The 72,089-nt window shown below is 42.6% G+C and overlaps 4 long non-coding RNA genes across 4 annotated transcripts; all 4 read right to left on the bottom strand.

The window, feature by feature from the left end:
* Positions 1 to 13,140: 13,140 nt before the first annotated feature.
* Positions 13,141 to 16,582, bottom strand: LOC131901996 (uncharacterized). The gene is made up of 4 exons (XR_009376967.1): positions 16,501 to 16,582; positions 15,913 to 16,183; positions 14,796 to 14,850; positions 13,141 to 13,156 (listed from the first exon to the last, which is right to left on the bottom strand). It is a non-coding gene; the product is annotated as an uncharacterized LOC131901996 (long non-coding RNA).
* Positions 16,583 to 19,604: 3,022 nt separating this feature from the next.
* Positions 19,605 to 23,427, bottom strand: LOC131901999 (uncharacterized). Its single transcript, XR_009376970.1, has 3 exons — positions 23,355 to 23,427; positions 20,186 to 20,264; positions 19,605 to 19,865 (listed from the first exon to the last, which is right to left on the bottom strand). It is a non-coding gene; the product is annotated as an uncharacterized LOC131901999 (long non-coding RNA).
* Positions 23,428 to 23,941: 514 nt separating this feature from the next.
* On the bottom strand, positions 23,942 to 30,859 carry LOC131901998 (uncharacterized). Its single transcript, XR_009376969.1, has 4 exons — positions 30,787 to 30,859; positions 27,617 to 27,695; positions 27,030 to 27,296; positions 23,942 to 24,018 (listed from the first exon to the last, which is right to left on the bottom strand). It is a non-coding gene; the product is annotated as an uncharacterized LOC131901998 (long non-coding RNA).
* A 4,971-nt stretch (positions 30,860 to 35,830) lies between these two features.
* LOC131901997 (uncharacterized) lies at positions 35,831 to 36,864 on the bottom strand. The gene is made up of 2 exons (XR_009376968.1): positions 36,653 to 36,864; positions 35,831 to 35,993 (listed from the first exon to the last, which is right to left on the bottom strand). It is a non-coding gene; the product is annotated as an uncharacterized LOC131901997 (long non-coding RNA).
* Between the last annotated feature and the right edge of the window lie 35,225 nt (positions 36,865 to 72,089).

Here is a 72,089-nt window from a genome sequence, read left to right as displayed (position 1 = left end):
ATACTACATTATAGGCAGTGGAGATCTCCCCACACCCATTCACATCATACCAGATACCAGAGAAAGATGGCAGCAGCCAACATGTAAAGGCACAGCAGAAGCAAAAGACATTCTGGATTCTGTGGTGTCTGGGACTTGCCTGTCCAATATTCACCCATCAGGGATTTGCCTCCTGGTGGCCTGACATCCTGAACTTCAATTGCCATCTGCTGCTCCTTGGACATGGCTAATGGCAGGACAGGAAGGAAACAAGGCTTCTAAACTCAAAAGGACTGAGTCACATATGAACTCACAGATACTGAGGCAGCATGCACCTGGCCTGTACCAGTTTGTGCCTGATAGGGTCCCAATGCAGAGAGGGGACATGGAGACAAGCTCTCATCCTGTCCCTAACTCAGCAGTTATCTTCAATTGGTAAAGCTTGGAAATGAAAAATTACTATTCTTTAACAGAGTCTCACTGGGGATACAAACCAATCTTAAGGTCAGGCCCATGCCCAACCATGGATGGCCAACACAAAACAAACTGAATAGCATTTTAGAAGGTTCTTTGTCCCATTATCAAGGAAATTTTTTAAGGGTTACAGGTCATATGTGCATATATTATGGTTTCTGGTTTGGGGTTTTTCTGGGATTCCTGTGTGTGAGAACATGTATGTCTCTGCATCTTTATGAGTTTCTTGTGGTTTTACTTTGGTTCTTTTTTCTTTTGTTGTTCATTTTCTTCTATTCTGGACTGATTTTTTTTAACTTATTTTATTTTGTTATTAATTTTCAGATGTCTGTTTTCTAAGGAGAGGCAGAATGTGTAAGGGGAAACCACCATCAAAATATGTAGAATGAAAAAAATTTCAAAAACTAAAAATAAAAATCAATGAACAAGACCTTCACATGATGAAGGCAATCAAAATTCCAACATAATCCGGGGATGTGCTTTCCAGACCCCCCACCCCTTACTGAGGAGCAACTGGTAGTTGATGGCTGTATGATAAGGAGGACTCATTCTTGTTTGAGCATGTTCAACTTGTAGGTTTCCTGTGTTCCAATGGATGGTCCCACACTTATATACATATATCAGCATTAACTGGACTTAGTGGATTAGCAACAAAAAGAAGGCATGAGGTTGGGAAGAGGAATACTAGAGGTATATAGGGGTATACATATATATGTATGTATTTCTTAGAGATTAAGAAAAGTAGTAACGTTTTAAAAAGAACCTGCATTGTATCCTTAACATGGCAGTAGATACATTCAGACACTGGCAAAAAAAAAAAAAAAAAAAAACATTCTTAGGAAATCAGAACTCATATCAGGTATTTCAACAGAGTCAAATGCAAAAAATTGCTTTGGCCATCAATGGAAAAGCAAAATGAGAACAACAAACTACCACAGAGCTGGGCCTCAGACCTCCGAGGGGGACACGCTACCCAGAATGTTTCTGGTGCAAGTAAGGAGCACAGCAAGGTGGGCACTGTAGGACTAAAGGCAGGTGAAGGCCAAGAAACTCTACCAGGCTTTTTCTTTTGGACCAACAACCAGCTCCCACCTCAAGACACTTGATTAGTTTTGAATGCTCGGCATAGCGTAAGCAGGTTTCTGGCTAGCCATTTTAACATAAATTTACCTGTTTCTCTTTATCTACCTTTTGCCTCGGGGCTTAGAACCTTTCTTCTGTATCTCTTACTTTCACTGCTTCTCTGTGTCTGGCTGGTATCTGCCTGACTTCCTGCCCCAGGCATGTCCCTCATTCTCTCCTCCTTTTTTTCTCATTCTTCCTTCACGTGAGCTTAGAGTTCTCCTCCTCCTATTTATTCTCTCTGCCTGCCAGCCCCGCCTATCCTTTCCCCTGCTTAGCTACTGGCCATTCAGCTCTTTATTAGACCAATCTGGTGCTTGGGCAGGCAAGGTGAAACAGATGCAAGACAATTTTACATAATTAAATACACATCCTTACATCATTATAGAAATGCAGCATAAACAAAAGTAACACACCGTTACACAGTTAAAGTAAAATTCTACAGCATGTTTGCCTAGTGAAACTATTATTCCACAACACTCAACTGCCATTGCTTCTATAATGTTGACAGGAGCAGCAGACAAAAGGGGAAGGAATAAGCACCTTGCCACCTGTCACTAGTTCCATTTTGGGGGCACTACCTACTAGAGAGCAAAAATGATAAGTGGTTCATATCTCTTAGGCCCATCATCACAAGAAGTTTGGACATGTAGCTCACACAGCTTAACAACTGACCTACATTTCATCCAAGGAGAATGGCGAGAGCTAGGTAAAAGTTAGATTTATTCTTTATCTAGACTTGTAGCTGGAACCCAGGGAGGAAGCAGGAAAGGTAAAGGGAAGGAGCTGGAAAGATAGTTCAGCAGTTAAGTACACTGGCTGGTCTTCCAGAGGACCTGGGTTTGATTTCCTATACCCATATAGCAGCTCACAAGCGACCATCTGTAACTCCAGTCCAAGGAGATCCAATGCCCTTTTCTGGCCTCCAGGGGTACGAGGTATGTATGTCTTACACAGACATGCATGCAGAGCAAAGACCCATATCCAGACAATAAATAAAAAATTTAAAGGTGGCTGTAGAGTGATGGCATGCATAATCTTAAAATCGATTATTTTATGTTTTGATTTCTTGTTGTTATTCAATCCCAAAAGTCATCTGGCTCTAGGAAATTTTCCACAAGAAATGAACCTTAACTGAGCATGATGATTTCCAAAACAACACTTCAAAAATTTTTACCATGGAGACCAGTGTAGATTCACTTAGATTCTCTGGAATGTAAAGAAGCCAAACAGGAAGGAAACTCAGTATCCTTGTATTTGTCTAGAAAATTCTAAAAGTGGGGTAAGACTGAGAGGAGCGCTCAGGAGGGACATGGGGATGCCTGAATTCAGAAATCCCAGCCAAATGTAGGGATAGGTGGACTCAGAGAGCAACATACAAAATATGGGCATTGACAATGGCACTTAATGTGTCATCACTACACTCATGGGAATAAAATTGCAAAAGGCCAACGATCAACAGCTTTAAGGTTATTAATCTTACCTCTCACAGCCAACCATTTGCTGATGGTTTTTGTTTGTCATAAGATCTTGTCATACGTATTAAATTGTCAGAAGTAAAATGTAAAAATGCATTTGCTTTTCTCATTGCCTCCTTTGAACCCCATTTTTTACAAGCAGATAAAATGAGAGTTAAGGGACAGGGCCCTATCCTGTCAAAAGTTTTAATTTGTTAGTAAAAGCTAGATCTGTCACCTCTTTTCTCTCCACATCCATCCACATGACAAGAAGTCATAGGATCTTGGTCCCTGAATTACTTCTGGTCAATGACTTTCAATTCTCCTCTTATCTTTTAGATAAGCATTTGGAACAAGGCCTCAGATGGTTGTGTTTATGCCATCACTCAGGCCGTGGATGTACATCCTTTTCACACCACCCTGAGCAGCAGTACAAGGAGTGGGTTTGAACTATTAAAGGGAGTGATTAGACTTTGGAAAGGATGGATTAAAGAGTCTGTGGGACATCTGAGTGGAGACATACGTCTGAGATTGAAGTCAGAGCTCTATGTTGATGTCATAGCGATGGGAATTATCACAAACCTGGAGAGAATTAGTGAAATTATACAAGAGGAAGATAAATGGAAGGGACGTGAGGAGAGGGAGAGGAGGATGTGTTCGGCACATAGCAGTGGGATCTAACTACGTGCTAACAGCTGAGGCCAGGGGAAAAGGACTTGTTAAGGAAATGAGCAGAGGACAAATTATCTATTTGTTTACCCCCGATACTCTAAATAGTTGTCAGGGTAGGCCTTGAGGAAGCAGGAAGATCAATTCCACTACAAATGATGATTTGTGTTGGCTCTGCTTGCGATGCAAGCTAGGTTTTTGTACATATTAGGCAAGTGCTCTACCACTGGGGTTCTCATTTACTGGCTGTCATCTTCTTTCTCAGTATTTTTTTGTCCTTGAGGACTCTGAATAGATAAGGTATTCCTCACTGACAATCAGTTGGTATCACAGATGTTTGGTTAAGCTGATAGTAAGCAAAGCTAAGCCCCCATGTACCAAAGACATGGTGACATTGTTTCAGAATTAGTGTTAATTTGTTTTTTGGATGAAAGCCCTTTGCTGTCTCTAAAATATTGTATTGTGAGATAAATATAACTATGGTCTAAAAAACTGGTTCTTAAGTCAATTAAAACTGAAAAATGCTGGATGCCATGTGAGAGTCAAAACACAGTATAACAAAGGCTGTGCCAACTCCTCTGTCAAAAAGTTTTGAATTCATTGAACATAGAATTACTGAATTTTTAATTTTTTTTTTTTGGTTTTTCGAGACAGGGTTTCTCTGTGTAGCTTTGCGCCTTTCCTGGGACTCACTTGGTAGCCCAGGCTGGCCTCGAACTCACAGAGATCCATTTGGCTCTGCCTCCCGAGTGCTGGGATTAAAGGTGTGCGCCACCACCGCCCAGCGAATTTTTAAATTTTAAGTTAAACTATTTGATATCAGATTCCTCTTCCCTGGAACAGTACAATCTAGAGGAACAGAGTTGCACAGAACCCATGTATATCTATTAACCCAGACTCTTTCCTAATACTGTCAGTAAAATTCAGGATGATTTAGAATCACCTGAGAGATTCGAGAAACACACCTCTCAGTATATCTGTGAAGGCACTTGCACATAGGACTGTCTAAGGTGGGGAGGAGCCTGAGAGAAAATATTTAGAAACATAGTAATTGAAAAAAGTCATCCTGTGTAAAATTATAAGCAGTAACCCCCAACAGTAAGAAAACCATCTCCCAACTAGCTGGGCGGTAGTGGTGCACGCCTTTACTCCCAGTACTTGGGAGGCAGAGGCAGGGGCATCTCTGTGAGTGAGTTGTTTACAGAGTGAGTTCCAGGACAGGGTCCAAAGCTACACAGAGAAACCCTGTCTCAAAAAACCAAAAAAAACGAATAAATAAATAAATACATAAACACATAAATAAATAAATATAGGAAAGATAAAAAAGAAAACTAACAATTTGAGAAAGACACCCAACATATATCTCTGGCCTGAACACACATACAGGTACATGTTCAACACTCTGCCACACACATAAACATGAATATGAACGAACACACACACACACACACACACACAAATAAATGTGCATATGACATGCTGACAACTGCAATGAGGTAATGGTATCATCCATCCTGTGTCAGGAGATGCAAAAAGGCAGCTCTCCTTTGCATAAAACATTGTCACTGCTCACTTATGGAGCTGCCATAGCATTGTGTGAAGCTAATAGTTGGAGACATAGGATCCTGGACACAGCCTTACAGTTTTGATGACTTCGTGATTAACATGAGTAATCTTATACATTTTCTAGGTGTGTTATGAGAAACAATTATAGATATATTTATACACATTCTGTGAAATGCATAGAACAACCTAGCAACAGCATCATCACTATTACACAGGATTCTCTTGACCAGAATCAACACAACCCAAGGTTCTTTATGGGATTTTAAATCTCAATGCAGAAAATAATCATCTTCTTGTCCGGCAAGATTATTAAGCAGGTAACGGCACTTGCTGCCAAGCCTCATGACCTCAGTTCAATCCCTGGGACCCACATGGCGAAAAACCAATTCCCACAGACTGCCTCAGATGCAAAGTAGTATAAACAACGGAATAGGAATCCAGAGTTCAGAGTTGAGTTCAGATACTTTCATTGATTAGAATTCAGACTGTTTTTTCCAACATTGACCTTACTTTTTGTTTTGTTTTGTGTTTGGGTTTTTTATAGGGGGGTTTTGTTTTGTTTTGTTTTGTTTTACCTAGAAAAGACAGGAATTAATTTGGAACACAGTAACCAGATGTTGGGCCCTGACCCTCGGTCTTTGGGGAGCTGTTGCCTTGCTTGCTGACCTTGATCAGATGTCCTCCCTATGCTAATTCCCTGCCGGTTTCATTCCTCCTAAACAGCTTACCGAAGGTGCCTTGTTTGTGTATCCTGCATATTGGTGGAATGCTAGAATGTAAAACACCTGTAGCCTACTTTTGCCCTCCCAAGTTCTTCCACTGTACTGTAAGTCTGTATTTAAGGCTTCCTCCCTCCTTCAATAGGGGGCATTCTACTGAGAGGAATGACCCTCTGTCTTGTCTCTCTTTTCAATCCTCAGCCTCTCGCTCGGACATGGTGAATGGGTAGTAACGCGGGCGTCGCTACAACCAGAAAGCTTCTGAAATCTGATATTTGTCTTCTTTTGAGTCTATAAAAAACTTTGCTAATATGAGTTTATGATACTCCTGTTTGCTAAACAACAATGTCAGGTAATTTGATATTTAGCCAATAAATCAAAACTTATTAATGTACTTGTGTCTATTGAATTACTCTTGTCAGAGAACAAGATTAGTTAAATCAATCTCCCTTTAATGAGATCTTTCTTGATGAAAATATTAAGGGTGGATATTTCAGACTGAGACTTCAAACAAGGTGAATCTTATGGTGATGCAGTCTAAAACCAACAGTGTCCTGATGGATTAAAAAAGAACAATGGTTTTGATAGAGAATTAGATGACCTGGATAAACCTTCAAATGCAAAACATAAAAATACTAAAAAGTAACCTAAAGTCTCCACCGATACCTGCTTACTGACAAAACAAAAGAATATTTAGGCTAAGCAATGAATGATGGTAAAATCTCTGAGAACTTCAACTGACTTGCTTCCAAGAGAATTGGGTGAGATTGAGTTAACTCTCAGAATCATGAGGAAATTCAAGGGCTTCAAAGCCCAACAGAAGATCCCCCATAAGACTAGGACAGAAAAATTTTCTCCAGCATAAGGCAAACTAAGAATTAAACCCTTGGCCGGGTGGTGGTGGCACACGCCTTTAATCCCAGCACTCGGGAGGCAGAGCCAGGCGGATCTCTGTGAGTTCGAGGCCAGCCTGGACTACCAAGTGAGTCCCAGGAAAGGCGCAAAGCTACACAGAGAAACCCTGTCTCGAAAAACCAAAAAAAAAAAAAAAAAAAAAAAAAAGAAAAGAAAAGAAAAAAGAATTAAACCCTCATGGACAATCCAACCCCAAGAGAGAAGCCTGGAGAACTACAGGTAAATTTGCTAGTATCAACCTTGTTAGTGAGTACAAAAATAAAGCCTCAGAATTCATAACCACAAACAGGTACATATGAGTAAGTCTAATTCACACTAACTTAATTGTGCCACAAAACCTCAAACCAAGAATGTAATTCATATAGATTCCAGACTCACAGAAGAAAACTCAAATCTTTTAGAGGAATGTCCTTTCTCTCAGCCCTCAAACATTCCATTCAATTTTTTCTGAGAAATGATCATGTTATATATACAAAAATTCTTACCTAATTTAGGAAACAAGACTGAAAAAGACAATAGAAAATTTAGGCTAGTGGATCATTATACATTAGAATTATTAGATATAAAACATAAAACGTAGTTAAATATAGCTTATTGAAAACAAAACGTTTAAACATAAGAATAAATACCAGGCAAATAGGGAAAAGTATATACTTTCTGGAAAATTAAGATGATTTAAATAACCTCAACATTTTAAAGATAGTAGAACACATAGTGAGTACTTATGATATTTTGTTGAATGAATACATGATTATAAAAAATGTATTACCCTAAGCACAAAAACACTTGAAATGATATGAGAATGTTGTGTTTTGCTAAATGGGTCCATTACCAATGAAAATTCGAGGATCAGATATTGGGTAAAACCTTAGGGATCAAAGAAGCACAGGAGGAGTGAACAGCTGACCTTCCCTTTCTTACCAGAGACCAACCCAGCACACCTTCTATCCACATGTCCCAGGTCAAAGAGAGCTCTTTAACTCCAAGTCCCTCCCTCCTCCTTCCTGTCCAACTTCCCTATCTGTACTCCTGGCTTTTCTATGGCTAATTCCAGTCAGTTAGCCACTGGTTCCACCCCCTCATTCAACATTAACACTATTAACATAGTCTAAGAGTGTCACAGTGTGATCAAATATCCTGCAACAAGAGAAGATATATAGATATCTCTGGCTCCAGAGAACAAGCATAGACAAAAGGACAAATAGATTGCCATCTACACCTTGTCCATAACAAGTCTAGAGTATGCAACACATCCAGTGAAGACTTTCTAAGTTTAATAAATATCAGAGAGTAGCTGAGATTATGAAATAGTGAAGAGAGAATTTCTAAAGAGAAGGAAAGCTTAAAGCAGATGACAGGATTCCTGAAGAGAGTGAGTGAGAGAGGGAGAGAGTTGTTTCAATGGCTGATTCACTGAAGTAGAATAGTCATGTGAGAATTTGAATGTTGCCTCTCTAAAAGCTAAACATTTAAGTCAATACTAAGAAAAAATAAATACTTCTGCTTTCTGTTTACTTTGTATGTCTCCTGTCTTATTAACAAAATGTCAACTACATTGGAAATGCTTTTTCTTGAATATTACTAAGGACCAGCCTTAATAATCGTCTTCCCAGGGGCCCATAAGAGAAGCTACAAATGGCGAGAATTATTTTGGGGCAAAGAATCTAAGTACACCGAGCTCTTTTGTCTGTCTACCTTATTCCTCTGGGATAAAATTCTGTCTACACAGCTTCCGTTCTGCGCTCATGCCTAGCTCCTTTCTTGCCTGATTTCTCTCTACATTTACCTGCTGTCCTCTAAGCTCTCTCTTAATTCTCTCATCTTAGTTCCGCCCCATCTAGGTCCTCATCCATCTAGTTCTTCCCCATTTCAGCTCCTCTCCCATCTCCTCCTTTCTCATCTTGTTCCTCCTCATCTTGTTCTTCCCCATCTGGCTCATCCTCATCTTCCATCTCTTCCTCTATTACTCTCTTCTAGCCCTTCAATCTAGTTCTTTCCCATCTCAACCCATCCCTCTCCAGTTCTTACCCATCTAGTTCTTACATTCTCTTTTCTCTTTTAAATCTAGTCCTTCTCTGAAAATAAAACTGCCCTTTTATCCCTTTGACTTTTATCTCTCCAAGATATCTCTGCTCCCACAGTTTCTGGCAAGTATGCTCGGTCGATAGGCAACTTGACTAGGCAACTTTCATCACAGCTAGATGTACCTGTAAGTTGGAACCCTTTAGTTCTGAGTTAATTGTTAAGGGTGGATCTAAAACTAGAGGTAAGATTTTGGAAAGGAGAAGGTTAAACTTAATTAGCACATCTGCGACGCCTTCTCAAACAGATAGTCTAGATGCTTAATTCTGTTCTTAAAGAGTACAGAGGTATGTCTGATAAGACTTTCATCCATCTGGGGATGGTCCTGGCCAGATGCTGCTTATGACAATAAGTACAGAAAGGCCTGAAATTAGGAATCCTGGCTGTTACTGCCCAGAAGGTTATCTAAATATCCCTTTAGTAGAGGGGAAATTGTGCTAAAAGAATGATGGAAAAGCTACAATAGCACATGAGATATTCATAGTAGGAAACAGCAAATAATCAAAAGCCAATATCACCAAGACTCCTTGAGCCTCAGCTTGACCTCTGGAAGGCCCTTGGCTTCTTCCAGGTATTAGCTTGTCATAATGAGCTGAAATCCTACTTCATGTATTTTTGTGGTTTGCAGCAGCTCTTCCAACCTTCCAGTCTCTTCAATATAGAGAGACAAGAAATAGACAAGAAAGAGGAGAAAGATGCTATGTACTAGAAGGCAGTTAAGCACACACCCTGACACAAAAGGCTGGTACTCTATAGGTCTTCACTCTGAGTCCAGAGAATTCTGCTAGCTTAGAGCTCTATCCTGGCCTCTGTTCCCTGTATATTCACACAGATAACTGGTCTAGGAAGAGCTACTCTAAAGAATTTAAAAGGAACCAATGCATATGCACATATGCTACAAGTGGAAGCAAAGGCAAGAAAGGGGGAAATAAATAGCATGATGGATAGGACCTACTCAAAGAAACAAATTGCACTGCAATAAAGTCAAATAATGAGTGAACACAGTGCTAATAATTTTTAAAAGTTAATGGGGAAAATCCATTTCCATAAATTGTGCACGCACGCGCACATACTCACACACACACACACACACACTCTAAGAACAAAATTAAATTGCTCAAGAAATGTTAAAACAATAGAAAATTTTGAAATGATTTCAGAGAGCTCAGGAAAAAATGAAAAGGAGAAAAACAGAAACAGATATTAATGAAGATAGCATAAAGGAGAAAAGACATAACTAAGATCATGAGAGGTAGATTGGATTATAGAAGGAGAGAAGGAGAAAGGGGAAGATTGGTTGGAGAAAAGCAATATAAAAATTAAAGAAAAATATAAAAGACGTAGGAACTTAATTTTGTAAGATAGACATTGGAGATCCAATACATATTGATTTTCCAGAAAAAGGGACAAGGACAAAATGGAACAAAAATTACTCAAATCTGTGTTAGACAGTTTCCTTAGTTTCAACATGTTTGATTATTTGAACCGAATATCAAATTGGATCAAAGGATATATGATTTATTTGATGTTTTAAAACACTTGATCAAAAAACACATGGCATGCTATGAAAAATGATATTGAACAATAAATTTATTGATTTACAAGGCACAAAAAGATGTATATTGAAACCGACCAAAATCATACATGTAGAAGGAGATCATATTGACTTCAAATCTTCCTCTAGAAGCACTAATCATCAATGAACAAGGCAATCTTTAAAAGACAATATGTTGCAAGTGTTGCTTACATAGAAAGCCAAATATTTTTAGATATAGATGAATCCAAAGAATATCCTTCTTTTTCCCCATAAATACATGTATATATTTCCCATTTATTGACAATGGATCTTTTTCTCACATAATATATCCTGATTAAGGTTTCTCTTCCCTCTAATCCTGTAGTGATATTTTATTTGTGCTGAAATGTGGTGATATTTTATTTGCATGTTAATAAAGTTTGCTTGGAGATCACAGGAAATAGCATGAAGTTTTAAGTAGACACAAAAGTCAGGCAGAGATAGCACACTCCCTTAATCCGATCACTTGGCAGGCAGGGTCTCTATTTGTTCAAGGTCACGCTAGGGAACAGAGCCAAGCATGGTGACACACACCTTTAATCCCAGTACCAACCATAGAGATCCTGGAGGTCTGTACAGATAGGCAGTAACAAGCAAGTGAGCTAGCTGGGCTAATAGTCAATGAGAGGGCAGAAGAGCAGGGCAATAAAAGCCTGGGTAGACAGGAAGTCATGGCATTTTGGAAGCTACAGAGCTGGTGAGGTAAGGTGGTTGGTGGCTCTCACTATTTCTCTGATCTCTGAGGCTTTCACCCTTATATTTGGCTCCATGTTCTTTATTTAATAAGACCACTTAGAAATTTGTCTACATAATCCTCCCAGTTTCTTTCCACCTCCTTCTCATCCGATCCACCCCTTTTTTGTCTCTCATTAGAAAACAAACAGACGGGGGCTGGAGAGATGGCTCAGAGGTTAAGAGCACTGTTGGTTCTTCCAAAGGTCCTGAGTTCAATTCCCAGCAACCACATGGTGGCTCACAACCATCTGTAATGAGATCTGGTGCCCTCTTCTGGCCTGCAGGGATATGTGCAGACAGAACACTGTATACATAATAAATAAATAAATCTTTAAAAAAAAAAAAAAACAAACAGACATCTAGGGGATAATAATAAAATGAAATATAAAAAATCAACTAACACATCAGAATAAGACCAACAAACAAAGGGGAAAACATCCCCAAAAGAACAAACAGACACACAGAAAACTACTTGAGCAGAAGATTATTTGACACATAGACTTGGAGGATAGGAGACTTGACCTCCCAATCCGGTGCTGCTGTAGGGTTGCCTTGCTGCTCTGTAACATTCTGGGATACATCATGAGGACAGAAAGGCCAGGTGAGGGGGCAAGAGCAGGAAGGGAGGAGCGAGGGAAGTTTCCCTATCTGCAGTTCCACATGTCAGCGCCATCACAGTAGCAATCACTTTGAACTCAAGCTTCCTAAGGGACTTTCAGTTTCAGACAAGTACCTCTGTTTTCTTTTCTGAAGTAGTTAAATGATGAAGGATCCACTGGGAAAGGCCAACTTACAACTACAATCCATTTTTAAGAATCCATACAGTACTGGAGACAGACGTTAAAGTGATTAGGATTCATTTTAGGAACATCGGCTCTTTAGTGTTTCAGCCCATCTGTGGGTATTGTCTTTTTTTTCTTTTTTCGTTCCTTTATTTTATTGAAAATATTTTTCTCATATATTATATCCTGATTAAGATTTCCCCTCCCGGGGGCTGGAGAGATGGCTCAGTGGTTAAGAGCACCGACTGCTCTTCCAGAGGTCCTGAGTTCAATTCCCAGCAACCACATGGTGGCTCACAACCATCCGTAATGAGATCTGGTGCCCTCTTCTGGCCTGCAGGGACACATGCAGGCAGAATACTGTATACATAATAAATAAAATAATTTAAAAAAAAAAAGATTTCCCCTCCCCTACTTCTCCCATTTTTCTCCCAACCTCCCTCCCATCCTGATCCACTCACTTTCTGTCTCTCATTAAAAAGCAATTTCTTCTTAAAGTACGTGAAGAGGATTCATTTAACAAATTAAAGGGATTTATAAATAAGAACAAATTTCTGGTAAGCTTTAGCTCTACTGAAACAAAAGTTTAAAAATAAGATACTTGTGAAAATAATGATGATAAAATACAGCATAATGTTAGAAAAAGTGGCAAACTAAAATTAATGTCTTCTCAAAATAAAGCCATATAATTGAAACCAAGTATAACTACATACTTTCTAAGAATTGGTTTTTGTTTATTCATTTGTTTGTTTGTTTGTTTTGAGAAAGAACTTAAAGTTGGATAAGTAAGGAAGGGTAGAGGATTTGGAAGGACTTGTGGGATGGGAAAATCATGATCAAAGTATAAATTTAAATATTGTCTTAAATAATAAAATGTATAACAAGAAAACGAAATGCCAATCCAGAGCCTGAAGAACAGTGGCAAAATGGTTCCCTGGTGTGGTAGCTTCTTTCTCTACTGCTGTGACAAAGCACAGACCAAAACAATTCTGGGAAAGGTTTTATTTGGCTTACAGGTGACAGTCCACTGTGGAAGGAAGTCAAGGCAGGAACTTGAGCACAGAAATCTGGAGGCCGAATCTGAAGCAGAAATCATGAATGGATGTTGCTTGCTGGTTTCTGCTCTGCCTTACTATGCTACCTTTCTTATATAACCTATGTCCACCTACCTAAGCAAGGGACCACTCACAGTGGGCTAGACCTTTCCTCTATCAATCAGCAGTCAAGAAGATGTCCCACACACATGCCCAAAGGCTAGCTAATAAAGGCAGTTCTTAAACAAATGTTCCTTCTTCCCAACTTGACAAACGAAACCAAAAATCAGACAGTATATCTTGCATATACAAGCGTCTGGTCTTGAATTCCAGTACTAGGACACAAAAATGAAAAGAAATGGTCATCTTTTTTAAAAAATTGTATCAGTTGCTTGTTAAGACACAGAGCAACAGGGACACACAACCATTTCTAATAGAAATGCAAAATAAGAATGCCACTTTAGAAATGGTGTGACAACCCCTTACCATGCCAAACATTGACATACCTTTCTCCAAAGTATTGACCCCCCAACACACACACCTACAAGGATGGAGGTATGCCAAAGGAAGAAAAAAGTCTCTATCAAATTGCAGCAATATACACAATAAAATGAATATAGACATATTGAATGATAACACAAAGTATAGAATAAACATTTTTGCATCCACACTGATATAAATAAATGTGAATGCTGTGACTTGGATTTAAGTTGCTTCCGACAGGCTCATATGTTTAAGAACTTGGTTCCCATATAGTACTGCTGTGGAGTATTTGGAAGACGGGTCTCCTAGCTGGTGGATATGGATCACTAGGGGTGGGTTTTGAAGGACAGAGCCTACGCAGATTCTGGTCCTCTTTCTGCTTTTTGATACGTTAAGACCTTAACATGTCTGTCACATCTTCTCCCACCATACCATTCTACCTAGTCTTTTCTGTCATGGTCTGAGTGCTGACTCTGAAACCAGGAGCCCCAGAGTGAAATTCAATCAGATGCTTTCTAAGGCAGGGACGGTCTTTGAGGTTTTCTCCTAACATCAAGAGGGGTTTTCTCAGCTGCTTGATGCTCTTGTTTGTAAAGAGGAACTATCCATTGTTTTCACTTGCTACCAGCACTATTGTGGCTAATCTTCTCTTGATTGCTTGCCAGCAAGATCTACATTTTAATAGGGTCGTTCATTTGAGTCTTCTCATTCTTGCTTCAGAATAGTTAGTCCCCTTAGGAAGCATTATAGAGCTCTCTGTTCTAACAGCCTAACTCCCAGCATTGGCAGGCATTGTTTATTACTGCTCTGTGGATGGAGGCAGAAGTCTATTATTCTCCCACCTGTACCTTTTAGTGTCAGGACAAAGTCATCCCTAGACCCCTGGCTCCTCTTTACCTCTCAGTATGAAGTCTTTTCCTTATAAACCAGCTTAGGTAAGGTTTAGGAGGACCATTGTTCTTGGCCAGTTTATGGAGAAAGTTGCCCAGTTGCAATGGGCCAAGCATCCCAACCATCAGCTCCCTTGGACCTCACATTCATTCTCTTCCTGCTCTCTGCAATTCTCAGAGCCCCCTAACCTCATAGGCCCTCAAGTCCCACCACCAGCCCTAAGCACCGCCTTGTTTTTACACAGAAACTCTTCCCCAAACTTCCCGTCACCCTTACATGGATCCTAGGAAACGATCTAATGATCAACTTACAGTTAAAATGTGAACTTTTTATTGTTAACGATCTTGATCTTTGTATAAATATTTTCTGTATAAACAAAAATGAAAAGAATTTATACTAACCTATGGTGCCTTCTATCACCAGTAACTATTATACTAAATAATGGTATTTGGGTTTACAAATCAGGTTTAGCAGTTTTTCTCCTTTAAGAAATGATCAGCCACAATGAAAGTCACAATTATGGTACCCCTCCTCTCCATTAAATGACCTCAGCAACTATCATTCTATAACAATTAGATATCAGTACTTTAATACTGAGTATGTACATGAATCCCTGAAGAATGATGTTCAAATGTAAACTGCTGGGTAGGTCTGCAGTAGAGAATTCTAACTTGTTCCCAAGGGAAACTTTACTTAGAATAACACTGCATAAAAATTAATCTAAAGGAGACTTGATCCTTGACTGAAAATTGGAGTCTTTAGTTCCATTCATCTACTACACCAAGGATGCTAAGTTATTTACATTTGGGATGGACTTTTAAAATATTACTAAATTAAAAAATGATCCCTGACCTGTATGTCCCCTCTTGAAAACCCCTGACCCACACAAACCATAACACTGACAAAAATGAAGATACAGAAGGCAACAGAAAGCTTAGCAAGTAAAGGAGTTTGCTGTGCTAGCCCAACAACCATAGTGTAAGCGCCAAGTCCCAGGGTGGAAGGAAAGAACTGAATCTTGAAAGTTATCCTTGAACCTCTACATGAGGTCCTTCACACGTGTGCGCGCACACACACAGATACACACACACATACAGACACAGACACAGACACACACACACACACACACACACACACACACACACACACACATACGCACACAAATAGCACGTTGCAGAAATCCAGCAGCAGTCTACAAGACTCCACCTACCAGGGTGAGCAGTACAGCTGCCAGGATGGCCTTAGGTCTGCTGACCCAAGCTTCCAGGTAAAGGCGGCGAGCAAAGAAGGGCCTCCCAGGTTGACCCCGGACCTGCTAGAGCAGTGGGATGGTGGTGTCCCAGAACCAAGAGCACACGGGAAGTTGTGACACCAAGGGAGACTATCGCCCAACTCAATGGGACCCTAGTCCCAGCACCGGGTTCCCACCTGGCAGAAGACTGCTCACAGATGGACACAAGGGAAAGGGACAGGCAGCTGTGTACACTGATCAGGACTCCAGGGTGGGGGGCCAGAGCTTCCTGTCCCATGCTCCGATGGTCTAATATTGAGATGGGAGTGGAGAAGGGCTTCCTTCCAAAACCTTGGCCTCCTTGGTGAAGTGCATTCAAGTGGATGCTGCCCCACATCATCCAAAGCAGGGAACACTGGGGCCAGGGACATCCACAACCTCGCCTCAACAGGCAGGCCGTCCAGGTACCTGAGGTGGAGACAACAACACATCAAAAGAAGAAACATTGCACCCACCTGCCCTCTTGCCTACCAAAACTTGGGACCGGTCCCCACCTTAACCGTCTCCTAGGCAGCACCAGGCAACCATTCTGACCTACGTCCACATCTGTCACAATCTCTCTCCTCTGCACAGACCTCCACCTCCCACCCCTAACCTCCCACCTCCCGACCCTACCCTACACCAAATACCAGGCACCACTCAGGAAACTTCTCTTCCTGTTCTGTAACTTCCCCAAAACCTGTCAGGCAAGGAACTCTCTGTATCCTCTGTGGACAACCACCTACCTGTGGCAGGGCCTAGGAACACACAGGACTCGGCTCTCTCAAGAGATTCCAAGTGGACCGAGGACAGGTAACATAGAATCTCAGGGACAAGAAGCAATTCTCACTCTTAACACCAGGATGCCTACAGCACACACCCACCCTGTGTGTCCTTATGGATTTCCCTAAACATTCCACGTGTCCTCACACAAATTTCTCTCCACAGACCCAGACCCATGGAACAGAAAAAAGTGTCCACAGACAGGGTGGGTCTGCCCACCAGCCTGCATGAAAAAAAAAAAAAAAACACCAACAAACTAGAGAACAACCAACACCCCACAGGCAGATTCTCATTTGCTCTGGCCTTACTTTCTCTCTCTCTCATTTATCTATCCTCCTCTACCTCCACCTCCACCTCTATCTCTGTCTTTCTCTGTCCCTCGCTCCTATGTACAGTCCCAACCCTGGTATCCAGGTTAGCTAGGCCATGTTCAGTAGGGAAATGCTTTTCACTCCTCAACAGAAAGCCTTCCTTCAATGAGCACTGAAAGTCTCCAGAGGCTCTCCTCCACACTGCTGACATCTTTCATGATGAAGCCTAGAAGAAAATCACTCTCCCTGCCACCTGGAGACAAGCCTGTCTATGCTCTTCCAAATCTCCCTCTCTACAAAGCTTCCTGGAGACTTTTGCTGTGGCTAAGAAGGGAGCTTCCTGGTGATGGGGGTGGGTGTGGAGGACCTGACTTCATGGACCTGCCTGTCATTCCACTTTAAAGGACGGTACTGCCACCTTCCCAATGCTTCCTACACAATGCTCTTACCAACCACGCTCTGGCATGCCCCTGAGCCCTAATCCACACACACGAAGCACCACTCTAAACCTTGTACTCACCTAAGCTGGATCTGAAGGATGGAGCCCTAGAAGGCTTCCCTACATGCAAACCTGTTCTTCCTCTACATCCCAGAGCTGACGACCATAACTCGTACATACTGTGCCTCTCAGGCACTGCTATGACTTCTCACAGTACTGGGCCACAATAATCCCAGGTATACACACACACACACACACACACACACACACACACACACACACACAAACACACACACACACACATACACAAAAGCGCTCCTGCATGCTTAGCAGTTGTAGGACTCCAGATAGTGCCCTCTGTTAATTTCAGAGCCTTCTCTAGGTATTCTTCCTGCTGAGATGATGTCTGGACATGAGAATGCAGGACAAGGGGCTTTTGGACCTTTGATGGTGGGAGTTCTTCCTGGGTTTAATGCAAATGAAGCTAGGCAGGAGAAGACAGGACTATGTGTGTCCTGAATGACACAGAGGAGGCTTGTCAGAGGAAGCACGGGCTGTGAAACCTGGCCACTATGGTACCTAAGTCCTGCCTGGCCTCTTTGTGAGCATCCCTGAGTCCAAACCCTGTTCTGGATGCTTCTACTGGAATTCACCTTGAGCCACCACACTGACATACTGGGTACAACAATCAGGTTGGATAGGATGATGATTGGGGAGTTGAGGGTTCCAGATCCCTTACAGGGATCTGGGGATGTGGCTCTGGAGCTGGAACCTTTTCTAACAGGTCCCAGTGCCTAAATTCAACCTGTAGCACAACTCAAGAGAAAATCCAGTTGTAAAAGAAACAAAAGGCAAGCCAGAGAGAAGTCCAGGCAGCCAGAGAGGAGAGGGGATGGCAGGAGGAGATAAATGGATGACAGACATTTGGCCAAGGTGGCTAGCAACCAGGCCTGAGACCCTGAGCACCTCCCAGAGATGCAGGGCAGAGTTTGTGTGGTCTCCGGAAGTGAGCTGTGGATACTGCTAGGGAGGCTCAGACAAAAGCTAGGGGGTCCCGGTGTGGCCTTGTGCACCACCGTAAGGGCAGGCGGGCTGGCACGGAGGCAGGAAAAGTTCCACACAACCACCCCCATGCAGCCCAGGCTGCACAATGCCCTGCGGAGAGGTCCTCTCCTGCTCCCAGACATGGCGGCCACAGGACCCGGGAGGCTGTGCTTCCGTGAACCCCAAGCCAGCCACGTTTTGCCCGCCTGGAGCCTGTCATCTGGACCCTGCTTCCTCCTGGAGCTCTCCTGGGTCATGGAGCGGGCCAGAGAACCACTTTGGTGCTGGGGGACCCAGGCGGGAGCCCTTCCCTAGGCGGCATGCCTCCATTTCCAGGGTAGCACAGGGACCTGCTGGTGGAATTGGCAAACTGAATCCGCGGGATGGCAGCAGGGCACCGAGAATGCCAAGGGCCAAGGGCGAAGGGTGCTCTCTCTCCGCCCTTCACAAAGAAAAAAAAAAAAAGCCAAAGCTCCAAGATGGAGGACAATCATCTAGGCTAGGACTGGACAGACATGCCACTCTAGGGCTGCTGCTAGGGATTCAGTGGTGTGCAGAAGGTGAGGGTGTGGTGTGTAGATGGGGGTAACAGACTTTAACTGGTTCCTCCATTGTAACCTCCATGCACTGCACTTCCCTGACACACTCGGCTTTGTGCCAGCCCCTGAAGGCCCTGCCTGAGGGTATGGTGGGGTGCAGGGAGAGAGGGCAGGTGGTGGAGGGTGTCATGGAGGGGGCCAAGTGGGGAGTATGTGGATGTGGAGGCAGGCTCACTTGAGAGTCTGAGCCACACCCTAAGGAAGTCCTCCACAAACCACATCTGGACTATAGGGGAGGAGCCAAAGAAACATAATAATGGGGTTGGGGTTCAGGGGCAGAGCATCGCCCCCTAGCTGCCAAACCAGGGTATTCTAACAGCTGCATCCCTACCTTAGCCCAGCCTTCACCCCAGACACACAGACACACACAGACACACACACAGAACCAGACACACACACACACACACACACACACACACACACACACACACACAGCAGCTTTCAGAGATCCAGTGACTGTCTACATGACTCCACCCACCAGGGTGACCAGTACAGCTTCCAGCATGGCCTTGGGTCTGCTGACCCAAGCTTCCAGGTCAAGGTGGCCCGGCAAGAGGGGCCTCCAAGGCTGTACCCGGTTCTTCTAAGGCAGTGGGATGGAAAGTGTTACACCAAGGGAGACGACCACCCAACTCAATGGGACCCTAGACCCAGCTCGGGCTTCCCACCTTGCAGGAGGCCGCTCCAGGATGGACACAAGGCAAAAGGGCAGGCAGCTGTGTATGCTTGTAAGGGATGCAGAGTCAGCGGCCTTAGTCCCGTGTCCCAAATCCGATGGCCTAATACTAAGATGGGAGAAGAAGGACTTCCTTCCAAAACCTTGGCCTTGGTAGTGATGAGCGTTCAGATGGATGCTGCCCTACATCATGCGAAGCAGGGACCATAAGGCCCGGGACATCCACAAACTTGCCTCAACACGCAGGGCGTCCAGGTCCCTGAGGTGAAGACAAGAACACATCAAAAGAAGAAACATTGCACCCACCAGCCCTCATGCCCTACCAAACCCTGGGCCCAGGCCCCCACCTTAACCGTCTCCTAGGCAGCACCAGGCAACCATTCTGACCTACGTCCACCTCTGTCACAATCTCTCTCCTCTGCACAGCCCTCCACCTCCCACCCCTAACCTCCCACCTCCCGACCCTACCCTACACCAAATACCAGGCACCACTCAGGAAACTTCTCTTTCCATTCTCTAACTTGCCCAAGACCCTGTCAGGCATGGAACTCTCTGTATCCTCTGTGGACACCCACCTACCTGTGGCAGGGCCTAGGAACACACAGGACTCGGCTCTCTCAAGAGATTCCAAGTGGACCGAGGACAGGTAACATAGAATCTGAGGGACAAGAAGCAATTCTCACTCTTAACACCAGGATGCCTACAGCACACACCCACCCTGTATGTCCTTATGGATTTCCCTAAACATTCCACGTGTCCTCACACAAATTTCTCTCCACGGGCCCAGACCCATGCAACAGAAAAAAGTGTCCACAGAAAGAGTGGGTCTGCCCACCAGGCTGCATGAAAAAAAAAAAAAAAACACCAACAAACTAGAGAACAACCAACACCCCACAGGCAGATTCTCATTTGCTCTGGCCTTACTTTCTCTCTCTCTCATTTATCTATCCTCCTCTACCTCCACCTCCACCTCTAGCTCTGTCTTTCTCTGTCCCTCGCTCCTATGTACAGTCCCAACCCTGGTATCCAGGTTAGCTAGGCCATGTTCAGTAGGGAAATGCTTTTCACTCCTCAGCAGGAAGTCTTCCTTCCATGAGCACTGAAAGTCTCCAGAGGCTCTCCTCCACACTGCTGACATCTTCCATGATGAAGCCTAGAAGTGAATCACTCTCCCTGCCACCTGGAGACAAGCCTGTCTATGCTCTTCCAAATCTCCCTCTCTACAAAGCTTCCTGGAGACTTTTGCTGTGGCTAAAAAGGGAGCTTCCTGGTGATGGGGGTGGGTGTGGAGGACCTGACTTCATGGAACTGCCTGTCATTCCACTTTAAAGGACGGTACTGCCACTTTCCCAATGGTTCCTACACAATGCTCTTACCAACCAGGCTCTGGCATGCCCCTGAGCCCTAATCCACACACACGAAGCACCACTCTAAACCTTGTACTCACCTGAGCTGGATCTGAAGGATGGAGCCCTAAAAGGCTTCCCTACATGCAAACCTGTCAATCCTCTACATCCCAGAGCTGACAACCATAACTCATACATACTGTGCCTCTCAGGCACTGCTATGACTTCTCACAGTACTGGGCCACAATAATCCCAGGTACACACACACACACACACACACACACACACACACACACACAAAAAAAAAAAAAAAAAAAAAAAACCACACACACACATACACAAAACGCTCCTGCATGCTTAGCAGTTGTAGGACTGCAGATAGTGCCCTCTGTTAATTTCAGAGCCTTGTCTAAGTATTCTTCCTGCTGAGATGATGTCTGGACATGAGAATGCAGGACAAGGGGCTTTTGGACCTTTGATGGTGGGAGTTCTTCCTGGGTTTAATGCAAATGAAGCAAGGCAGGAGAAGACAGGACTATGTGTGTCCTGAATTACATAAAGGAGGCTTGTCAGGTGGAGCACGGGCTGTGAAACCTGGCCACTATGGTACCTAAGTCCTGCCTGGCCTCTTTGTGAGCACCCCTGAGTCCAAACCCTGTTCTGGATGCTTCTACTGGAATTCACCTTGAGCCACCACACTGCCATACTGGGTACGAACAATCAGGTTGGATAGGATGATGATTGGGGAGTTGAGGGTTCCAGATCCCTTACAGGGATCTGGGGATGTGGCTCTGGAGCTGGAACCTTTTCTAACAGGTCCCAGTGCCTAAATTCAACCTGTAGCACAACTCAAGAGAAAATCCAGTTGTAAAAGAAACAAAAGGCAAGCCAGAGAGAAGTCCAGGCAGCCAGAGAGGAGAGGGGATGGCAGGAGGAGATAAATGGATGACAGACATTTGGCCAAGGTGGCTAGCAACCAGGCCTGAGACCCTGAGCACCTCCCAGAGATGCAGGGCAGAGTTTGTGTGGTCTCCGGAAGTGAGCTGTGGATACTGCTAGGGAGGCTCAGACAAAAGCTAGGGGGTCCCGGGGTGGCCTTGTGCACCACCGAGTCAGGGCAGGCGGGCTGGCACAGAGGCAGGAAAAGTTCCACACCACCACCCCCATGCAGCCCAGGCTGCACAATGCCCTGCGGAGAGGTCCTCTCCTGCTCCCAGATATGGCGGCCACAGGACCCCGAAGGCTGTGCTTCCGTGAACCCCAAGCCAGCCACGTTTTGCCCGCCTGGAGCCGGTCATCTGGACCCTGCTTCCTCCTCCAGCTCTCCTGGGTCATGGAGCGGGCCAGAGAACCTCTTTGGTCCTGGGGGACCCAGGCGGGAGCCCTTCCCTAGGCGGCATGCCTCCATTTCCAGGGTAGCACAGGGACCTGCTGGCGGAATTGGCAAACTGAATCCGCGGGATGGCAGCAGGGCACCGGGAATGCCAAGGGCAAAGGGCGAAGAGTGCTCTCTCTCCGCCCTTCACAAAGCAAAAAAAAAAAAAAAAAAAAAGCCAAAGCTCCAAGATGGAGGACAACCATCTAGGCTAGGACTGGACAGACATGCCACTCTAGGGCTGCTGCTAGCGATTCAGTGGTGTGCAGAAGGTGAGGGTGTGGTGTGTAGATGGGGGTAACAGACTTTAACTGGTTCCTCCATTGTAACCTCCATGCACTGCACTTCCCTGACACACTCGGCTTTGTGCCAGTCCCTGAAGGCCCTGCCTGAGGGTATGGTGGGGTGCAGGGAGAGAGAGCAGGTGGTGGAGGGTGTCATGGAGGGGGCCAAGTGGGGAGTGTGTGGATGTGGGGCCAGGCTCACTTGAGAGTCTGAGCCACACCCTAAGGAAGTCCTCCACAAACCACATCTGGACTATAGGGGAGGAGCCAAAGAAACATAATAATGGGGTTGGGGTTCAGGGGCAGAGCATCGCCCCCTAGCGGCCAAACCAGGGTATTCTAACAGCTGCATCCCTGCCCTAGCCCAGCCTTCACCCCAGACACACAGAAAAACACACAGACACACACACAGACACACACACACACACACACACAGACACACAGACACACACACAGACACACAGACAGACACACAGACACACACACACACACACACACACACACACACAGCAGCTTTCAGAGATCCAGTGGCTGTCTACATGACTCCACCCACCAGGGTGACCAGTACACCTTCCGGTATGGCCTTGGGTCTGCTGACCCAAGCTTCCAGGTCAAGGTGGCCCGGCAAGAGGGGCCTCCAAGGCTGTACCCGGTTCTTCTAAGGCAGTGGGATGGAAGATGTTACACCAAGGGAGACGACCACCCAACTCACTGGGACCCTAGACCCAGCTCGGGCTTCCCACCTTGCAGAAGGCCGCTCCAGGATGGACACAAGGCAAAAGGGCAGGCAGCTGTGTATGCTTGTAAGGGATGCAGTCAGCGGCCTTAGTCCCGTGTCCCAAATACGATAGTCTAATTCTAAGTTGGGAGAAGAAGGACTTCCTTCCAAAACCTTGGCCTTGGTAGTGATGAGCGTTCAGATGAATGCTGCCCCACATCATGCAAAGCAGGGACCATAAGGCCTGGCACATCCACAACCTTGCCTCAACAGGCAGGGCGTCCAGGTCCCTGAGGTGAAGACAAGAACACATCAAAAGAAAAAACATCGCACCCACCTGCCCTCTTGCCCTACCAAACCCTGGGCCCAGGCCCCCACCTTAACCGTCTCCTAGGCAGCACCAGGCAACCATTCTGACCTACGTCCACCTCTGTCACAATCTCTCTCCTCTGCACAGACCTCTACCTCCCACCCCTAACCTCCCACCTCCCGACCCTACCCTACACCAAATACCAGGCACCACTCAGGAAACTTCTCTTTCCATTCTCTAACTTGCCCAAGACCCTGTCAGGCATGGAACTCTCTGTATCCTCTGTGGACACCCACCTACCTGTGGCAGGGCCTAGGAACACATAGGACTCGGCTCTCTCAAGAGATTCCAAGTGGACCGAGGACAGGTAACATAGAATCTGAGGGACAAGAAGCAATTCTCACTCTTAACACCAGGATGCCTACAGCACACACCCACCCTGTGTGTCCTTATGGATTTCCCTAAACATTCCAGGTGTCCTCACACAAATTTCTCTCCACGGGCCCAGACCCATGGAACAGAAAAAAGTGTCCACAGACAGAGTGGGTCTGCCCACCAGCCTGCATGAAAAAAAAAAAAAAACACCAACAAACTAGAGAACACCCAACACCCCACAGGCAGATTCTCATTTGCTCTCGCCTTACTTTCTCTCTCTCTCATTTATCTATCCTCCTCTACCTCCACCTCCACCTCTATCTCTGTCTTTCTCTGTCCCTCGCTCCTATGTACAGTCCCATCCCTGGTATCCAGGGTAGCTAGGCCATGTTCAGTAGGGAAATGGTTTGCACACCTCAACAGGAAGCCTTCCTTCAATGAGCACTGAAAGTCTCCAGAGGCTCTCCTCCACACTGCTGACATCTTCCATGATGAAGCCTAGAAGAAAATCACTCTCCCTGCCACCTGGAGACAAGCCTGTCTATGCTCTTCCAAATCTCCCTCTCTACAAAGCTTCCTGGAGACTTTTGCTGTGGCTAAAAAGGGAGCTTCCTGGTGATGGGGGTGGGTGTGGAGGACCTGACTTCATGGACCTGCCTGTCAGGCCACTTTAAAGGACGGTACTGCCACCTTCCCAATGCTTCCTACACAATGCTCTTACCAACCACGCTCTGGCATGCCCCTGAGCCCTAATCCACACACACGAAGCACCACTCCCAACCTTGTACTCACCTGAGCTGGATCTGAAGGATGGAGCCCTAAAAGGCTTCCCTACATGCAAACCTGTCCTTCCTCTACATCCTAGAGCTGACGACCATAACTCGTACATACTGTGCCTCTCAGGCACTGCTATGACTTCTCACAGTACTGGGCCACAATAATCCCAGGTATACACACACACACGCACACACACACACACACACACACACACACACACACACACACACACAAAAGCGCTCCTGCATGCTTAGCAGTTGTACGACTCCAGATAGTGCCCTCTGTTAATTTCAGAGCCTTCTCTAAGTATTCTTCCTGCTGAGATGATGTCTGGACATGAGAATGCAGGACAAGGGGCTTTTGGACCTTTGATGGTGGGAGTTCTTCCTGGGTTTAATGCAAATGAAGCTAGGCAGGAGAAGACAGGACTATGTGTGTCCTGAATGACACAGAGGAGGCTTGTCAGGGGAAGCACGGGCTGTGAAACCTGGCCACTATGGTACCTAAGTCCTGCCTGGCCTCTTTGTGAGCACCCCTGAGTCCAAACCCTGTTCTGGATGCTTCTACTGGAATTCACCTTGAGCCACCACACTGCCATACTGGGTACGAACAATCAGGTTGGATAGGATGATGATTGGGGAGTTGAGGGTTCCAGATCCCTTACAGGGATCTGGGGATGTGGCTCTGGAGCTGGAACCTTTTCTAACAGGTCCCAGTGCCTAAATTCAACCTGTAGCACAACTCAAGAGAAAATCCAGTTGTAAAAGAAACAAAAGGCAAGCCAGAGAGAAGTCCAGGCAGCCAGAGAGGAGAGGGGATGGCAGGAGGAGATAAATGGATGACAGACATTTGGCCAAGGTGGCTAGCAACCAGGCCTGAGACCCTGAGCACCTCCCAGAGATGCAGGGCAGAGTTTGTGTGGTCTCCGGAAGTGAGCTGTGGATACTGCTAGGGAGGCTCAGACAAAAGCTAGGGGGTCCCGGTGTGGCCTTGTGCACCACCGTAAGGGCAGGCGGGCTGGCACGGAGGCAGGAAAAGTTCCACACAACCACCCCCATGCAGCCCAGGCTGCACAATGCCCTGCGGAGAGGTCCTCTCCTGCTCCCAGACATGGCGGCCACAGGACCCGGGAGGCTGTGCTTCCGTGAACCCCAAGCCAGCCACGTTTTGCCCGCCTGGAGCCTGTCATCTGGACCCTGCTTCCTCCTGGAGCTCTCCTGGGTCATGGAGCGGGCCAGAGAACCACTTTGGTGCTGGGGGACCCAGGCGGGAGCCCTTCCCTAGGCGGCATGCCTCCATTTCCAGGGTAGCACAGGGACCTGCTGGTGGAATTGGCAAACTGAATCCGCGGGATGGCAGCAGGGCACCGAGAATGCCAAGGGCCAAGGGCGAAGGGTGCACTCTCTCCGCCCTTCACAAAGAAAAAAAAAAAAAGCCAAAGCTCCAAGATGGAGGACAATCATCTAGGCTAGGACTGGACAGACATGCCACTCTAGGGCTGCTGCTAGGGATTCAGTGGTGTGCAGAAGGTGAGGGTGTGGTGTGTAGATGGGGGTAACAGACTTTAACTGGTTCCTCCATTGTAACCTCCATGCACTGCACTTCCCTGACACACTCGGCTTTGTGCCAGCCCCTGAAGGCCCTGCCTGAGGGTATGGTGGGGTGCAGGGAGAGAGGGCAGGTGGTGGAGGGTGTCATGGAGGGGGCCAAGTGGGGAGTATGTGGATGTGGAGGCAGGCTCACTTGAGAGTCTGAGCCACACCCTAAGGAAGTCCTCCACAAACCACATCTGGACTATAGGGGAGGAGCCAAAGAAACATAATAATGGGGTTGGGGTTCAGGGGCAGAGCATCGCCCCCTAGCTGCCAAACCAGGGTATTCTAACAGCTGCATCCCTACCTTAGCCCAGCCTTCACCCCAGACACACAGACACACACAGACACACACACAGAACCAGACACACACACACACACACACACACACACACACACACACACACACACAGCAGCTTTCAGAGATCCAGTGACTGTCTACATGACTCCACCCACCAGGGTGACCAGTACAGCTTCCAGCATGGCCTTGGGTCTGCTGACCCAAGCTTCCAGGTCAAGGTGGCCCGGCAAGAGGGGCCTCCAAGGCTGTACCCGGTTCTTCTAAGGCAGTGGGATGGAAAGTGTTACACCAAGGGAGACGACCACCCAACTCAATGGGACCCTAGACCCAGCTCGGGCTTCCCACCTTGCAGGAGGCCGCTCCAGGATGGACACAAGGCAAAAGGGCAGGCAGCTGTGTATGCTTGTAAGGGATGCAGAGTCAGCGGCCTTAGTCCCGTGTCCCAAATCCGATGGCCTAATACTAAGATGGGAGAAGAAGGACTTCCTTCCAAAACCTTGGCCTTGGTAGTGATGAGCGTTCAGATGGATGCTGCCCTACATCATGCGAAGCAGGGACCATAAGGCCCGGGACATCCACAAACTTGCCTCAACACGCAGGGCGTCCAGGTCCCTGAGGTGAAGACAAGAACACATCAAAAGAAGAAACATTGCACCCACCAGCCCTCATGCCCTACCAAACCCTGGGCCCAGGCCCCCACCTTAACCGTCTCCTAGGCAGCACCAGGCAACCATTCTGACCTACGTCCACCTCTGTCACAATCTCTCTCCTCTGCACAGCCCTCCACCTCCCACCCCTAACCTCCCACCTCCCGACCCTACCCTACACCAAATACCAGGCACCACTCAGGAAACTTCTCTTTCCATTCTCTAACTTGCCCAAGACCCTGTCAGGCATGGAACTCTCTGTATCCTCTGTGGACACCCACCTACCTGTGGCAGGGCCTAGGAACACACAGGACTCGGCTCTCTCAAGAGATTCCAAGTGGACCGAGGACAGGTAACATAGAATCTGAGGGACAAGAAGCAATTCTCACTCTTAACACCAGGATGCCTACAGCACACACCCACCCTGTATGTCCTTATGGATTTCCCTAAACATTCCACGTGTCCTCACACAAATTTCTCTCCACGGGCCCAGACCCATGCAACAGAAAAAAGTGTCCACAGAAAGAGTGGGTCTGCCCACCAGGCTGCATGAAAAAAAAAAAAAAAACACCAACAAACTAGAGAACAACCAACACCCCACAGGCAGATTCTCATTTGCTCTGGCCTTACTTTCTCTCTCTCTCATTTATCTATCCTCCTCTACCTCCACCTCCACCTCTAGCTCTGTCTTTCTCTGTCCCTCGCTCCTATGTACAGTCCCAACCCTGGTATCCAGGTTAGCTAGGCCATGTTCAGTAGGGAAATGCTTTTCACTCCTCAGCAGGAAGTCTTCCTTCCATGAGCACTGAAAGTCTCCAGAGGCTCTCCTCCACACTGCTGACATCTTCCATGATGAAGCCTAGAAGTGAATCACTCTCCCTGCCACCTGGAGACAAGCCTGTCTATGCTCTTCCAAATCTCCCTCTCTACAAAGCTTCCTGGAGACTTTTGCTGTGGCTAAAAAGGGAGCTTCCTGGTGATGGGGGTGGGTGTGGAGGACCTGACTTCATGGAACTGCCTGTCATTCCACTTTAAAGGACGGTACTGCCACTTTCCCAATGGTTCCTACACAATGCTCTTACCAACCAGGCTCTGGCATGCCCCTGAGCCCTAATCCACACACACGAAGCACCACTCTAAACCTTGTACTCACCTGAGCTGGATCTGAAGGATGGAGCCCTAAAAGGCTTCCCTACATGCAAACCTGTCAATCCTCTACATCCCAGAGCTGACAACCATAACTCATACATACTGTGCCTCTCAGGCACTGCTATGACTTCTCACAGTACTGGGCCACAATAATCCCAGGTACACACACACACACACACACACACACACACACACACACACAAAAAAAAAAAAAAAAAAAAAAAAACCACACACACACATACACAAAACGCTCCTGCATGCTTAGCAGTTGTAGGACTGCAGATAGTGCCCTCTGTTAATTTCAGAGCCTTGTCTAAGTATTCTTCCTGCTGAGATGATGTCTGGACATGAGAATGCAGGACAAGGGGCTTTTGGACCTTTGATGGTGGGAGTTCTTCCTGGGTTTAATGCAAATGAAGCAAGGCAGGAGAAGACAGGACTATGTGTGTCCTGAATTACATAAAGGAGGCTTGTCAGGTGGAGCACGGGCTGTGAAACCTGGCCACTATGGTACCTAAGTCCTGCCTGGCCTCTTTGTGAGCACCCCTGAGTCCAAACCCTGTTCTGGATGCTTCTACTGGAATTCACCTTGAGCCACCACACTGCCATACTGGGTACGAACAATCAGGTTGGATAGGATGATGATTGGGGAGTTGAGGGTTCCAGATCCCTTACAGGGATCTGGGGATGTGGCTCTGGAGCTGGAACCTTTTCTAACAGGTCCCAGTGCCTAAATTCAACCTGTAGCACAACTCAAGAGAAAATCCAGTTGTAAAAGAAACAAAAGGCAAGCCAGAGAGAAGTCCAGGCAGCCAGAGAGGAGAGGGGATGGCAGGAGGAGATAAATGGATGACAGACATTTGGCCAAGGTGGCTAGCAACCAGGCCTGAGACCCTGAGCACCTCCCAGAGATGCAGGGCAGAGTTTGTGTGGTCTCCGGAAGTGAGCTGTGGATACTGCTAGGGAGGCTCAGACAAAAGCTAGGGGGTCCCGGGGTGGCCTTGTGCACCACCGAGTCAGGGCAGGCGGGCTGGCACAGAGGCAGGAAAAGTTCCACACCACCACCCCCATGCAGCCCAGGCTGCACAATGCCCTGCGGAGAGGTCCTCTCCTGCTCCCAGATATGGCGGCCACAGGACCCCGAAGGCTGTGCTTCCGTGAACCCCAAGCCAGCCACGTTTTGCCCGCCTGGAGCCGGTCATCTGGACCCTGCTTCCTCCTCCAGCTCTCCTGGGTCATGGAGCGGGCCAGAGAACCTCTTTGGTCCTGGGGGACCCAGGCGGGAGCCCTTCCCTAGGCGGCATGCCTCCATTTCCAGGGTAGCACAGGGACCTGCTGGCGGAATTGGCAAACTGAATCCGCGGGATGGCAGCAGGGCACCGGGAATGCCAAGGGCAAAGGGCGAAGAGTGCTCTCTCTCCGCCCTTCACAAAGCAAAAAAAAAAAAAAAAAAAAAGCCAAAGCTCCAAGATGGAGGACAACCATCTAGGCTAGGACTGGACAGACATGCCACTCTAGGGCTGCTGCTAGCGATTCAGTGGTGTGCAGAAGGTGAGGGTGTGGTGTGTAGATGGGGGTAACAGACTTTAACTGGTTCCTCCATTGTAACCTCCATGCACTGCACTTCCCTGACACACTCGGCTTTGTGCCAGTCCCTGAAGGCCCTGCCTGAGGGTATGGTGGGGTGCAGGGAGAGAGAGCAGGTGGTGGAGGGTGTCATGGAGGGGGCCAAGTGGGGAGTGTGTGGATGTGGGGCCAGGCTCACTTGAGAGTCTGAGCCACACCCTAAGGAAGTCCTCCACAAACCACATCTGGACTATAGGGGAGGAGCCAAAGAAACATAATAATGGGGTTGGGGTTCAGGGGCAGAGCATCGCCCCCTAGCGGCCAAACCAGGGTATTCTAACAGCTGCATCCCTGCCCTAGCCCAGCCTTCACCCCAGACACACAGAAAAACACACAGACACACACACAGACACACACACACACACACACACAGACACACAGACACACACACAGACACACAGACAGACACACAGACACACACACACACACACACACACACACACACAGCAGCTTTCAGAGATCCAGTGGCTGTCTACATGACTCCACCCACCAGGGTGACCAGTACACCTTCCGGTATGGCCTTGGGTCTGCTGACCCAAGCTTCCAGGTCAAGGTGGCCCGGCAAGAGGGGCCTCCAAGGCTGTACCCGGTTCTTCTAAGGCAGTGGGATGGAAGATGTTACACCAAGGGAGACGACCACCCAACTCACTGGGACCCTAGACCCAGCTCGGGCTTCCCACCTTGCAGAAGGCCGCTCCAGGATGGACACAAGGCAAAAGGGCAGGCAGCTGTGTATGCTTGTAAGGGATGCAGTCAGCGGCCTTAGTCCCGTGTCCCAAATACGATAGTCTAATTCTAAGTTGGGAGAAGAAGGACTTCCTTCCAAAACCTTGGCCTTGGTAGTGATGAGCGTTCAGATGAATGCTGCCCCACATCATGCAAAGCAGGGACCATAAGGCCTGGCACATCCACAACCTTGCCTCAACAGGCAGGGCGTCCAGGTCCCTGAGGTGAAGACAAGAACACATCAAAAGAAAAAACATCGCACCCACCTGCCCTCTTGCCCTACCAAACCCTGGGCCCAGGCCCCCACCTTAACCGTCTCCTAGGCAGCACCAGGCAACCATTCTGACCTACGTCCACCTCTGTCACAATCTCTCTCCTCTGCACAGACCTCTACCTCCCACCCCTAACCTCCCACCTCCCGACCCTACCCTACACCAAATACCAGGCACCACTCAGGAAACTTCTCTTTCCATTCTCTAACTTGCCCAAGACCCTGTCAGGCATGGAACTCTCTGTATCCTCTGTGGACACCCACCTACCTGTGGCAGGGCCTAGGAACACATAGGACTCGGCTCTCTCAAGAGATTCCAAGTGGACCGAGGACAGGTAACATAGAATCTGAGGGACAAGAAGCAATTCTCACTCTTAACACCAGGATGCCTACAGCACACACCCACCCTGTGTGTCCTTATGGATTTCCCTAAACATTCCAGGTGTCCTCACACAAATTTCTCTCCACGGGCCCAGACCCATGGAACAGAAAAAAGTGTCCACAGACAGAGTGGGTCTGCCCACCAGCCTGCATGAAAAAAAAAAAAAAACACCAACAAACTAGAGAACACCCAACACCCCACAGGCAGATTCTCATTTGCTCTCGCCTTACTTTCTCTCTCTCTCATTTATCTATCCTCCTCTACCTCCACCTCCACCTCTATCTCTGTCTTTCTCTGTCCCTCGCTCCTATGTACAGTCCCATCCCTGGTATCCAGGGTAGCTAGGCCATGTTCAGTAGGGAAATGGTTTGCACACCTCAACAGGAAGCCTTCCTTCAATGAGCACTGAAAGTCTCCAGAGGCTCTCCTCCACACTGCTGACATCTTCCATGATGAAGCCTAGAAGAAAATCACTCTCCCTGCCACCTGGAGACAAGCCTGTCTATGCTCTTCCAAATCTCCCTCTCTACAAAGCTTCCTGGAGACTTTTGCTGTGGCTAAGAAGGGAGCTTCCTGGTGATGGGGGTGGGTGTGGAGGACCTGACTTCATGGACCTGCCTGTCAGGCCACTTTAAAGGACGGTACTGCCACCTTCCCAATGCTTCCTACACAATGCTCTTACCAACCACGCTCTGGCATGCCCCTGAGCCCTAATCCACACACACGAAGCACCACTCCCAACCTTGTACTCACCTGAGCTGGATCTGAAGGATGGAGCCCTAAAAGGCTTCCCTACATGCAAACCTGTCCTTCCTCTACATCCTAGAGCTGACGACCATAACTCGTACATACTGTGCCTCTCAGGCACTGCTATGACTTCTCACAGTACTGGGCCACAATAATCCCAGGTATACACACACACACGCACACACACACACACACACACACACACACACACACACACACACACACACAAAAGCGCTCCTGCATGCTTAGCAGTTGTACGACTCCAGATAGTGCCCTCTGTTAATTTCAGAGCCTTCTCTAAGTATTCTTCCTGCTGAGATGATGTCTGGACATGAGAATGCAGGACAAGGGGCTTTTGGACCTTTGATGGTGGGAGTTCTTCCTGGGTTTAATGCAAATGAAGCTAGGCAGGAGAAGACAGGACTATGTGTGTCCTGAATGACACAGAGGAGGCTTGTCAGGGGAAGCACGGGCTGTGAAACCTGGCCACTATGGTACCTAAGTCCTGCCTGGCCTCTTTGTGAGCACCCCTGAGTCCAAACCCTGTTCTGGATGCTTCTACTGGAATTCACCTTGAGCCACCACACTGCCATACTGGGTACGAACAATCAGGTTGGATAGGATGATGATTGGGGAGTTGAGGGTTCCAGATCCCTTACAGGGATCTGGGGATGTGGCTCTGGAGCTGGAACCTTTTCTAACAGGTCCCAGTGCCTAAATTCAACCTGTAGCACAACTCAAGAGAAAATCCAGTTGTAAAAGAAACAAAAGGCAAGCCAGAGAGAAGTCCAGGCAGCCAGAGAGGAGAGGGGATGGCAGGAGGAGATAAATGGATGACAGACATTTGGCCAAGGTGGCTAGCAACCAGGCCTGAGACCCTGAGCACCTCCCAGAGATGCAGGGCAGAGTTTGTGTGGTCTCCGGAAGTGAGCTGTGGATACTGCTAGGGAGGCTCAGACAAAAGCTAGGGGGTCCCGGTGTGGCCTTGTGCACCACCGTAAGGGCAGGCGGGCTGGCACGGAGGCAGGAAAAGTTCCACACAACCACCCCCATGCAGCCCAGGCTGCACAATGCCCTGCGGAGAGGTCCTCTCCTGCTCCCAGACATGGAGGCCACAGGACCCGGGAGGCTGTGCTTCCATGAACCGCAAGCCAGCCACGTGTCGCCCACCCGGAGCCGGTCATCTGGACCCTGCTTCCTCCTCCAGCTCTCCTGGTCATGGAGTGGGCCAGAGAATCGCTTTGGTCCTGGCAGACCCAGGCGAGAGCCCTTCCCTAGGCGGCATGCCTCCATTTCCAGGGTAGCACAGGGACCTGCTGGAGGAATTGGCAAACTGAATCCGCAGGATGGCAGCAGGGCACCGAGAATGCCAAGGGCCAAGGGCGAAGGGTGCTCTCTCTCCGCCCTTCACAAAGAAAAAAAAAAAAAAAAAGCCAAAGCTCCAAGATGGAGGACAACCATCTAGGCTAGGACTGGACAGACATGCCACTCTAGGGCTGCTGCTAGGGATTCAGTGGTGTGCAGAAGGTGAGGGTGTGGTGTGTAGATGGGGGTAACAGACTTTAACTGGTTCCTCCATTGTAACCTCCATGCACTGCACTTCCCTGACACACTGGGCTTTTTGCCAGCCCCTTAAGGCCCTGCCTGAGGGTATGGTGGGGTGCAGGGAGAGAGGGCAGGTGGTGGAGGGTGTCATGGAGGGGGCCAAGTGGAGAGTGTGTGGATGTGGGGGCAGGCTCACTTGAGAGTCTGAGCCACACCCTAAGGAAGTCCTCCACAAACCACATCTGGACTATAGGGGAGGAGCCAAGGAAACATAATAATGGGGTTGGTGTTCAGGGGCAGAGCATCGCCCCCTAGCTGCCAAACCAGGGTATTCTAACAGCTGCATCCCTGCCCTAGCCCAGCCTTCACCCCAGACACACAGACACACACAGACACACACACACACACACACACATACACACACACACACACACACAGCAGCTTTCAGATATCCAGTGGCTGTCTACTGTCCGGTCCCGCAGGCCAGGTTATTTGATAAGACCCGGGAGGCACCTCCTGAAAGATCAATGGGGTTGAGAGAGAAAGGAGACCAGGCACGTAAAGGAAGGCAGAGTCAGTCTGAGTTGCGTCGAGGTCTCGTTTATTGACTGGGTGTTGAGGCTTATAAACAGGGCTTCAGGCAGGGAGGGGGGACAGGGGAAGCATGGAGAGAAGGATGGAAAATTCCTAAGGGAGGGTGAGGTCACTTTGGTCCCAGGCCCCTGCAGCTGGCTGATTAGCAGGTACTCCAGGAAGTTGTACAGCCTGAGGTTAGGCCAGGAACTTCCTGCTTTTGTAAGGTTTGATAAAGTAAGGACACCGCTGTCCGGAATCGGTCCCCAACAGTTCCCCCTCTTTTCTCAAAAATGGATCAAGTCCATGTGGTCGGGGTGGCTAAGGTCCGAGAGAGTCCCTGTCTTAGGCTACACAGGGGGCTTCCCACGCTCGGCAGCATGCCGTGTTGAGCCGGTCTCGGGCGAACTCTGTATGCTGTTGTCTCCGGCGTGGGCCCTGTACTATTCCCGTCATTGTGTACCCTCTAGCAGGACCGTGGGGACGTTAGGGCCTTAGGACACTGAATCTGAGTCCTTGATGGGGCTCCTGGCCGGCCTCCTCGGAATCTACTCCGTGATAATGAATCAAGACGTGTTGTGGTAAGGCCGAATCAATCTGATTTTTGATAAACCGAGTCAACTGCTGAAAGACCCAGGGACCGAAGGTCAAACCACCCATGCTGATTTTCAAACTCCCTTTTGCTTTGAGCCAGCCTTTCCCTTAATATTTCCATCGATTCCCTGACAATACCAGTGTGGTCGGCATAAAAGCAGCATTCTCCCTTCAAGGCTGCACTTAATCCCCCCTCCTTTAAAAATAGTAAATCCAGACCTCTTATGTTTTGTAACACAACCTCAAAGAGCGAGGTTAAAGATTTCTCCAGAGCAGAAATGGATCTTTCTATGGCCTCTAGGTCAGTAGTCATAGCCATTTGTAACTGCATAAGGTGGTTGCTCTGCACGAGAGCAGTAGTTCCTGTACCAATTCCTGCAGTGATGCCCCAATACCTAACAAGAGGGCAATAGTCATAGACACAGGTTCTCGAGTGTATCTGCTTCTCTGCTCAAAGAATTCCATATCGGAGACTAATTGGACCAGAACATAAGAGTTTTCCCATTATCAATGGCAAAGCGAGCTTCCCCTTATTTAGTTTTTGCCATCTGCAAGTGTGTCATGGGTTCAGAGGTGGATATTGGAATTCTAGCATCCTCAGTTTAGTGGTACCCAGACATGAATCATCATTTAGTTAAGACATCAGTAATATAAGAGCCAACAGTAATTAGCAGAAGCACAAGGCCAAAAGCCTTATGATGGCTGACAGAGTTCCTTATCCTCAAGGAACTTGGAACTTTATCTCAGGTTCCCTATGACAAGAAATTCCCTTTTGATCTAACATTCCAGGGTGGGAGGGAAACAGGGACGATGTTTTCTCTTCTATAATTACTTCCTGCTGACATTGGGACGTTGTTATCAAGGTCCTGGAAAGCCAGAATGTTAGTCAAAGACAAGAGGGAATGTTTTATTGACCAGCTGAAGAGATGGTATGCGTATCGGCTGAATTGGTCCATATCAGCTTTCAGCAAGTTCAGGGCTCATAGTCATTTGCAGTAGGTTGTCACCAGCAAATGATGCTTGGATGTATCTGTCAGCCAAGTGGAAACCTGTTGAGATAGATATAAACTAGGAACAGGAGTTAAAACTTACAAACTTATTTGGAACTTTTAGACCCATAGTCTTAGTAATTGTAGTATTATCAATTTGCCCTGAAATCCATATTGAACTGAAATTTCTTTGGCCCAATGAAAAGCATCTGTAAGTCTATATTTAGAATCTGTTTATCTTTTTTAAAGAGACTTGTAGCTAAAGTTTTCCTGCCTGGCCCACAGTCAGAACCAGTCTCTCTCATCTGCCAGTCCCACAGCCGCTCAGACCCGACCAAGTAAACATAGAGACTTATATTGCTTGCAAACTGTATGGCCGTGGCAGGCTTTTTGCTAACTGTTCTTATAGCTTAAATTAATTCATTTCTATAAATCTATACCTTGCCATGTGGCTCGTGGCTTACCGGCATCTTCACATGCTGTTTGTCATCGTGGCGGCTGGCAGTGTCTCTCAGCCTTCCATTTCCCAGCTTTATTCTCCTCCTTATTAGCTTTATTTTTTTTATTCTCTTTAATTAATTAATCCATTGATCAAACAATTACTAAACTGACAAAAGTATAGCTAGCCCAGTCATCAATGTTATCAAAGATCTGAGGATAGACTCTACCTGAGTACAGACTTTTAAATCTATTTAAAAACAACAGAGACTATCCATTACCCAGACTGCCATCATCCCAGGCTCCTATAGTCTTCATAGTGTTGGCAGGACAGGTGTCAGGACAGCATCAGTCTTGGCTGCTGGGCCCATAATGTGAAATTCTCCCTGTGGAGGAGAAAGACTGACCTTATCTTGTCAGTGTCTCATTTGTCCATTCTTCTATGCCACATCCCTGGCAGCAGGTGTTGAGTCAGAGCGTCTTGCCCAGTGGTCGGTGTCATCCGCAATTCAGGTGGCATCTTCTTGTCATTGTTCCATATCTTCTTTGGAGACCTTGGGAGTCATATCTAGGAGCTGGGGAGCTCGGAGTCTCTGTTTGCTATAGTAAGCTTTTTATCAAATAATGTAAATGCCATATTCATCAGATCTTTGACAGGTTTGAGGACCATTATCTATTAAATGTATCTGAGCCAAACAAATCTAGGCCTAATCCTGAAAATATCTCTAAGTTTGGTAACAATAACCAGGCCAATTTGTTCTCCTATAGATATATTAGTCAAATATATCTCTTAGGTTTTTTTTTATTTAAATAGAACAGTTTATGCTTTAAACTAGTATCTGAATAGCCAGATGACTAGTATTAACTTGTATTCCTTAACACAAAGGACACGCAAACTCAGACATTCAAAACCAAACATACATGTGGCCACATTTTTCATTCATACCTGTAGAGTAGACAGACAATTTTACAACTATGACCCTTTGGAGTCTCAATGTAACAGCAGAATAGCAAGACAAAGAAATCTGAAACATGTTTCATTTTTTTTTTATATATCTCAAGTCATTTTTTTTTAAATCATTATTTAAGCCTTTTTTATCCTCAGACCATTATATCTTGCTTTTACGTATTCTAATAACTGTGGGGCGTTTACCCAACCACCCCCACAGTTCCCCAGAGTTTTCTTGAGTGCAAGCAGCAGGAAATATTAGATAGAAGGATTTATTGCGGAGAATCTCGCGGAGATAAACAGATAGAAAACAAAGGATAGCCTCAAGAGGGCCTGGAACCTATTCAAACGGGCCCGACTGTCTCTGCCCCAGGGTTTTTATAGAGAAGTCAAGGGGTGGAGCAAAAGGCCTCCTCCCCCAGCACAGCCAAGTGCAGACCATCCCAGACACCTGCACTTAGGCCCATGGTCTAATCATCCTCTATGCGGACCTGCTGAGTAAAGCCACGAGGAACCCGACAACGGGCTCCCACAGGTCCCCCTTTCTTAATATATAAAAAAAAATAACTATTAATGGCTTACAGCAATCTCCATAGCTGTTACACCTCCCAGTATGGGAGTAGATGATGATAAAGATGGCATTTCTCTTTTGAATTAGGTCCAAGGTGACTACACCAGTCTTAGCTGCCTCAAGCCCTTTCTAAACCAAAAACTCTTAAGGTGACTACAAACTTAAAGAATCCCTTAGCTTCATCATTACCATTAACAGGTTAACATAAATATTGCTATACATAGTCACAATTCTCTCAATCTTACAACTCAAAGCAAACTCTTAACAGAACCATTTGAATTAGCATATATGGTGCTAAATATAGTTAACAATTTTCTCCGTCTTACAACTTTAACTCAATCATTTGAATTTTCTTGCTAACAGAACTTAGGAAAAACTTCAATGTATTCACATCAAACTTAAATATTTCCTTAACTCCACAAAACCAGGGTACATTAATATCAATAGGTTTCTGCAAACATAATTCAATCTCATAACTCCTCCTTTTCTTTATAATTTTTTAAACAAAATCTCAAACCTAGTTAGAGGAACCCAAACTTTTCCATTTAAACAGTTCCATTTGTAACAAAACCAGTCCCAGAAAACAGTTTCTGGGTCATTACTGTAAGTAAACTCAAAATTGTCCCATTGCAATGAAATCTATTGTTCAGTTCATTAAGTCCTAAATTCAAATGATAAATTCTGGTACTAGCCTTCCAAATATGAAGAAATCCAGAACCAAAATCTTTCTGTAGTTTTATCTCATTTTAAGTTCAAAAAGTTCAAACAAGAAATAAATTCTGGTATTAGGCTTTCACTTCAAAATATGAAAAGATTTTTTTTTTAACCAAAACTTTTTGCAGTTAACAATTTTTGTTCAAACAAGTGTCTCTGAACTTATTCTTAAGCCAGAGACCTTTTTAGGTACAGTAGTATTCTAAACCGCACCGTTTTTGATGTTAGCTCAGGTTTTTCTGTGTTGTGTCGATTTTCCACGGATCTCAGCTGCGGATGCCTTGTGCTGGTTCTGGCGTCTGCCATTCTTAGCTTCTTAGTGGCTTCTGGAACTTTTGAAAACTACTCAGACTGACTACTTTGCAGTCTACTAGGACACTTCCTTCTGTGTCTCAGGTTCTTTCAACCATATATATTAAGAATAGATTCACATTTAACATTTACATTTTACAAACTCACATATAACATTTTTTTTTGCCTTGCAAAGCATTAGATTCACATTCAACATTTTACAAACTCATATATAACATATTAACATCTACTTATTTATATTCCTTAAGGAAACTATAGAACTACTTTAGCAAATATATTTCTTATTACTTTTTATGTACTTATCATATTTTTTTATGTTCATTCCATCGTATTTCTTATTTAAACTTACATTTACAACTAGCATCTTTACTTCTTACAAGCTTATTACTACATGTCTCAGGACTACCTTAGATTCTTCTTGCAAGCTTATATTCTTAAAGGAACTCTATAGATCTATTTTACAAACTTATACAGGGCTACCATTAGCATGTATTTAACTTAGCAAACACCTAAAGATTTCTTAACACAGATCTAACAAGAGAATTTTTACAAACTTACATATCTTATATCCTATATAAACTTTATTTAAATCTTATAATTTATTTAAACTTTAAAGTTGAACTTTAAAGTTCTATATTTTTATATCTCAAGCTATTTATTTAGACCCAAAATATCATATATTTAAATCCTCATGACACGCTTAAGCCTTTAAATTTTTATATCTTAAACTGCTTTCTCAAACCAAAAAAATCATTTATTTAAACTTTTATCCTCATATCTCAAACCTTCGTATTTTTATAAAAATATTATATTTTATCTTAACCAACAATAATTTGAAACCAATTCTCTTAAATGATGGCAAGTATTTGTAACCCACTGAACTCAAATGACCAAAACCCATTGCTATGCCCAGTTCGCCCCCAAAGAAGGGGAGACTTAGGTACAGAATGCAAAAAGCAAGGTTTATTCAGATGAAGTCAAAGTTTACAAGCCTCGGCAGGGGGCTCGTTCCAAATCTCTCACGCACAGCAGGGAGAGTGGAAGGAGCACGCCCTTTCTTTGTGAGGCTAGTTCTTAAAGGCACAGACCACATAATTCATCTCTCACAGCTTTCCTTCTTTCTGGTTCACATCAGTAATTTTTCATGTTATCTTTATTTCTTGTTTGTTAAACAACCGTGTCTAGGAGTTTTACGAGCTGTCTCTGGGGTTGGAGAAGTTTGGGATGTTTTATGACCACTTAGCCTCTGCCAGATGGTCATATATTCTGACTCTGTGTTTTTCTAAGTTTCTGTAGCTGATAAAGCCACCTGGGAAAAAGGGGTCTAAATTCTTATCTACACTTAGGAATCCTGGTTTAGGCTCCTCTTTGTCTATAGGGGATAGAGGAAAGGGGGTTATTGAGGTTTCACACCATGTAAATTTTTATTTTTCCTGTGGAAACAAAAGCATAATTTTCCCAGTATCTTGAACTGGTAATTTAATATTTCTTTTTAAGCAATATCAGGACAGAGAAGGGTTAACAAGAGAAGCTGCTGGCTGGCAGAAGAGACTTTGAAGTTTTCACAGTAAAGGAAGGGAGGGTCAGATTCTCTCTTTAGTGTTCACACAGTTTTTGTCAATTGCAGGCAGTCCCCATTGCCCTGTCCAGAGCTCCCGTCTTTGCCCGCCTGTACCGAGAGCACGCACCCCCACCCTCCTGAGAGCAGCCAGCTGGCTGCAGTCCTGATAGCAAGAGAGCTAGGGAGGGACGGAGGTGGCCTTTGCTATGCCTCTCTCTCCTCCTCTTCCTCTAGGAAAATAAGGGAGGTTAGTAGACAGAAACAAATAACATTTACACAGACAATTCAAGAACTGGAACATCAGCACTAAGATGATGGCCTCATTCACAGCCAGCAAGCCCCTCCTGCAGTATGCAAGCCCCATCTGGCAGGAGCTACCTGTTTATCTCAGTTCAATCGAAGAGTGGGGGTGGGGAACTCAGTTCCCTCTATTGTGGCTCACACATCCTTCCAGTGGGCTAGGCAAAGGTCTAGTAGAGAAGAAGGGAACTGTCCCATAGGGTCCGTCACAGTCAAGTCAACAATAAGAATAATTAATACATTACACACAAGACCAAGGGCACACGAAAAAACTTTGCCCCAACAAAACAACCAACAAAGCTCCAAGAACAATGACAGCCTGATGTGCTCTGGGAGGGGGAGGGTAACCCTCCAGGCTCAATCACATCAAAAACAATCCAGACTCGAGGATCTCTGTTTTGATCATACAGACATCAGGGGGCTTCCACATCCCTGTCAGACATGTACCTTTTTTTCTTGTAAGAGAAGAAGAGAGTAAAGTAACAATGATCACAACAAAACATACAAAAAAAAACCCCACAAAATGGCTCTGACAATTTCCCAGGACAAAATACAAAGTTGCACTTCCTCCCACCATGGGGGAAAATACCCAAAGATGCTCCTAAACCAAATCGTCACCTCTGAGGTGACCTTAGGGCTCTGGGACATCTCCCTTCGCCGCCAGGTTCACTGTCCGGACACGTCTGCCCCAGTGAGAGCCTGCAAAGTACAAATCGATCGACCGGTACAAAACAAAAGTCCATAAAAACGAAAAAAGGCATCGGGGATATTTTCCCCGTCTCTGATTAATTTGTTAATATCTTTTCCAACCTTGTTCCAAGTCAGAGGGTGAATTCCTGGTCCATTAATCACTAACCAGGGACATTTCTCCTCCGCATATTGGAAGAATTTTATCAAATCCTTTTTCTTAACTCTCATTCCTCTCTCCCTAAGATTACCTTTTCATCTCCTTTAGAAAAACAGCCTCTTTAGATAAATTTTTGCCCATGATCGATGGGATGACATACTTACCTCAAGACTCTCCCGCATTGCACGAGTGATGCGGTCCGCGCGTCTCTACCCTGATCCTCTCCGGGGCCCCTTCTGTTGTCTGTCGTCCGGCAGGTCACCGTGCCTCGAGCCCCACGTTCGGGCGCCACTTGCCCGGTCCCGCGGGCCAGGTTATTTGATGAGACCCGAGGAGGCACCTCCTGAAAGATCAATGGGGGCGAGAGAGAAAGGAGACCAGGCGCGTAAAGGAAGACAGAGTCAGTCTGAGTTGCGTCGAGGTCTCGTTTATTGACTGGGTGTTGAGGCTTATAAACAGGGCTTCAGGCAGGGAGGGGGAACAGGGGAAGCATGAAGAGAATGGAAAATTCTTAAGGGAGGGTGAGGTCGCTTTGGTCCTAGGCCCCTGCAGCCGACTAACAGGCTCCAGAAAGTTTATCTAATCGTATATCCTGCAGTTAGGCCAGGAACCTCCTGTCAAGGCTTGACAAAGTTCAGGACACAGCTGTCCGGAGTCGGTCCCCAACAGAGCATGTTGCCAAAAGACTCCTGTGGGTGTGTGTGGTGTGGGCAGAACTATAAAATATAGAGGTATGCCATAGGAAATCTGAAAGCAAGACTGTTGGTTAATGGCAATGTCTATCTGAATCAAAGCCTCATTGGCTGCAGGGGAAAGCACCCAGGGTGATGTGGGGTCAGGGTTGCCCCGGAGGATCTCATAGAGGAGAAGGAGAGAATCCATAGGAAGTTTAAGATAAGACCTAAGCCATTGGATATGGCCGAGCAATTGTTGGAAATCACTTAGGGTATGGAGATGGTCAGTGCGTAACTGGATGCAAGGAAGGAGGACCCAGTTTGAATGGAGTTCCCACCCCAGGTAATTGAAAGGATCCTGGGTTTGGACCTTATCTGGAGCAATCTGTAGTCCCAGTCCATTAAGGGCTCTACTGAATTCTGGAAAACATCGCTCAAGGGAGATGGTGTCAGGTGCAGCGAGAAGGTCATCCATGTAATGTAAGATATATATCTGGGGCCAATTAAGTCTGACAGGGTCCATAGCCTGAGCCACGAATTTCTGGCACAGAGTAAGACTGTTGGCCATGCCCATTGTTAGCGAAGCATGGGTCCCTGAAAATTGGGGCGGGGAAGGCTGAATGCAAAATAGGCTCTGTCCTCGGGGTGCAAGGGAATAGTAAAGAAACAATCTTTAAGGTCAATGACCATCTTGTAAAATTTAACAGGAATAGCCACAGGCGAAGGCAATCCAGGCTGAAGTGCCCCCATAGGCCTCATTACCTTATTTACTGCCCTTAAGTCTTGAAGGAGCCTCCATTTTCCTGACTTCTTTTTGATAGCAAATATAGGTGTACTCCAAGGGGAGTTGGAAGGCTCAATGTGGCCAGCCATAAGCTGCTCCTATACAAGCATAGTGGAGGCCTGTAGCTTTTCTTGAGTAAGGGGCCACTAATCCACCCAGACAGGGGTCTGTGTCATCCAGGTAATTTTGTCTGCATGGGGTACAGGAGGGTCAGTGGCCGCTACTACAAACCTGAATATCCCAGCCCATGTCTATCCGCCTTGGGAACGGGCTGAATTGGTTGGACTCTCCCCTGAGCTGTCTTGCCCAAGCCTGTGCCAGGGATATAATTCATCCATAGCATGTGTTGTGTGACTGTAGAATTTGGGCTATATAAGATTACTTGCATTTGTGAAAGTATGTCCCTTCCCCAAAGATTAACAGGCAGGCCCGGAACCACAAAAGGAGTGACAGCCCCCTGGTGTCCTTCCTCATCCTTCCAGAAAAGTGTCCTTGAACTAATTAAAGGATTATTAGACTGACTGATTCCTTTTAAATCAGTGAGGGATGGAACCAGTGGCCAAGCGAACGGCCAGTGAGACTGTGAAATGACTGTGGTATCTGCCCCTGTATCCAAGATACCCTGAAACTTCTTTCCCTCTATAGTAAGGGTGAGAGTAGGGCAATCCTGAGTAACAGGTTGGACCCAGTAGGCGTCCGAGGAGCCCAATCCAGCTGACCCCCGAAGGGTGTTTGTAATTGAGGGATTATCACAGACAGAGGAGGGTAGAGGAACTAGCTGTGCCAGGCGCGTACATTGACGAATTGTGACCATGCTGTTTACAGCAGTGGCCAGAATCTTAATTTTACCTGAGAAATCACTATCTCTTATGCCAGGGTAGACCTGGACCCCTCGGAGGGCCACAGAAGCATGGCCAAGGACAAGCGTGCAAACATTAGGAGGTAAGGGCCCTGTCACCCCTGTAGGGATGACCTGAGACCCTTCAAGGGAATTTAATACTATTTGGGCAGCTGCACACAAGTCTAATGCGGCACTGCCTGGAGTTGCTCTCTGGAAGGAGGAGAATGGAACTGGGGCAGGAGAATTTGTTGAGGCTGGGGAGGCAGGAGGTGAGCGGACCTCAAGTCCCCAGGGTGTGCTTTTGGAGGCATTGTGGCCAGGGGCTGGCCCCTTTGGAAGATTCCTGGCACCCTGGGAGGAAGGGGCTGACTGAGGCTGACTTATGACCTTCATTCTATAGCCCAATGACGGCCCTTGTTGCAGCAGGGGCAGAGAGTGGAAGGCAGGGGCCTCATAGAGACAGCCTCATGAGCTGGCTGAGGTTTTGCTTTTGTTTCTATCAGAAAAGGTAAGCTATAAATACCATCAAAATTGATAAAGGGCCAGGCAGTGTTGGCGGCGGCGCATGCCTTAATCCCAGCACTCTGAAGGCAGAGCCAGGCTGATCTTTGTGAGTTCAAGGCCAGCCAGGTCTACAGAGTGAGATCCAGGAAACGCATAAAGCTACACAGAGAAAGCCTGTCTCGAAAAAAATAAAAAAAAAAAATTATGGGCTTGGGGATTTAGCTCAGTGGTAGAGTGCTTGCCTAGCATGCACAAGGCCCTGGGTTTGATCTTCAGCTCCAGAAAAAAAATTGATAAAAGTTCGATTTGAACAAGACAGACCTCTTAATTAAAAGAGGTGATAGTTCCTTAACCAGCATGACCATCCAATTTAAAGTAACTTGGCCTGTTGGTATTACATCACACATAAAATTCATAAGTCTTCCTAAATGTTTGTTTTTGCTCTTCTCTACAAACACTTATCACAAATGGTGTTTATGTAGTCCCAGATCAATTAAAAATTAAAGCTGGCTTTGGAGTTGGATAATGACTCTCTCCTTCTTTAAAGCCAAGGATGTTGTAAAAGAAAATGCATAATCTCTGTATCATGTCAGAAGAATCAACTGATATGGGGCAGAAGAAAGCCAAAATTAAGGGACGATTCTATTGCCACTGTTCTCATAATACTTTGATGCTATTTTGATTCTTTAAACTTTCCTTAAAGTGTGAATTTTATATCAATATATATATATATATATATATATATATATAAATTTGTAACTCAACATAAATGCAGTTACTCTGATCCTGATAGAAGAGAAAGTAGGAAGTAGTCTTGAACGCATTGGCATAGGAGATCACTTCCTAAATATAACACCAGTATCACAGTCACTGAGAGAAACAATCAATCAATGGGACCTCTTATACCAGAGAAGCTTTTGTAGAGAAAAGGACACAGTCAACAAGACAAAGTGACAGCCTACAGAATGGGAAAAGATCTTCACCAGCCCCACATCTGACAGAGGGCTGATATCCAGAATATATAAAGAACTCAAGAAATTAGACATCAAAATATCCAACAGTCCAATTAAGAAATGAGCTATAGAGCTAAACAGAGAATTCTCAACAGAGGAATCTCAAATGGCTGAAAGACATTTAAGGAATTGCTCAACCTCCCTAATCAGCAGGGAAATGCAAATCAAAAGGACTGTGAGATACCACCTTACACCTATCAGAATGGCTAAGATCAAAAACACTGGAGAGGATGTGGAGCAAGGGAAACACTCCTACATTGTTGGTGGAAATGCAAGCTTGTACTTTTCAACTTTGGAAATGAATATGGCGATTTCTTAGAAAACTGGGAATCAATCTCCCCCAAACACAGCTATTTCATTCTTGGGCATATACCCAAGGAATGTTCAATCATACCACAAGGGCACATGCTCAGCTATGTTCATAGCATTATTATTTGTAATAGCCAGAACCTGGAAACAACCTAGGTGCCCTTCAACTGAAGAATGGATAAATAAAATGTGGTACATATACACAATGTAGTACTACTCAACAGAGAAAAACAATGACATCATGAGGTTTGCAGGCAAATGGATGGAATTAGAAAAAAAAATCACACTGAGTGAGGTAACCCATACTCAAAAAGACAAACTTGGTATGTATTCACTCATAAGAGGATAATAGATGTAAAACAAAGGATGACTAGAGTGCTACTCACAACTCCAGGGAGGCTACCTAGAAAACAGGACCCTAAGAAAGACACAAGGATCACCCAACAACAGAGAAATGAATGAGGTCTACATGAGCAAACTGAACATGAGGGGAGTTAATGAAGGGCAAGTGTCGGGAGAAAGAAAGCTTAGGGGAGCAGGAGGTCCCAGATGGATCAGGAACAGAGAGGGAGAACAAGGAAAAAGAGACCAAGATAAATGAAGACCCCATGGGAATAGGAAGAAGAAAAGTGCTAGAGAAGTCCCCAGAAATCAACAAGGATACCTCCACAATAGACTATTGGCAATGGTCAAGAGAAAGCCCGAACTGACCTTCTCTGGTGATCAGATGGCTAAACACCCTAATTGTCGTGCTAGAACACTCCTCCAATGACTGATGGAAGTGGATGCAGAGATCCACGGCCAGGCCCCAGGTGGATCTCCAGGATTCCAATCAGCGAGAGAGAAGAGGGATTGTATGAGCAAGAGATATTGAGACCATCATTGGAAAAAGCACAGGGACAAATAGCCAAACTAGTGGAAACACATGAGCTATGAACCAATAGCTGAGGAGCCCCCAACTGGATTAGGCCCTCTGGATAAGTGAGGCAGTTGATTAGCTTGAACTATTTAGGAGGCCCCCAGGCAGTGGGACCAGAACCTGTCCTTAGTGCATGAGCTGGATTTTTGGATCCCAGAGCTTTGCTCATCCTGGGTGAAGGGAGGAGGGGACTGGACCTGCCTCCACTGAATCTACCAGGCTGAGCTGAATCCCCATGGGAGTCCTTGCACTGGAGCAGATGGGAATGGGGGGTGGTTTGGGGGGAGAGCGAGGGGGGGGACCCATAGAAGGGAGGACAGGGGAATACATGGCTGATACGTAAAATTAAATTAATTATAAAATTAAAGAAAATGAAGTGCTTCTTCCATCAAAGTGCTAAAAGAAAAAAAATCTGTTTTTGCAAGCTTTGCTGACTCTGATGTCTGCCCCCAGCATGTAACAGGATCCTCTTAAATTCTGATTTTTTTCAGTGGGAAAACTTTTACAACTCCCAAACATATTCTGTTACAGTAGTTTATTTAAAAATTTTTCTCCAATTTAAATTGGGGCGGTTCACTTCCACTCAAACAAACAAATGTTCCAAATAAGAATAGCAAGACAGAGAAGAAATTATTAATAGCTGGACTCAATACATACTACATGAGTTATAGTAAGTCACCAAAATCGTTTATGTGCTTTTATTAAAATACAACAATGGAGCCGGGCAGTGGTGGCGCATGCCTTTAATCCCAGCACTCACTCGGGAGGCAGAGCCAGGGGGATCTCTGTGAGTTCAAGGCCAGCCTGGGCTACCAAGTGAGTTCCAGGAAAGGCGTAAAGCTACACAGAGAAACCCTGTCTTAAAAAAACAAAAAAAAAAAAACAAAAAACAAACAAACAAAAAAATACAACAATGCGCACAGGTGGCATTTATTTGTTGTTAGATTAGCCAGATAAGGATTAGAATTCTGAGATTACAACAGGCAAACACCACTCTATATTTAGGATCAAACATGTTGATTTCTACCTTCCCTCTCCATCTTCTTTACTTTTAGCATCTGAAAGTGGCTAATCAATAAAGAATAGCTAGCTGGTGAGTCTTTCCAAATGGCAAAGGACAGGAGCCACGCACAATATTTGGTAATGGTCATGAAGAGAAGTGTTAATTTTTTTCAACCAATGAAGTGATTCTCTGCTCTAAAGCATCATTTTCAGCATTTTTTAAGTTTAATATCTGATTCTTTTGTACGCAGAAAGAGATGTTCTCCAGAAATAGATGTGCAACTTAGCTCATATAAATGCTAGAATGTAACCCCACACACAGAAAGAAACATGAAAAAAAAAAGTCCCACTTATGAAGGAAGTGATTTTGTAAGTCATGCCTTGTGAGAGCCCCCATCTCCATGGTGTATCCCAACCCATCTTTCTCTAGGTAGAAGAAACTGGCATGCAGAGAGGCTAAACTGCCAAAGACATAACCAAGAATTTCCTGGGTGTTCCTGCTGTCCTGCCTTTGTTTTGCACTCTGTTCCTCAGACCTGCATTCTAAACCTGTACCTGTGGCTATTTCAGACCTTATTCTCCTTGGATAACCTTTCATGTAGCTCAAAAGGGCCTGTTTCATGTCCGAGGAGGAGAAGGACAAAAATCAAAGTGACTTTTCACATGTGATAAGGTCTATTTACTTTCAAAAAAGGAAATTTGATAAAGATCCATTTACAGAAACCTTGTTGAAGAGGCACAGAAGTTAGCGTGATACCGACAAGTTTTCACAGGGATCTATGTACATCAGCCCTGGAGTTAATCTCCAACATAAGGTAACTAGTCGACACATTGGAAATCATTACTTATACCTCCACATACCTGGAATTTATGGTGCTACATTGCTCTCAGCATTAAAGAGCCTCTTCTGACCTTCAAGGAAGGACATAGCATAAGATTGAAATTCATTGTCAAGGCAGTGAATTCAGATCCAGTTCCCCATATCTGAAAATTCCAATGGTCAGGAAATTCAAGGAAAAATACATTCATTGAAGTGAAGCTTGTATATAACACATTAGAAGAATTTAGCATGGTACTTGTTATGGCAAGACAATTTCAGGGAACACTTATTGACAGGGTGAAGTGGTTTGTGAGTCTTTGGGTGTCTCTGGGTCTTTGTAAAACTGTGACAGGGAAACACAGGTTGGGTTCAGGAAAAAGTAGGATCTCTTCTTCTGAGACAGATAAGGTGCTGTTGAGCATTTCATGAAACACACATTTCACTGACTTGTGAAAACCCCTCTGTCATATAGTGCTTTCTTAATATCTTTATTGCACTGAATTTTCAGGCACAGCACCTTATAATGGGAAAAATTGATCATAGCCCACAATTCCAGGTAAAGTTCCAATTTTGGAAAATCAGGATAGGAACTCAGCTAATCATGTCACATCCACAGCCAAGAGCAGAGATAAACAAATGTACTCATGCTACCTGTTTGCTTATGCTTATGCTCCAGCTTCTTCATATGTACATAGTATAGGTTGCAGAAAATGAAATGATTCTGCCCATTTTAGGGAGTCTTATCTCAATTAACAATTAATAAAATCCCACAGAGGCAAGTTCAAAGAAAAATCTGATCTCTATAATTTCTCATTGAGTTCCCTCTTACCAGGTGACTAGTTTGATTCAGTCTGATAATAAAAACTAAGAATCACACTGTCCCACCATCACTGCCATGATTTGAGGAGATTTCTGCCTGCATTCAGAGCTGTGGTCCTCAACCTGTGTGGGTCGCCACCCCATTGGGCAGTCGCATATCAGATATACTGCACATCAAATATTTGAATTACAATTCATAACAGTAGCAAAATTAGGACTGGAGAGATGGCTCAGAGGTTAAAAGCACTGCTTGCTCTTCCAAAGATCCTTAGTTCAATTCCCAGCAACCACATGGTGGCTCACAACCATCTATAATGATATCCGGTGCCCTCTTCTGGCCTGCAGGGATATGTGCATACAGAATACTGTGTATATAATAAATAAATAAAACTTTAAAAAAAACAGTAGCAAAATTAAAGTTAAGAAACAACGAAACAGTTATGTTTAGGGTTCACCACAACACAAGGAACTACTGTTCATGCTATTTAAAGATTTAAAGGGTCAGAAAATTGGAAAAAATAATAACCATTGATCTAGAGTGTCCAGTGGAACCCAAGTGTCTATGTTGCTAACTATGAAGGGGCTTGCAAAGGATTTTCCTGAATATCCTTTGATCTAAAGGAAACTCATGTTTTGTGTGGAAGACTCCAGCTATCTGGCCATCTTTACTACCCAGTAAAAGCAGATCACTTTGAGCTACTGAACAGAGAGTACAACACCCACTACACACATGCTGATGACACAGATTTTAGTCTCACTGGGCTCCATGACCATATCACACTAAACCAAGGCTGTTCAAGGTGTCACACCACAGGCACTGGGTTCCAGAAGCCTGCCCATTGACCATAGATAGATCCCTATCCCCTGTCTGGGTGCCTCCCAAACAGTTTGAGCCAAACAACCATCTTCTGTTTCCAGAGGACCTAGTCCAGTCTCATGGGGGCTCCACAGCCACCAGTCCACAGTTCATGGGTTTCCACTAGTGTGGCCAGTCACCTCAGTTGCAGGTACTTATGATGAACTTTAGCATATATAAATTTCTATGATATTATTACCTTGTGTACATAAAATTTCAGTAGGAGACAAAGATTCAGATCTACACAGGGAAAGAACTGAAGTATGTTCAGTCAATCAGGGAGAGATCTCTGGCTTTGGATGAAGGGGATGCTGAAGGGCTTCTCTTGTATCCCAGCAGAGGCTCCTGCAAAGGACAACTTGACATCTAGTGTAAGGAAAGCTCTTAGCAATATCAGTTCCCATGACACCTGCAGCTCTTCCCTAGACATTCTAATGTATCCTGGAGAGCCCTGGCATCCTCTGTGATGTCACTATGTTGTGGCAACACCCACTGTCCTTGGGAATTTTATTCAGTGCCTTCACCATTTACTGATGAACATGATGGCATACTGAAGAGTCTAATTCAGAAAGAGAATGGAGAGTTTAGAGAAACCAGAGAGTGACTGAAGAAAGCTGACCTTCAGTCTTAATGTAAAACGTCCAGAAAGAAATGGTCAAGTGAATCATGTAATGAGTTCTGTGCAAGAAAAGGGAATCTTCCTGGAGGAAGTGGGCTTGTGCTGAATCTTCCTGTAATGGGGAACAGAAAGCTGGAGTCTCTGGGAACCAACAGAACTTCCCTGCTTGTCACGCCTCTTGAAATTCAAGGATTCCAGGATATTAATTGTTCTGGCTCAGAAGTCGGGAACTGGTAAGGCCAATGCTTTATACTGGGAACTCTTGGCTTTCATTCCTTTTGGTAGATAGGCATTGATGTGTGAACATGACTCCGACATTAAAGCGGGAGGGATTAATGAGATGTGCCCATTTCAAGGCAGGACATCACTCTACTTCAACCACAGTGGCTAACTTTAGTTACTTCCCAGCTGCTCTGTGTTCCTCAGTTGTCAGTGAGGAGACTTGTTGAATCTGGTGACCATGTTCTGCCCTTATATGTCTTCTCCATCAATAGTTACATGGTTAGAGTGACCTGTCAAGATATTTGGGGAACCTCTAAATGACTGGGGTGATTTTGAACTATGGCAATTTTTTCCTGACTTGTAAACCCACAGGCATGTGGACTCTGCAGCCAAGTTGAATTCTGAGTCTGCTGCTGTGAATGAGTCTGAAGAGGCTATCTCCTTGGTTACTTGGAGCATGTGCTATGAGGGCACAGAAAACCAGATAGCTGAGATAACCACTTCCCTTCAAATAGAGGAGACAGCTGAGTTCCCCAGAGTGGGCATCTGAAGCACAGGACAAAATAATTTGCGGTGTCACGTAGTCACTGGTAAACAAGCTTTCTCAAACATTTGATTAGGACTCAGGGGGGTCTGTCCATTTTCTTTGCCTTGTGATACTGCAAGTTCATTTATGTTCATCTACCCACAAGGAGCACCAGAGAGCCACCATCCCACCAAACCTTCCTCACCAAGATGCAGGTAAAGCAGAAGGTGCAGACTCACCACTCAGCTACAGGAAATGACCATTGAAAGAAAGTAACAGTGAGATCACCTGATCTTTATCACAGAAGAGAGCATGAAGAATAAGTATTCATTCTTTCAAACCCTGTGGTTTCAATCTCAGGTCCACTCTGTCATCATTTCTTCATTTTATATAAGGTCTGTGTTTCTGGTAGGCTGCATCTTTAGGGTATGCCTTAAGGATATGCCAAAATCGTGTCTCTGAACTCTGCCCAAAGGCAGAACCTCAAATGTGGACAGGAATGACATGAGGACAAAGACTATTCTGCTTCCTCTAAAAAGAAACAAAAACAGAGCCTGTGGCAGGAGTCATAGTACTCCTGGACTGAGGCAGTAGTATGTGAGTTCCCAGCATGACTTTGAAGAGAATCTATCAAGTGCTGTCTAGTGTGATATGTTAGTTGCTGTGAGTTTGAGTTAGATTTTTGTTACTTACTTTAAAAGGCCTTGTAAGTTTGATTCTCCAAGCAGCAGTTGGAGAGGCCTGGTCACACTTCTAAATGTGTCCATACAGGGACTCAGACTGTTCCCTGCTCCTTTTGTTTCCCTCTGAGAGGACACACCTGCATTCATTTGTTCAGCATCCAATTGATGGAGTTCTCCCACACTCACTCAGTCTCTCTTTCTCTGTCTCTCTAAGTATCTCTTTCTCTGTCTCTCTGTCTCTCACATACATGTGTTTATGTATTTTTCTATGTGTTTGTGCATGTATCTCCCTCTAGTCCCTGCAGTCAGGGATCTATAGTTGGGCATGAGCAGTTCCCTATCTCACAGTTCCCAGAAGATACCTGGGTGAAAGTTGGGAGTACCAATTTGAGTATTATAGTTCCACCAGTTTACTTACTTTAGTGACACATCGATATTTCCATGCAGGTGTTTATAAATCTGTCATGATGTTGAGTCCCATCCTCAAAACGGTTCATGATGTTATTTTGGTCTCCATTGTGACAGGTCCCATCATAGACAATTTGTTTTTGAAGACAGGAGAAACACCCTCACAGACTCTGGAGGGTACACACCTGTGGAGTAGACACCAAGGAAATTCTTAGACAGCTATTTCGACAAGCCTCCTGAGAGAGCTCATGCAACTCCACCTCCCATCATCTAAACAGCCTGCCTCTACCGGTGTAGGGTCAGCATAGGTGTAAGTAAATTGTTTTTAAATCTGTGGGTTGGTCCTTGGTTTGGGTACCAACAATATAAGTAAATTTGTTGTAACAACTCTGGGGAAAGGTGTCCTGACTACCTGGGGAGTCAGGCAACACCTTGATTTGTTTAGGACAACTCTGATGGCTGGAACTGCAAGGAGACAGTTTAGCCCTGGAAGATGAGGTATCCCACACACCTTGAGCTGCTCAGAACAGCAGCTCTGCCCTGAAGGTGCCCTGGACACCTGAAGTTGTTTAGCACAGCTCTGATGGCTGAAACTGTAAGGGACAATTAGCCCTGGAGGGTGAGGTATCCTGGACACCTCAAGCTGCTCACAACAGCTCTGACCTGAAGGTGTCCCAGAGACATGGAGCTGTTGTGCACAGCTCTGACAGCTGGAACTGCAAAGAAGCAGCCCAACACTGGATGGGACAATTTTCTGAATTCTTGGGAAATTCAGGCCTGGACCTGATGGGGGATGATCTCCCTGCAGGATACAAAAATCCTGCTCTTCTCCTGGTGAGCTGCTACAGCTGAGCTTTGCTCAGTCCCCTCATAAGGGCTTCCTAGCAGAGCTCTGCTTCTCTTGCCTATGCTGTGGCTTTCTTTTGCTTCACTCTGCAAAAAGGGAAAAACCCCTGCAGAAATGTAGCAATGTACTCTGGCTCTGGAGAAAAGTGTTACTTTTTAGCTCTTTATGGCTCTGTCCACTGAGAGATATCTCAGCAAAGATCTTCTGTTCAGCTCCTCCTTGCTCTGCTCTTTCAGCTCCCTCTTGCTCTGTCCACTGGGGGACATCTCAACAAGAATCTTCTCTATGCCAGTGAATGAAGATCATCACACCCAAAATTCTTTTGAGGAAGGTATTTATTTGAGAAAGAGGAGTCCAGGAGAGTAGCTGCCTCTACCAGGGTGGACAGAACAGCCTTTTTTTTTAAACTGACCAGGCAGGGTGGTTTATACTGGATGTTTTGGAGGTGTAGTCAACCTTGGATTGACTTGGGGCCCAGGGTTCTACTGTTCTGCTCTGTGATTGGTTGATTTCACAAGTCAGTTGGGCAGGGGCAGAGATGGCTCTGATCTGACTGAGACAAACAGTGTGTTTCTTTCTGCCCTGATCTGAGTCTTTCCTCCCTAGTTCTGGGCTCCAGGGTCAGGGAGGGTTTCTTTAGCCAGCCCCTTGTCCCTACAATAGCAAGTTTAATACATACCAGAAGTTCCCAGCACTTAGGAGACAAGATGTGGCATCCCATGATATCCAGTAGTCTAGAACACACCCTGAATTCCTGTCATACTTGAGGACTATGTTCATGGAGTTCATTACCTCTAGGTCCAGGCCCTACTACCAGCCAAATCCTTTCTATGAAAGCTCAAGATGCAAATGAGCAGGTCATGTCACACACACAGAGCTTAAAGAATGAGAACATCAAGATCTCAGAGAAATTAAATGGTCTGGTCGAGGAGTCAGTCTTCCATTGTTAAGTGCCTGTATTTCAGGGGACCACAACATTGTGCAATGGCCATCTCTGGCTTTCCTTGTTGCTGTACTGCAGAGTCTGAAGCTCTGGCTCCAGCCTTTCTGCCTCTTAGCAAGCTTCCTTAGCAAGTAGTGCTTTGTCTTATGCTTCTCATTCTCAGCATTGCCAATAGTGAAACAGATTGTTAGCTACTCACAACCCCATATTGTCATACCTAATAGCCTCCAGAACAACTATTTTTAACCGTCCTAATGCCATGACCATTGAAGTACAATCCATCATGTGACATTCCACCATAAAATTATTTTTCTTGCTATGTCATAACTGTAATCACTACTGTTATCAATCATAATGTAAATATCTGTTATGCAGAGTATCTGAGATGCCTCCTCTTTGAAAGGGCCATTCCATCACCTAATGAGTCATGACACTTAGAAGTCCAGTTTGCAACACGAGATGGATATCATGTATGGTTTTGTGCAGGGGTCTATTGCCATAGGACTGCTACACCACTAGTGTCTCCTACCCTCACTCAGACAGGATTTGTTCTCTACTTGCTGATGTTTCCCCATTTCCATGGTCAGAGAAAGGTAGATGGGCAATCTGTTTTCTTACGATAGGTTCTTGGATTTCTTTTGTTGTTGGAGTTTTCAGAAATAGCATGATTTTTTCTGGAATTCTCTTTTCTCTACCAGTGGCCAAGAGGAAAATGTCAGAGACCCCCAGACACAGAAAGACCAGGTAAGAACAAGCAGCTGGGTCAAGGTTAGGTCCAGCACCGTTTCCTCCTGTAACATTAGCCTCTTTAACATTCAACCCACTTGTGCTTAATTCATCACTTTACTCATACACATTCCCCACACACACATATTCAACCCCATCACCACTTTCATGACAGTCAATTGTTTATTTTTTTGTCCATGCACCAGTAGTTCTGGGAAGTGAGTGTTTTGTGAGAATCATTTGGCAATCAATTCCTGCTTCTCTGCCTGAAGCTGAAGTCCAATGATGCAGATGGATCAGTCACACATCACATATCTTCATGTCATTATGAGGAGAGAGGTGCTATGAACAGCCTTGAGGGAATAAGTTCAAAGTCCAGCACCACTTGCTTTTTGCACATTTGCTTTCCAGGGTTTATATATGATCACAGTGGGGATAACAGCTTGCAAGTAGGAGGGCCCCCTGCATAGGTCAAGTGAGTCATTCTCTTTGTCACCTTGTTGGGTGGCATGTGGCCTTCTTCCTCCCATGCTCTGCATGCCAAGGTGGTCTCTTCACTCTGACAAGCTGTTAGTTCACACTTATAGAGACCTCAGTGGGAGATAGGCAGCAGTGTTTACTGTGTGTTCTGTTCTCTTTTCTTTTGTCCTCTCCCATCGTTATTGACCAAATTCCCTATCTGATACTCTCCAAAATGTTGGAACCACAGTGTCAATAACACTAGGGAAGACTGAATGTATTGTCACTTTTGAACGTGATGCCCATATTACCACTGAGGGACTGTTTTACTCTCCATGTCAATATGTAGCTCTGCCATGCTGAGAGGTCTTTAGTTCTGCCCCCTGACCCAGCATCAGTGATTTTTGTTTCTGAAGCTTCTGGGCCCTGACCCAGCTAATTGTGAGGTTCCATTCATCCTTCCATTTGTGTGGTCTTTTAACTTGAAGTGGTGTCATTCTTATTAGAGCAGTGTGTTGTATACGGCGATCCTTTTATAGAACTAAGTGTTTTACTGGTTCTTTTGTATGATTTGTCAGGTTTGATTTTATTAGTATTGGCTGAGTATTCTCTTGTGCTGTATGGGTTGAGATTCAGAACTCATTGACTTGAGTTCTGATCCTTGTTGTTTCTTTCTGACTAATGATATTTCATTTTTATATTTTCAACACATAGTTATTTGTGAATGAACTCACACACAGAGCATTCACTCAGTTGTGCACACACTATAACTCAGATGGTGAATGGGAATAGTTTACTAGTGTTCAATGCCTTTATTCTACCATGTTTCCCAGGATTTGAATTCAGACTTGTTGGAATGTACCTTTACTTGCTGAACCATCTACTAGTCCCTAATTTTTAAATGTATACCTTTATATCAAATAGACTTTGACTTCCCTCTTGCAACACTTTAGTTTTTGTAGATTTCAATGCTCTGTTATTTTCATACATTTCAACAATGTTATGCTCTATTCCTACCACCATTTGTGTCTAAGAACTTTGGAATCCACTCCCAATTTCTTTAGCATCTCACTGATTGATCAGTGTTTTGTTTTCTAGCCTCCATGTGTTTATATATTTTCTATAGTTCATTTTTGTTCTTTTTTGTATTTTTTATACTGTGATCTTATAAAAATAAAAATTATTTCAACTACCTTGTTTTTGAGAAGATTTGCTTTGCATAAAACCATCTTGAAAAGTAACTACTCAGGCTGCTGATAAAAATGAATTCTGCTACTGTTCCATGGAAAGTTCTGTAAATGTTAAATCAGTCCATTTATTTGTATATCAGTTGTTCATTGCTTTCCTTTTGTTTTGATAACTGATATAATCATGTATTAAAATCACCCCAAATAATGATGAATTCTATCTGTTATCTCATATTTTGTAGTGAGTGCTTTATAAAATTGGGAACATCAATGTCACAAGAACATGTGTTTATGGACTCTTGTTGAATTTCTCACTTTATCAATATGTAGTGACCTTCATTTTCTCATTTACTAATTTAACTTTGAAGGGTAAATTGTGGACTATCAGTGTGGTTATACCTGTTTGTTTCCACATGTGATTTTCTGCCTATTACTTTGGCACTGAAGTTCATTTGTTGTAGGTACCAAGTAACTCTATGTGATAGAATATTATTTTAAGGTGTACTGCTTTTGTTCATGTTGAATTTGTTTAACTCTGTGAAGCTATGTTACTGTGCTTGTGTAAAACAACTGATGATTTAATAAAGAACTGGCCAATAGCAAGAAAGGAGAAAGGATAGGTGGGACTTGCAGGCTCAGAGTATATATAGGAGAAAACTGGGTAGAAAGCTCTAAAATCAAGGAGTCAGAGGAGTCAGAGGAGGAGGAGGAGGAGGAGGGCTCCAGGAGCCAGCCACCCAGCTACACAGCAAGCCACCGAGTAAGAGTAAGAATTACAGAATTTAGAGAATAAGAAAAGCCAAAGGCAAAAGATAAAACGGTTAATTTAAGAAAAGCTGGCTGGAAATTAAGCCAAACTAATGGCTGAGTACTCATAAGTAAGAATAAGCCTAGATGTATGATTTACTTAGGAGCTGGATGGAGGACCATCAAAAGAGCAATAACCTCCAAAAACAGCTCTCTTTCACTTATATAGACTATTCTGTCAGGCTATTTTTTCTAATTGGAATGTAAGACACTTAAAAGTCAGAATTATCTCAAGTTATAAAATAATTACTATCAGTTTATTATATCTCCTTTATGCTGTGGATATCGCTCTATATAAATAAAGCACTGATTGGCCAGTGACCAGGCAGGAAGTATAGGTGGGACAAGGAGAGAGGAGAATAGAGGAAGGAGGAAGAAAAGAGAAACCAGCTTTAGCCACTGCCAAGACAAGAAAGATGTAAAGTACCGGTAAGCCATGAGCCACTTGGCAAAGTAAAGGTTAATAGAAATGGGCTGAATATAAGAGTGAGAGCTAGACAATGATAAGCCTGAGCTAATGGCCAAGTAGTTTAAATAATATAAGAGTCTGTGTGTTTATTTTATAAGTGGGCTCCGAGACTGGCGGGACTTGGTGGTGGGAGCTGGAGAAAAATTCTCCAGCTACAAATGGCGCCCAATGGCTCGAGTTTCCACCTTAAACCTAACAATATTTAATAACTAATTCTAAACAGAGCCAAAACCAGGTTCCTGCTTCATGTCTCATATGGGCAGCTAGACGCTGCAAAACGCAGGTTTGAGCTATTGGCAGGTTCCTGGCATGTGCACTTGACCTGCAGTATAGCGGGAATGAGACGTGTGCCAGCAGCACATTACGCTGTGTGGTAGATTTAGTCTTTACTAGTATTTAAAAAAAAAAGAGAGAGAGAGAGCTTTCTGGGCTACACACTGCTTTGATAAAAGCATAGACCCACTATTTCTGAGACTTGATGGCTCCCAGAGCTGGCAGAACCGCCATGTTGGGAAGCTAAAGTGGGCAGAGCCAATAGCCACAGTGCCGTAGGCTTCAAAAAGAGATAAAAAGGAATATATACAGTTATATAAACAAATAGTTTTTAAAAGTAAACTCTTTAAAGAAACAATAAAGGTAATAAGCCATGTAAAGATGGCTATCACACAGAGAATCTAGATTATGTTGTCTTTGATATTTGTAACTGAAGAAAAACATTTAATTGTAAAAGCTGTTCAGTTATGCCAAAATGTAAATTTTAAAGGTACCTTGACTTCAAAATTTGGATATAAGGATATGTTACTTTGGAAAAGAGGTTCTGCTTTTGTTTCCACAGAAAGCCAAGGAATGCTCAATCATACCACAAGGGCACTTGCTCAGCTATGTTCATATCAGCATTGTTTGTAATAGCCAGAACCTGGAAACAACCTAGATGCCCTTCCACAGAAGAAGGGATAAATAAAATGTGGTATATATACACAATGGAGTACTACTCAGCAGAAGAAAACAATGACGTCGTGAGGTTTGCAGGCAAATGGATGGATCTAGAGAAAATCATCCTGAGTGAAGTAACCCAGACTCAGAAACACAAACATGGTATGTACTCACCCATAGGAGGATACTAGATGTAAAACAAAGGAAGAATAGACTGCTACTCCCAACTCCAGGGAGGCTACCTAGAAAACAGGACCCTAAGAAAGACACAGAGATTGCCCAATGGCAGAGAAATGGATGAGATCTATATGAACAACCTGGACGTGAGTGGGGTTATTGAAGGCAAGGGTTGAAGGAAAGAGAGCTTAGGGGAGCAGGAGATCCCAGCTGGATCAAGAACAGAGAGGGAGAACAAGGAATAAAAGACCAAGATAAATGGAGACCACATGAGAATAGGAAGAAGCAAAATACTAGAGAGGTCCCCAGTAATCCACAAAGATAACTCCACAATAGATTACTGGCAATGGTCAAGAGAAAGCCTGAACTGACCTACTCTGGTATAGAATTGCCAAACACCCTAACTGTTGTGCTAGAAATCTCATCCAATGACTGAGGGAAGTGGATGCAAAGATCTACAGCCAGGCTGCAGGTGGAGCTCCAGGAGTCCAATTGGCGAGAAAGAGGAGGGATTGTATGAGCAAGAATTACTGAGACCAAGATTGGAAAAAGCACAAGGACAAATAGCCAAACTAATGGAAACATATGAACTATGAACCAATAGCTGAGGAGCCCCCAACTGGATCAGGCCCTCTGAATAAGTGAGACAGTTGATTAGCTTCATCTGTTTGGGAGGCATCCAGGCAGTGGGACCGGAACCTGCCCTTAGTGCATGAGCTTGCTGTATGGAACCTGGGACTTATGCAGAGACACTTCTCTCAGGCTGGGAGGAGGGGACTGGACCTGCCTGGACAGAATCTACCAGGTTGGGCTGAATCCCCATGGGAGTCTTTGCCCTGGAGGAGGTAGGAATGGGTGATGGGCTGGGGGGAAGTCGGGGGTCAGAGGGGGGAGGACAGGGAAATCCATGGCTGATATGTAAAATTAAATCAAATTATAAAATAAAAAAATATATACATATAGAACATACTTAGGTAAATGAAAAAAATTCTCCTCTGATATAAGTCTAATAACTACAAAATACATTGAACACAGAGGATTAAATAAAATAGAAATTTTTATCTGATAAAAGTCTATTATCCAAAATACACATATTAAACACAAAAATTTCAATAAAACAAAAATTCTCGTCTGATAAAATTCTAATAACTAAAATAAATATACTTGTTGAACACAAGAAATTAAATAAAATAAAAATTCTCATCTGATATTGGTCAAATATAAAAATATACATTGAACACAAAAATTCAGATAAACAAAACAAAATTTCTCATCTGAAAAAAGTCTAATATCCAAAATGTACATATTGAACACAGGAAATCATAAACAGGACAAAATTCTCATGTGATAAAATTCAAATATCAAAAATATACTTATCGAACACAAAAATTAAATAAAAGGAAAATTCTCTACAGGTAAAGTTCTAATATCCAAAATATACACATTGATGACAAGAAAACAGATAAATAAAACAAAAAATTCTCAAATGTTAACAGTCTAATAACCAAAAAAACACACTGAACACCAAAAAATCAGATAAATAAAATGAAAATTATCATCTGATAAAGTTCAAATATTAAAAATGTATTTATATTACACAAGAATCATATAAAACAAAATTTTTTCACTGAGAAAATTCTAATATCCAAAATAAATTTATTGAACACAAGAAGTTCAATAAAACAAAAATTCTCATCTTGTAGAGGTCGAATATCAAAAATATACATATTGGACACAAGAAATTAGATAAATAAAACAAAAAGTCTCATCTGATAAAGGTCTCATATCAACAGTATCATTATTGAGCACAAAACTAAAGTAAAGAAGAATTCTAATCTAATAAAAGTTTAATACTAAAATTATACATATTAAACATAAGTAAATAAAGCAAAAATTGTCATCTGCTAAAGGTATAATATCAACAATATACATATTAAACTCAAGAAATCATAAAAAGACAAAATTCTCATGTGATAAATGTCAAATATCAGACATATAGTTATTGAACACAAGAAATTAAATAAAACAAAACTTCTCAACTTATAAAAGTCTAATATCAATATTATACATATTTGTATATTTCTAACTGTATTTATACCATTCATTTAACAATGTAATACAATTTTCAGATCCTTGAATGTTATTATTACCAACTATTAGGATATAAAGAAATGAAAGTTAGTAGTAAGACATTGTAATAAATCTTGTCAAATTTGGTATGTTTTCAAGATTGAGTAGATATATTTTAGATAGACAGGACCTCTTCAAACCCTTCAGAGATCTACAGAATATGGCATTTAAAATGTTTTAATAACTTAGAAAATTTTTCTTTTTTGTTATGACTATGAGACATGTCAGCTCCTGGCAGTGCCAATCTACTTCAGAGAAAATATGGGCATTGAAAAAACTGAAATTAGGGTTAACTTTCATTGTGGTAAAAGGTAGCCACTGGACAACAAAGTATCCCTGAATTAATTGTTGACAAACAGGATAGACAGGACACAAAACAAAGGACTACTGATTCTTGCCAAATCAAGTGTGGTTATGGCTTTATCAAAAGGCATTTTCTGAGGCCAGGATAATATGGCACCATCTCTGAAGTGGCCTTCGCAATCCAGAAAAGGTACAGTGCCCTTTTCTTCGAAGGCAGCTGAACAGACAGTGGGCCGATGGCTTCTGATGTGCAATGGAACAGCAGCTGAAACAGTTATTCTTGAAGAGTAATTAAGCTTACGCCTCTCAATAGTAGAATGGCATTTAAGAGAGGGATGTGGAGAAGAACAGGATGCTGAGATGAAGCCACATACACACATAGCCAAGAAGAATGGACAGCTGAATTCAAAAAACATCAACAATTTCCAGAATTTAAAATCCTGAATCATGACATGACACTAGTGGAATTCAGGTGTTTCTGGTACATGGACTGCTCTCACACAATGTGGTGTTGAACTGTTGACCTTGTGTACATCCTACTTCACAAATGGGTCTGTCAGATACGCTAAGCTATAGGCTCAAGATGATGCCCCAATACTGCGGGGAAACCTCAGGTGACTGTCTAGGCAGCTGGCTGTTTCTGTCAACTCACAATTTTTTGGAAGTTGCTTGCATGTACTTCCTGTTTTTATTTTTGTTAGCTAATATTATTTCCTTCTTGGATCTCTGAGGGAGTTGAAGATTAGTTAGTTACAGTTGAAGGATAATTAGGATAGAAAGTGAATTAGACACAATAGGATAGATAATGGAATTATTTTCTCTGAATTTGTCAAATACAAATGGACTAGACATTGTTTAGGTATTTATTACTTGTATGTATTGTATATAGTTATTGTACTTTTGTATATAGTTTTTCTTATGTTAGTTATAAGCTTTTTCCTTTTTTCTTTTTATTAAAATAGAAAAGGAGAGATATGGTGATATTTTATTTTGTACTAAAATATTATTTGTATGTTAATAAATAAAGTTGCCCAGCGGTCAGAGCTATTAGCAAGCCATAGGAAAGTCAGATGGTGGTGGTGGCGGCGGCGGCAGCGGCGGCGCACGCCTTTAATCCCAGCACTTAGTAGGCAGAGCTAGGTATGTCTCTGTGTCTTCAGGAATACAGTCAGCATTGGATACACATGCCTTTAATTACAATACCAACCATAGAAGACCTAGAGGTCTATACAGACAGGCAGTGACGAGGCGGTCATGTGGTTGGGTCTGCAACCAATGAGAAGGCAGAACAGAAAGTCTATATAAAGACTTTAACACAGGAAGTAGCTCTGTTTCGGAGATGTAGGACCACTCCAGGAGGAAGGGTAAGGTTTTAGCTCTTAGCTCTGACCTCTTGCCTTTCTTCTTTGCATTGGTTCTGTGTTTCTTATTTAAAAAGACAGTTGGTTACATCTACACATATTGAACAAAATAAATAAAAGAAACATTTTCACCTAAAAAGGTCTGTATCCACAATTTACATATTGAACCTAAGAAATCAAATAAATATAACAAAACTTCTGATCTGATAGAATTTGAATAACCAAAATATACATAATGAACCTAAGAAATAAAAAAAAATAAATCAAAATTTTATTCTGATAAAGGTCTAACATCCAAATATATGTTTTATCCCAAGAAATCAGAAAAATAAAACAAAAAGTCTCATCAGATAAATGTCTAATATCCAAATATATATGCTGAGCATAAGGTATCAGACTACTATAACAAAAAATATCACCTGATAAATTTCTAATATCAAAAATATACATATTGAACATATTTAAATAAATAAAACAAAAATTCTCATCTGATTAAAATCTAAAATCCAAAATATGCATACTGAACACAATAAATTAATTAAATAAAAATTCTCAACTGACAAAGAACTAAAATTCTGCCCTGATAAAGGTCTAATATTTTATATATATATATATATATATATATATATATTAAAAAATTAGATGAATTAAACAAAATTTCTCCTCTAATAAAGGTCTAATACTCACAATATGCATATTGAACAAAAGAAATTAGACAAATAAAAAATTCTCATCTGATAAATGTCTAATATTTAAAATATACATTTTAAACACAGGACACTAGATAAATAAAACAAAAATTCTCACCTGATTAGGGTCTAATATCAAAAATATTCACATTCAACGAAAGAAATTAAATAAAACAAAAATTCTCACTTAATAAAGAACTAATATCCAAAATATGCAAAATGAACGTAAGAAATCAAATATACAATAAAAAGTCTCATCTGATAAAGGTCTTATATCAAAAATATACATAATGAACACAAGAAGTTAAATAAAACAAAAATTCTCACCTGATGATGTGGTGATTTCTAAAATATACATACTTAACACAAGAAATTAAATAAAACACAAAATCAGATATTATTAAGCTCTAATATCAAAAATATACATATTGAACACATGAAATCACAAAAGAAAAAAAATTTCTCATCTCATAAGGTCTAATATCCAAAATACACATATTAAAAATATTTAGAAAAATAAATTTTCTCACCTGTTAATGGTCTAATATTCCAAAATGTACATACTGAACACAAGAAATTAAAAGAAAAAAATTCTCACATAACAAAAGTCTAATATCCAAAATATATATAAAAACCTCAAGAAATCATATAAATAAAACAAAAATTCTCACTTGACAAAGGTCTAATAAATAAAATACACATACTGTACACAAGGAAATAAATAAAAGAAAAATTCTCATCTGATAAAGGTCTAATATTAAAAATATGCATGTGGAACATAATTAGATGAATAAAACAAAAATTCTCATCTGATAAAGGTCAAATATCACAAATATACCTATGGTATGCAAGAAATCATATAAACAAACAAAAATTCTCATCTGCTAAAGGTCTATTATGCAAATATACATATTGAAACAAGAAATCAGATCAATAAAACAAAACTTTTCACCTCATAAAGGTTTAACATACAAAATATACATATAGAACACAAGAAATCAGGAAAACAAAACAAAATAATCGAGTGATTAAGGTCTAATATGAAAAATATACTTATTGAACACAAGAAATAAAATAAAACAAAAAATTCTGTTCTGATAAAGTTCTTATATAAAAAATATATCAATTGCAAACAAGAAATCAGATAAATAAAGTGACAATTCTCATCTGTTACAGTTTTAATATCCAAAATATCGATGTTGAACAGACAAAATCAGATCAATAAAACAAAAGTTCTCACCTGATAAAGGTCTTATATCCAAAATATACATATTGATATTATTAGATAAATAAAACAAAAATTCTCATCTGATAAAAGTCTAATATTGAAAATATACATAGTAAACACAGGAAAATAAATAAAACAAAAATTCTCACCTAAAAAATGTCTAATATCCAAAATATACATATTGAAAACACAAAAAATTATTAGATGATAATTTTTGTTTCAATTAATTTCTTGTATTCAGTATGCATATTTTTGATATTAGAAATTATTCAGATGAGAATTTTCATTTTATTTGTCTGATTTTTTGTGTTAATTATGCATATTTTTATATTAAACCTCTATCAGATGAGAATTTTTGTTATGTTTATATGATTTCTTGTGTTCAATATGTATATTTAAAACAAAATTTCTCATCTGATAAAAGTCTAATATCCAAAATATATATATTGAACATAAGAAATCAGATAAATAAAACAAAAATTCACATCTAGTAAAGGTCTTTTATAAAAAACATACTGAACACAGTAAATTAATTAAACCAAAAATTATTATCTCATGAAAGTCTAATATCCAAAACATATATACTGAACACAAGAATAAATAAAACAAAAATTCTCATCTCATAAAGGTGTCATATTCAAAATATACATATTGAATACAAGATATCAGATAAATAAAAGGAAAATTCTTATCTGATAAAAGTCTAGTATCCAAAATACACATATTGAGCAAAACAAATCAGAAAAAGGAAACAAAATACTCATGAGATAAAGGTCTAATATGAAAAAATATACTTATTGAATATAAGAAATAAACAAAAACAAAAATTCTGTTCTGATAAAGGACTAATATAAAAAATATACCAATTGAACACAAGAAATCACATAACTAAAACAAAAATTCCTGCATGATAAAGGTCTCATATCCAAAATATACATATTCAACACAAGAAATCATATAAACAAAAAAAATTCTCACCTGATAGAGGTTTAATACCAAAAATACATATAATGAACACAAAAAAATCAGACAAATAAAATGAAAATTCTCACCTGATAGCAGTCTAAAATTCAAAATATACGTATTGTACACTAGAAATCAGTTAAATGATATAAAAATTCTCATCTAATAAAAATTAACAACTCGAGGACATTGAAGGGTCTGCCGGGGGTCTTGGAAAAGGGATGCCTTCCCAATGACTCTGAGATACCACCTTACACCTGTCAGGATGGCTAAGATCAAAAACAAGGAAGACACCTTATGCAGGAGAGTATGTGGAGCTAGGGGAACTCTCCTCCACTGCTAGTGGGAATGCAAACTTGTACAACCACTTTGGAAATCAATATGGTGCTTTCTTAGAAAATTGGGAATCCATCTCCCCCAAGATCCAGCTATACCACTCTTGGGCATATACCCAAGGAATGCCCAATCATAACACAAGAGCACTTGCTCAACTATGTTCATATCAGCATTGTTTGTAATAGCCAGAACCTGGAAACAACCTAGATGCCCTTCAACGGAAGAAGGGATAAATAAAATGGAATACTACTCAGAAGAGAAAAACAATGACATCATGAGGTTTGCAGGAAAATGGATGGATCTAGAAAAAAATCATCCTGAGTGAGGTAACCCAGACTCAGAAGACAAACATGGTATGTACTCACTCATAGCAGGATACTAGATGTGGAACAAGGATGACTGGACTGTTGCTCACATCACCATGGAGGCTACCTGGAAAACAGGACCCCAAGAAAGACACAGGGATCACCCAATGATGGAGAAATGGATGAGATCTACATGAACAATCTGGACATGAGTGGGGGGAATGAAGGGCGAGGGTCAAGGGAAAGAGAGCTTGGGGGAGCTGGAGATCCTAGCTGGATCAAGAACAGAGAGGGAGAACAAGGAATAAGAGACCATGGTAAATGAAGACCACATGAGAATAGGAAGAAGCAAAGTGCTAGAGAGGCCCACAGAAATCCACAAAGATACCCCCACAATAGACTGCTGACAATGTTTGAGAGACAGCCCGAACTGTCCTACTCTGGTGATAAGATGGCCAAACACCCTAATTGTCATGCTAGAAACCCCATCCAAAGACTGAGGGAACTGGATGCAGAGATTCATGGCTTGGCCCCAGGTGGAGCTCTGGGAGTCCAATTAACAAGAAAGCAGAGGGTTTATATGAGCAAGAATTGTCTAGATCAATGTTGGGTAAAGCACAGGGACAAATAGCCAAACAAATAGAAACACATGAACTATGAACCAATGACTGAGAGGCCCCCAACTGGATGAAGCCCTCTGAATGGGTGAGATATTTGATTGGCTTGATCTGTTTGGGAGGCATCCAGGCAGTGGGACCGGGTCCTGTGCTCATTGCATGAGTTGGCTGTTTGAAACCTGGGGCTTATACAGGGTCACTTGGCTCAGCCTGGGAGGAGGGGACTGGACCTGCCTGGACTGAGTCTACCAGGTTGATCTCAGTCCTCGGGGGGAGGCTTTGTCCTGGAAGAGGTGGAAATAGGGGGTAGCCTGGGGGGAAGGGGAGGCGGGTGGGAGGGAGGAGAACAAAGGAATCTGTGGCTGATATGTAGAACTGAATTGTATTTTAAAATTAAATTAAATTAAATTAAAAAAATTAACAACTCATGAAAATCTAATATCCAAAATATACATATTGAACTCAAGAAATTAAATGACACAATAATTCTCACCTGATAAAAAACTTATATCTAAAGTATACATATTCAAATAAAGAAATCAAATAAATAAACAAAATTTCTCATCTGATAAATGTCTAATATCCAAATATTATTTACTGAACACTAGAAATTAAATAACAAATTTTGTCACCTGATAAAAGTCCAATATCAAAAATATTATATTAAACACTAGAAATCAAATAATAAAACAAATATTCTCATCTGATGAAGGTCTAATATCTAAATTAAACCTGTTGAACAGAAGAAATCAGATAAATAAAATAACAATTTTCATCATAGAAGTGTCGAATATAAAAAATATACATATTGAACACAAGATATCATTAATCAATTAAAAATTCTCACCTGATAAAGGTGCAATATCCAAAATATACATATTGAATATAACTAGCTAAATAAAAAAATTCTCATCTGATAAATGTCTTATATTGAAAATATACATATTGAACTTAATTAGATAAATAACACCAAAAAGTCACATCTGATAAAGGTCTACATCCAAAATATACATATTGAATGCAAGAAATAAAACAATAATTGTCACCTGATAAAGGTCTAATATCCAAAATATACATATTGAACTGAAGAAATCCGATCAATAAAACAAAAACTTTCATCAGCTAAAGGTCTAATATCCAAAATATACATGTTGAATACAAGGTATCAGACTAATATAACAAAAATTCTCACCTGATAAAGTATTAATATCAAAAATATGCATGCTGGACACAAGAAATCAAATATATAAAACAAAAATTCTCATCTGCAAAAGGTCTAATATCCAAAATATACATATTGAACTTAATAAGATAAATAAAACAAAAATTATCATCTGTTAAACATTTACTGTCCAAAATATACATACTTAACAGAAGAAATGAAATAAAACAAAAATTCTGATCTGATAAAGGTCTAATATAAAGAATGTACATAGTGAACACAAGATATCAGATGAATAAAACAAAAACTTCATCTGCTAAAGGTCTAATATCCAAAATATACATACTGAACACGAAAAAATCCAACAAAACAAATGAAAATTCTAAATTGATAAGGATCTAATATCAAAAAATGCATATTGCACACAAGAAATTAGATAAATAAAACAAAAATTCTCATCTGATAAATGTCTAATATCCAAAGTATACATACTGAACACAAGAAATTAAATAAAACAAAAAATTCTCATCTGAAAAAGGTCTAATAACCAAAATAGACATATTGAACATAATAAGATAAATAAAATAAAAATTCTCATCCGTTAATGATATAATGTCCAAAATATACATACTAAGCACAAGAAATTAAATAAGACAAAAATTTTCATCTGATAAAGGCCTAATATCCAAAATATACATATTGAATAAAAGAAATCATACAAATAAAACAAAAATTCTCCTCTGAAATCGGTCCTATATCCAAAATATATATATTGAACATAATTAGATAAATAAAACAAAAATTCTCATCTGATAAAGGTCTAATATCAAAAATATACATAGTGAACACAAGAAATCAGATAAATAAAAGGAAAATTCTCATTTGATAGAGGTCTAATATCCAAATATACAGTTTGAACAAAGGAAATCAGATAAACAAAAATAAATTTTCATGTGAGAAAATTTTAATATCCAAAATACACATATTGAACAAAATAAATGAGAAAAAACAATTATTAGAGGTAGGTCTAATATTCAAATATACATATTGAACATATTTAGATAAATGAAAACAAAAATTCTCATTGAATAAAAGTCTAATATCCAAGCCGTGTGGTGGTGGCGCACGCCTTTAATCCCAGCACTCGGGAGGCAGAGCCAGGCGGATCTCTGTGAGTTTGAGGCCAGCCTGGTCTATAAAGTGAGTTCCAGGAAAGGCGCAAAGCTACACAGAGAAACCCTGTTTCGAAAAAAAAAAAAACTAAAAAAAAGTCTAATATCCAAAACATAGATATTGAAAACAGGATACCATATAAATTAAACAAAATTTCTCATCTGATCAAGATCTAATGACAAGTATATATATTGAACACAAGAAATCAGGTAAATAAAACAAAAATTCTCATCTGATATCAAAAATATGCATACTGAACACATGGTATCAGATAAATAAATCAAGAATTCTAACCTGATAAAGGTCTAATATTCAAAATATACAAAAAACACAAGAAATCAGAAAAACAAAACAAAATTCTCATGTGATAAAGGTTTAACATGAAAAATGTATTTATTGAACACAAGAAATTAAACAAAACAAAACTTCTGTTCTGATAATGGTCTAATATAAAAATATACTTATTGAACACAAGAAATCAGACAAAAGAAGAATTCTCATCTGATAAAGGTATCTTTATAGGCGTTTCCTTCTTTAGGTTGTGAAAGTTTTCTTCTATGATTTTGTTGAATATATTTTCTGTGCCTTTGAGTTGGTATTCTTTTCGTTCTTCTATCCCTACTATTCTTACGTTTGGTCTTTTTATGGTGTCCCAAATTTCTTGGACATTTTGGGTCATGACTTTGTTGGCTTTAGTGTTTTCTTTGACTGATGAATCTATTTCCTCTACCGTATCTTCAACACCAGAGATCCGCTCTTCCATCTCTTGCACTCTGTTGGTTATGCTTGCATCTGTAGCTCCTGTTCATTTATTCAGATTTACACTTCCAGCATTTCCTCAGTTTGTGTCTTCTTTGTCTCCATTTCAGTCGGGCAGCAGACCTCCTGCAGGCAGATCAGACTACCACCATCCCCCATGAGACCCTGTAACCAAGCCCCACCTCCCCCCATCCCACCCATTCTTCGAGACTGCAACTGTTCCCTGAGACAGCGATGGCCAAGACCCGATTGGACTAAGAGGTGAGTCTTTATCCTCAATCCTGAACACCCCAGCCCCTAGGCTTTGGGCCCGGGGGCACAACCCTGCACCCATACACCACTACCCATTGCAGTCCCAGTTTCGGGCCAGTCAGCAGGCAGACCTACTACAGACAGTTCAGACTTCCACCATCCCCCACCAGACCTTGTAACTCACAAATCCCACTCCTCCCAACCCACCTGTGTGCCAAGATTACAACTACTCCCTGAGACAGAGCCCACAAGGGCCAATTGGACTAAGCACAAGGGCCAATTGGACTAAGAGCTTCTCCCTGAGACAAACAGTCCATCAGAATCCAATAGACCAAGAGCTCCCACTGGACCAAGATTATTGATCCGACTGAGAGAGCCTCCCTCAGACACAGACACTGCTTGCACCAAGTGGAGAAATTGATGGATAGAGGCCAGTGCAAAAGTACAGTCAACAACAAAAAACACACCATGGTTCCATCAGAACCTACACCAGCAAGACCTGAACATCCCAACACAGAGGAAACAGAAGAAATCGACCTTAAAAATGATCTTAAGAAGATGTTAGAGATCGTTAAAGAGGAAATGAAAAATTCCCTTAAAGAATTAGAGGAAAAGTCAAACAAAAAATGTGAAGCAATCAGTAAATCCCTTGAAAGCCAAGAGAAAGCAATTAAATATTTGAGGGAAACAGCTCAAGATTTGAAATCTGATTTCTCATTTTCAATATGTATATTTTGCATATAGACATTTATTAGGTGAGAATTTTTGTTTTATTTAATTTCTTGCATTCAATATGTATATTTTGGTTATTAAACCTTTATCAGATGAGAATTTTTGTGTTGTGTATATGATTTCTTGTGTTTAATATATATATATGTATATATATATGTATAGATACAAGATCTTTATCAGATTAAAATTTTTGTTTTATTTAATTTCTTGAGTTCAATATGTAATTTTCAACATTAGAAGTTTATCAGACTAGGATTTTTGTTTAATTTATCTAATTATGTTACATTTATCAGATGAGGATTTCTGTTTTATTTATCTGATTTCTAGTGTTCAGTATTCATATTTTGGCTTAGTCCTTTATCAGATGAGAAGTTTTGTTTTATTTATCTGATTTCTTGTGTTCATTATGTATATTTTGAATATTAGAACTTTATCAGATGCAAATTTTTGTTTTCTTTATCTGACGTCTTGTGTACAATATGTATATTTCTGATATTAGACCTTTATTAGGTGAGAATTTTTTTATTTATCTAATTATGTTTGATGTGTATGTTTGGGATAGTAGACCTTTATCATATGAGAATTTTTGTTTCATTTAATATCTGTGTTCAAAAAGTATATTAGGGATAGTAGACCTCTATCAGATGAGAATTTTCATTTTATTTATATTATTTATTGTGTTCAATATGTATATTTTGGATACTAGACCTTTATCAGATGAGAAATTTTGTTTTAATTAATTTCTTGTGTTCTGTATGTATATTTTGGATACTAGAAATTTATCATGTGATAATTTTTTGTTTTATTTATGTTATCATGTTCAATGTGTATACTTTGGGTATTAGAACATTATCAAATGATTTTTTTTATTTATCTGACTTCTTAGGATCAATGTGTATATTTTTGA

Source organism: Peromyscus eremicus, unplaced genomic scaffold (genome assembly GCF_949786415.1).
Source record: "Peromyscus eremicus unplaced genomic scaffold, PerEre_H2_v1 PerEre#2#unplaced_1121, whole genome shotgun sequence".
In the NCBI taxonomy this organism is placed as follows: domain Eukaryota; kingdom Metazoa; phylum Chordata; class Mammalia; order Rodentia; family Cricetidae; genus Peromyscus; species Peromyscus eremicus.
Note: the sequence above shows the minus strand (reverse complement) of the source record. Positions and strands in the feature narration are given on the sequence as shown.